Below are 67,024 nucleotides of genomic sequence, written 5' to 3'. Positions count from 1 at the left end.
ACGACTGCGGTAGGCTCACAGCTGAGAGCCGTAAAAGTAACTTATGGAGCAGCAGAGAGGGGAGGAAGGGAGAAGGCAAGCCCTAAATCTGCTTGTGATCCCACCAGCGCAGCCCTGTGCTCATTCCCAGGGCATTTCTCTGCCAAGAAGGGGCCGGTGCCTCTGCTTCCTATGATGACCTTACTTCTCAGAGTTCAGAAAGCTGCTTTTTTAAAAAAAACAGCATGCACAGAAACTGCCCAGCGCGAGCTGCTTCAGCACAAATCCCAGGCATTTTTTTTTCCTTTTAATTTTCTACTCTTTACTCAGCAGAAACACACATTTCCTTGCTCTTGTCTTGAAGAAATAAAAACCTCAAGAGCATAGAGGATGCAGAAATAAATAGCTAACCCTTCACTTATTCCTCGTGGCTCCCCTAACTCCTGCCAGCTCAACTTGTGGTTGAGATTACAGCGATAAATCACAAGCTGCTCTTTGAAATAACAGCTCTGATTTCACCCGGCGTGAGGAAGGAGAAGGAGCGGGGCTTGTGCAAGGCAAGGGGACAGCGCCGTGACGGGCTGCCCCCGGGCTTGGTGGAGGATGGAGGGGACCCATCCGTGACCACACACCTTCAGGCATGCCACCAGCTCGTGTTCACAGCTCGATACAGCAGAGAGATGTTCCACCGAATTGATAAAGGGCTGCCAGGCTGGAGCATCCTCTCCGGTAGGACGGGGCTCAGCTGTGTTGCAAGGATGCTCTTAAAACATGCATACAGTCATGGGGGGCTGCTATATAGTCACCAGCCTGCACCTGGTGCACGAGGCAAGGAGCTGGGAAATGCTGCAGGGCTGCAGCAAAGGGGCCAGACCTGAGGTTTTCATCCCCAGTGAGAGATTTGTGGGTACAGCACGGATTTAGCAACTCTGGTCCCCAATAAGGCAGCCCCTTGGCTTGGCTGTGAGCCCCAAACTGCAAACACTGGTGATGCAAGGAGGTAGCGGTGATGCCCTGATAAGTCCATGCACAAGAACCACCAGGCACCCCTATTTCTCCTGTTGAGCCTCCCTGAGCAGAAATCAGCCCTTCGACAGGCTGAGCCCTTCCGTTCGCCTGGACCGAGTTTCAGCTCACGGCGGGGCACCTGCCGAAACTCGCGCCGTGCCCTTATTTTTAGCCTGTCCTCTCGGTCCCAGCTGCAGGACCCTCGCTAGGCGAATGGAAACCCTGCGGCCGGGCGGTATTTTTAGCCATGTCCAGCTGCCGGGGCCGGGATGGGCGAAGGCGCACAGTGTGGTTTGAGCATCTGCAGCGAGGCCGGCCGGGCAGGAGCGGCAGAAACGGCTCCAGGGCTTTTCAGCCGTGCCTGGGGTGGGGGGAAATGTGGAAGTGGCTCCTCGATCCTGCACCCAGGGAGGGTTAAATAAAGAAAAGAGCCGCCACGGCCGGCAGGGGCCCTTTGGGCACAGCTGAGACCAAGCGGGGTGGCGGGACATGGCCGTGCCGTGATGGAGCTGCCCCGTGCTTGGATCCATCCATGCAAAACCCTACTGGGGCAAGGGAGGGGGCTAAGGGGACATTTCTCTTCCTCTCCATCACCAACGTCTCATTCTGCACCACCGGTGTGCTGGGGCTCACCCCCATTTTTAATTTCGGGGGGCAAGGACGTGGGGGATTGGGCCAGGGGACGCACAGCCCCGCAGAGCCAATGGCCCCGGCGCTTCCCCTTTCTCGGAATAAAGCATGGTGTTTCTCCAAAAACAACAACAACAAAAATAGTGATGCTGGAGCTTTTACTTTTTTTTTTCTTTTTTTGCTCCTTTTTAGGTGAGTTTTGCTCCTTTTCGGGTGGGATTTGGGAAGTTGCCGCAGGTTCGTTTGCTTTCAACTTCGCGTTTTCACTTTTTAAAGTCTGCTGTGGTGACTAATATCTGCCTGCCCGTGGCACACTACCTTGCTCTGGAAATACCCACCAGCACGTGGAAAACAAACAACAAAAATCATCTCCAAAGGAGCCCCCGATTTTCCTGCGTGTCTCAGAAGCCCCAGGGTCTTGGCACCAGGGGGGACCGGAGGGACTTTGCAGCCGAGGCCAGCGGTGATGTCCCCAGGGGTTGACCCTAGTGGTGGCCACCAGATCTCATCGCCACGGCACATGGGTGGCTGTGGGATGGAGGTGCCACATCCCCATCACACAATCCGCCAAGGGCACTCGGGGCTCGGGCAGGTGACGTGGGTCCATGCCCAGCATCACCTTTGCACCACCACCACCTTGGGGTTCCCGTGAGGTCTTTGGTGGAGTCTCCACTTCCAGAGTCTTCTCCCAGAGCCTGACCTGAGCCCTGGCGCAGTTTCAGTGCCACCTTTCTGGGTTGTCCTTGTGCTGCCTGATGACATCCCATGATGTCCCACGGGACATCCGAGCCTGGCGTGACCCCGTAGCAACACCAGAGCCCGGATTTCGTACGGCTACTCCACGGTGCTCTTCCCCTTGCCCTGTGCACTTCCTAGCAAAACAAGAGTGTGTGTCTGCCTTCAAAGCAAAAGGCTCCGGATTTATAAATAAAATAAATAAATGAGTTTTGTTTTTTTTTTTCTGTTCAAAATTAGCCCCTGGCAGACGATGTGTACACACAGCGAAAGACTTGGTTTCCTGTCTGTTTGTCAAGGCTCCTAACAAGCTTCCTCTGCATAAGAAACCCAGCCGGAGGGCGGAAAGGGTAAGGACCGAACTGAAATGTGTGCAGTGGGATTGCACAACCTCCCTGGCCGTCAGGGGCTCCTAATCTGGGGGCGATTGTGCAGGCTGGGAGTGCAATGTCCCTTCTGCAGCCACCCAGCCAGGGCTGCTCGAGGAGCCACTGCAGGCGACAGCATGGGACTGCGCCTCCTTCCCCTCCCAAAATAGTTCTTCGGATCCACAGACGAGTCATTTGATTTCTCGGCCAAAAATACTTTCCTGCTCGGCGCATGGGTCTTGAAGGAAGGGGCGGCGGGCAGCGCTGCAGCCCGGGGTGCTGTTGGCTGTGCCCAGAGCCAGCAGCGCGATGCCCAAGGGATGCTCCCAGGGATGATCCATGCCGGGAGTGTGGGAAGCGCAGCCAGCGCCGAGAGTGATGACGCAGCGTTGTTCTTGTGGTATTTCTGGCCCAGCCAGAAGTGGGAAGTGTCAGAAATCTCATGAGATGCAGCCCGGCCTTGTGAGATTTCCAGCGCTTTTGCAAACCCCTGAGGGCTGGATTCATCTCTGACCCAGTTCTCTCGTTCTTTATTGCTTATCCCTGGGGATGTGGCTTATCGCTGCCGCGGGGCTGGTGCAGACACATGGACGAGGCAGGAGCAGAAGCGAGAGCAGAAGGGTCAATGCCTCACCCTGTGCTATAGCCTCCTGTGCCAAAAATGGTGGAAAAAAAAGCCAACACAGCAATGAGCCCAATGGCATTAATAATGGCGGCAGAAACACATCTCTCATTCACTCATTCATACTCAGACGGCAGATAAAACACTCTCCCCATCCCTGCAGCTTGTCTGATGCAGTAAGATTTCCCCGAATCTACTGAATAAGGCTGTGAAATAAAAACTTGGAATGTGAAATGATCCTTCATTAACTGCTAACTCAATTAAACACATTCCCGTGCGCACGGTGGGGGTCCAGGCACCCAGCAAGAAGCACAGCGGCTGGAGCAACCACATCCCCTCCACCAGATCTGGGCTGAATGATCAAAGTAGGAGAGGTGAGCTGCCTCCTGGGGTTTGGTGGGGGACAGGAGTGGTTTGAACATCCTGCCTCTGCTCTGCCCTGCCAGCACTTTGGATGCCGAACCTGGTCAGCAGCCTCAGAAATGCCAAATTTCTCCAGGCTTCGTGGAAAGAGCAAAACGAGCGACCCCTCTGATGGAGAGGCTGAAGTGCGTGCCCAACCCCAGTAGCAGACACCTGAGAACCCACTCAGCGCTCTCTCAGCCTGATGTAAATGAGGATGGGGCCACCAGGATGGGACCAGCATCAGCCGCCGAGTTTCACCCCGTCACTGCTGCTGCGAGGCGCTTACAGTAATGCCAGCAGAGAAAGCATGGAAGGAAATTCTGATTTCAACCAGGGGCACCCCCGGCGCAGCTCGCAGCAGCCCCCCCCTTTATTCAGGAGGGATTTGAAGCGATGTCACGCACGGCATTACGGAGCCACCCAGCCGTGTCACGGTGTTTGCTTTTCCCCATCACCTCGCCGCGTCTCGCATAGTCAAACACAAAACCAGATAGCTGAGGTCTCGATAAGAGCGGTGCAATGCATGCTAATCAATTCCCGGCAGGGGCCAAAGTCCAAATTCAGCCCCGAGGCTCGGTTTGCTGTCAGGGCAGCGAGTCTCGATGGATGTGGCTCATCCCAGCTCTGCAAGGAGCAGGACGAGCTCAGCCGAGCAGAGAAAACATTTATTTGGTGAATTTTACTTTCCTGTGCACACAGGTTTTGTGTGCCAGAGCTATTTTTTTTTAACTTTTTCTCTATTTGCTCTTGAAAATCTGGTCTTGAACTGGAATTTGTTTTTAACTCCACTGCTGGCATGCAAAATTTCCAGTTGGAAGTGGATGTTTTCATCAGGCTCAGCTGAGCGAGGCAGTGAGACTTCCCAAACTGGCCAGCGCTCGGTGCTGATGGCCACCAAAACCAGTGGGAATTGGGTGGGAAAAGCCTTTTTCTCAAAGTCTTTGCAGAGCTATTGCCTGGTGCTGTGCAAGCAATGGCACGTGTGCTTATTTCACCAGCGTCCCTCTGCAGAAGGCCATTGCTCGGATTTGACTAAATATGGACAATTCGAGCCCAAAAGGCTGGGTCTGGTCCACGAGGAGGCTGTACCAAAGGAAACCATCAAGAGCTGCAGAAAGGAGAGCGGGCCCGGGCGGACGCCGAGGCATTTGGGCAGCTCGTTTCAGCGAAACCCCACTTTTGCCAGCGTACAAAACTGAGAGCAGCTCTGGGGGCCGGGGGGAAGGGGACGGGGATTTTTGTAGCTTTGTGGATTTTCAAAGCCTAAACACTCATCTTTCAGAGGGCTATTTCGGAGCAGGCTGAGATAGCCGCACCTGCAGCTTCAGATGATAAAACGAGAGCTGGAAAGGCACCGGTCCGGGGAAGAATCAGGTCTGTCCTCTGTACACCATGAAAAAAGACTGAAATATAGTGCAGAGTGGAGATCGAATTTGGTCTCGATGATCCTTGTAGGTCCCTTCCAAATCGGGATTTCTATGATTTTATGTGTGGGAAAAAAAAAAAAAAAAAAAGGGCGGGGGGGTAAAATTGCAGAAAAGAAAGGAACCTTGACTCAGAAATATTTCTAATCTCAAGGAAAAGCTAATAGAGGTGTGCTCGAGTCAGTGCGGCTGAGGGTCAAGGGCAGAGCAGCTCCCACAAGGTGGGTCCCGGAGCTGTCAGACGCAGCACGATGCCCAAAGAGCTGGAATCACTCCTCGGTGCCTCGCTGGTGGTCAGGCTGGAAGCGAGAATTTACAACACGCCTATAAAAGGGAAAAATCAATGTTATGACCCATTCCTGCCCTTGTAATTTACCATCGGGCACTGCCTTGAGCAGCACATCACCTCTGCCACCAGACCTCGCCCTCCCGAGCAGGAGGGAGGACAGGACCAGACGTGGCAGCCGGCGCAGTGCAGAGCGCAGCTTCCTCCTGCAGCTCGGGCTGCTGCCGCTGCCACTTTGCAGCAAATGTGAAATAACCTCTGAACGAAGCAAAAGCTGCTGCTCTCCTTCGGCCAGGGCCCTTCCTGGGGCCCCGCAGCGAAATTCAGAGAGATGCAGAGCAGGAAAAAGAAATGCTGCTGTTTTAGGGACGCAGAAGAAAGAGCTCCTGGGCAGGCTGGGCGCTAACGAAGCAGCCCGGCCAGGTGCCTGCCTGCTGCCCAAACCCTCCCGCAATGCCAGCTCCTGGCTTTGTTGGAGGAGAGCAAGCTTCACCCCGAAAGGCTGAATGGAGAAGACGGGCTCCTCCAGCCCCAGCAGCCCCAGAGCATGTCCCCCAGAGCTGGTCCTGATGCTCTGAGCCCTCCCTGTGCCACCTTGGGCCCCTCCACGCCACGGCTCCGCTGGGGCTCGACGCCTCTCCTGGGGAAGTTGCATACCGTGACTTTGACTGCCCGGCACGGCGACCTGTAAAGCCCCTTGGTTTCTCACAACCCACGGCGAGGTTATAATTACCCCAGAATTTCCAGTCCCTCATGAAGACCGAGAGTTTCCCACATCCACCCTGAGGGCAGAGCCGTAGCTGAGCGGACACAGCAGGTTCGCTTTTCCCCTGCTTGGCCTGCCGCTGGCCTCCTTCCCTGCCACGCACCCACCAGGGAGAAGGCAGCACCGCCACTTGTCGTGGCCAAGAAAGAGGAACCGAAGCAGCACCTTGCACTGGAGCCACTCTCAGGCACATCAGAAGAAACCCAGGAGATTCCCTCTTTTCCAGGAACACTGGTGCCATAGCCAGCCCCATGGGGACAATTCTCTGTCCCCTCTCTGCCCTCCCCTCTGCCCACAGTTCCCTCCTGGCCGTCACCCCAGGGAGCTCATGGGGGTGGCCACCAGAGCCATGAACCCATTGAGGACAGTGGCCAAGTCCCCGGAGGTCCTGGTGTCATGAGCCACCACCCTGCAGCTAAAAGCTGTGGTCCAGGCTGCCCCTCTGCCACCAGCTTTTGGGATTAACACAGTGAGATTCATCTGCAGGCTTGTTCCTTCATCCCGCAGACATCCAGCGTGGGCTGAGGTTGGGTGCAGGATGTTTGGCTGGCCTAGGTGTGGCAGACGTTCACCCCTGCCTGTTGATTTATTCCACCAGCTCCTCCTTGGCTGATTCAGGGATGAGCCTTTCCCTCCATCTGTCCTCATTGCCCCCTTTCCCCCACCTTCTTGATCCCCTGCTTGGTGGTGAACACCACAGCCACCTTCCCTGACCAACCTGACCATAAGACTCCTGCCTCCGGGATCTCCTCGCCCTTGCTTGGGACTTGGGGACACCACGAGGAAACATTTCACACTGGTTTTTCCCTCACTGCCTGAAGAGGAATCACGTTGTCCCTTCCCTTCTCCACCTGAGAGCCATCTGCCCCAGGAGGCAGAGCCTCAAGACTTTGCCCATCCCTTCAAACGCCAAATATTTGGGATCTTTGCAGAGGAGGTGCTGAGACCTTCCCCCAAAATAAAACCAGGCAGGGTGGTGACACCATTCCCTAGGCTGACCCTTTTTTCCATTTTTTAAGCCCGCTCTCTGGGAAGACCAACCTGCAGACACACCGCCTCCCGCACCCAGCAGACATGTCCGTGAGCCAGATTTATCTCGGGGAGAAGTGGTTACTGCTCGAGAGAAATACAGAACAGAAAGATCCAGGCGAGGGAATCACTTGTTTCGAACCCCTGCGCTGCTTCCACATACGTGCTGCTTCCCAGAGGGGGCTGCAGCGCCGTGCCGGAGGGGCTCCCCCCACCATCCAGCATCGCTCTGCAAAAATGGGGAAACGCTGATTTTGGTAGGAACCTCGCCGAGGACCTCCGGCGGTTTCAGGTCCTGGGGCGGATTTAGAATGAAGCTCATGGTTTTGTCCTAAGGTGCTCAGTTGGGCAGGGAATTGAGATGCTGGGGATGAGAGAGGTCCAGGAGAGAAAGGCATAGTGTGGATGGGGACCTGGCTCAAGTGCACTGAGGTATCTGATGTCCAGGAAATGCGCGTTTCCTTTATGGCTGCAGTGAGCAAATAGACCATTACTGAATTACAGCTCCAGTTTTGGAGCTGGAGACGGTATTAATATGCTAAGAGCTGGACGCAATCCCAGATTACAGCTGGAGGCTGCCAGGCGACTGCTGTTTGGAGCTGACCTCGCCCTCCAGCTGGGTTATAGGAATTGCCCCACACACCTCTCCCTGCCCAAATACAATAACCCTGCAGGCATCTGTACGGCACACCACAGCTCCCAGGAGCACAAGTTTGCCCTCCAGCACAAGGGAGATGACCACTGCCCTCTGCTCTCCCACAGCATCCAGGTACAGGACAGTTTTTCCCAAGACATTGGAGCTCATAATTCAGCTCAGCAATGCTCCATCTTGCAGCAGAGCCAGTGCAGGACTCCTCCAGCACCTTTTCTCTTGGCTTTTTGCAGTGGCAAAAAAAAAATAAAAAATTAAGGTCCGGCAGCTCTACAGGGGTAAGACTCCCTTTGAAGCTGATCATCATCAGAAGGAGGAACCACGACTTGCTGGCAATTGATACTATTGAAATCCACAACCTACTTGCTTCAGAATTGAAAATCACTTTGTAGTTTGGGATTCCTAGCCTTTTTCTGTAAACCATCAAGTGGAGAAGTTTACGTATGCCACGGCAGCGAGAATTGGGACAAACTCTTCTGAACATCCATCTGCTGTCACACATGGGGGGGAAAAAAAGAGAGAAAAATGAGTGTTTCTCCGTCTTTGAGTTTTTGTTTTTAAATTGCCACATTACCAAGATCTCTGTGCAACAGCCCGAAATGCCCTTTATCTTTCCATTTTCCTGAGCACCAAAGTGCAAGTTCTTCCGTGTTACTTCTCCACAAAATCTCCCCGGTATCTGAGAGGCGTGACGCAGGGAGCTGTCTGACTGCCTTTTGCGCTGTTGGTGTGGATGGCCATGGTGATGCATCAGGGTGTTGTTGCAAGCAAATTGCACGCACCAGAAATAGGCTCTGAGCAGGACACAACATCTAGGCACATGCAAACTCGGGGGGAAGGGAGGGGATTTCAGCCTGGACCTTGGTTTCACAGGGCTGGTCTCATAATAAACCTGATGGTCTGACAAAACAAAACATGCATCACTCTCTCTCTTTCTCTGTATTTTTGCAGCCGTGGCTTGGGTGGAGCCTGTTTTTATGACCTTGTGTCTGGCATTACGGCAAAGAGTCGCAGGAGGAAGAGGTCATCTCTCAGAAATGGAGTCAGAACGACAAGTGTCCGGAGTTTGGGATCTCCTTACCTCTAGGTGAGCCCCAGCTTTCTGCAAGCACATCTTGCTTGAGGAAACCAGCATCCTGCCTGCCTCTGGGGCTCAGCTCCCATGACTGCAGCCCTCACCCTCGGCTCTTCCCATTGCCTCCTCTCCCTTCTTCTCAGCCAGCCATGCCCAGGGCTGATGAGATGCCTTCAGACACCTCCCATTGCCTGCACGGGGCTGATTTTCTGACAACTGTGATTTGGCACATGAGCTGAGTCCCACCAGCAAGGTAGGGTTGGAAACCCAAATCTTTGGGCTTCACCAGTTATGCCTGTAGGGGAGTTGTCCCACCAGTAGGGGAGTTGTCCCACCAAGCTCCCTTCACAAGGCATCCCTGAGGTTTGCCAAGCCCCCTCGGGCAGGGAGGAGATGTCCTGCTGCCGGTGACCACAGGACGGAGGGTGCTTCCCATATTACAACACGCTCACAGGAAGAGCCCAGAGATGCTCTTCGTGGACACACTGCTGTGCTGAAATGGGGCATTGAGCAATCAAACCAGTTGGAAACCCTGGTGTCTAGAAATAAAAAATGACTGTTTTTCTAACGCCTAGAGGGGCCGGTGGGGGCCCACGCCAAGCAGCAGTGGGTTGGAGGAAGCAGCTGGGGCTGGGTTATATTATGTTCCTCAGCAGCTCAACCGTGAGTTTGGACCTGCCATTGGGCTGTGGCCGTGTCTCTGTGCAGAGCTCGGCCCACGGAGCTGAGTGGAGGTGGCTGAAGAGCTCGTCCCCTTCCTCCAGAATGAGGTGGATGAAATCTGAGGAGTTTAGCTGGATGGAGGCGCTGGGTCCAGACCTCACCTTCCTTCTCCCCAGTCTGCTTCTCACATTAGGAGACTTGTCACCACGTTATTTTACACGCGGAATCTCAAGCATGCAGTAGGGATGGACAGAAGCTGGTTCAACTCACAGAGACTGAATTCTGCTTCTGAAGACACGGGCAGTGGTCCTTTTGGTGTTTGTTGAAGGGCAAGTCATGGGAATCTGTGGACCCACCACACACAGCATTAAGGAATGAGACTGATAACACTGCAGGATATAGCCAGGCTCATTTTTCTTCCAAGGAAAATGATTCCTGGTGGCACAAAAGCCTTCCAGGCTGGCATAGCTCAACAGCACGGTTGGCTTTGAACCCATGTAACACTCCAACAGCAGGTGAGGGGTTGAAATATTTATCAGGTCTTTCCCAGGACCCAGAAATCAAAACAATATCCTATGGATACTTGTCATTATATTGGAAGACCTTAGAGAAGGGGTCAATAGACAATTCCCCTGAATTCTCTGCCTTACTCCAGCCTTCTCTGCTGGCCAACATGAGTAAGCTCACTGCTCCTTCCCAAACACACTTGAGGAGAGTCATGCATCTCCTGCCCAACCAGGGCAGCCTTCTTCCATGGACCTTCAGCTGGAGAAGACATGGGGACATGCTGTGGACGAGCCATTGATGAAGAAAAGCCAACCCAAGGCGCCGAGGTTTCACTTCAGTGAGGCCATGCATGGAGAAGAACCCAAGTGAACAGAAACCAATGAAAGTATTTGAGCCCCAAACCACTGAAATTCAGCGCAGCTGCATTGAGCAGCTCCTCGGCCTCAGCCGGGCTGGGATGCGCCTGTGGGTCAGTGCCACCACCAGCACCTGCTCCCCGCCAGGGTGTTGGGGACAGCAGTGCTCCCGGTGCTGGGCCAGCCTGGAAAAAGCCTTCGCCTTCCTATGGCTGAGGCACACTCTGCTAATAACAACCTGGTCTGGGATTGAAGCCCTGTTTTGGGGCAGAAATCACTCTGGGCTTGTACATAGGCCCCTGATAGTCTAGCATCCCTTTGTGCGATGTGGCACAGGTGTCTGGGAACCTGCTCCCACCTGCTAGAGCACCTGGTCCTCTGTCCGTGGGTGAGCACCGGCCTTGGGTGCTTCTCTTGGGATGGATTTTGGAGGTGGACAGAGCCAGGGATGTCCGCTTGGGGCAGGCATTAAGCATGAACCCACCACCACCACGAAGCCCTCAGCAACAAGGGGACCCTGCATGCAATCACGGAGCCCCCCACGTTATCCTTACAACCCTCCTCTGCCATCTGACCCCGTCCCATGGTGTCCTCCCCAGTCCTTCCACGTCCCCCACTTGTCTCCTCGTGGCCTGACAGCCGTTTGGGGTGGGAGCTGTGCTGCAGGTTTTACGGAGCGAGAGGCAGCAGCGGTCCCAAACCGCACCCTGGGCTCTGAGGCACTTTGGTAACACTAAAAATAAACTGCACAACCAGCTCCAGCAAAAGGTACTGCTGCTCCCCGCCGCTCCTCCGCGGTCTTGGGGTGGAAATTGAAAGAGCCCTGAATACATAGCAGGTGGCTCCAGGCGAGCACAATATGGTGGTTTCTGAGGAAGGACCTGCTCCAGGACAGCTGGGGAAACCGCAAGTGGTGTTTTGGTGTTCAAGCCTGCGGCCCATCATGTGTCTCACAAGTGGGCACGTGTTGTTCCATCGCAGCTGAGCAGGCACCTCGCTCCCACTGCCCCCGACCTGCCTCCTCCTCCAGCACCTCGCCCGTGGAGAGGAGGCTCCCTCATGCACCAGGGGGAAATTTTCCCTGGGGAAGGGATGAGCAATTTGGGGTGGACTGGTTGCTCCAAAGAGCTTGCCAGAAAAGGGGAAAGGCTGCCCCTTTTTCTCGTGTTTTTGCTAGCTTGATGTGGGTGGCAGCAAAACCATGTTATGTGCCAACATGCTGATCCCTGGGCTGGCGAGCTCTGAGGACTGAAATGGGATTAAACCTCGAGGGAGACACCACAATGGCCCCAAGGAGCAGAGAAAGACTTGGGGTGTGCATGCTGGTGGTGCTGCGCCCCACACACACAATGGTGCTGTCCCCCACCACCCACCTCCGTGACCAAGCATCCCATAAGCCAGAGCCGTACCAGTACTAGGAGCTGGAGACTTTCTTGCACTGGGGATACTGGTTCATCCTCAGAAATCTTGGTCTGCAGCCCTCTCCTCACACACACCAAAGCTACAGGCTGTAATGCCTGCAAGGGTTGTGCACAAGGGCACAGAGAGTACCGTGAGCATCCCACCAACACAGGGGCCCAATGCACAATTTAGCCAACGTGTAGTGTAAATACCCACCTCACATGGCCTGGCAGGACAGACTGCCAAAGGGGTCTCACACCCCAGGACACCATGCCCAGGACAGCTATCCCTTAACCCTAACTCATAACCACATTTCAGCTGGGTCTGTCATCTCAGAGCACTTTCGGGTGCTGCAAGGTAAGCTGCGTGTGAGATAAGCTGCTCTTTGGGACAGGGGAACTGAGACAGGCTGTAGGTGCTCAGTTGGGAAGGATGCAACAGGGTCAGCTTCAAGTCCCATGACAGCTGAACAATTAATTATTTCAAGGAAGGCCGAGCTATTTACCCCAAAAAAAGATAGAAACCCTGCAGCCAGAACAACCTGGCATAGAGGCGAGCCTTGGTCAACACACCCCATGCAGAACAGGGACCTCACCATACCTGTGCCATGACCACACATTTATGCTCGTGAATCTCTATCATGAATAAAAAAATAAAAAATAAAATAAAAATTCAAATCTGAATGAATAGGGGCTGATCTGCTTTAATACCCAAGCAGAGGGGACAGCTTTGCAAGTCTCCTCTGCCCTTTCCAAGGGGACTCGGTCTCCAGCTGCCTGGATCTGAGCATCCCCCTTCACAAGTGCCCATGAACCCCAGTATCCTGGGGTCAGACCTGAAGGCTGCTGCCCCCATGATCACCCCAAAAAGCCCTTGGCAGGGCTAACCCTGAGCACACGGCAGTGCGTTGATGTTTGTCCTTCCCTGGGGCATAGGATACAAACCAAATAAGGTCCAGGGCTTCTTGTGTTGTTGCCCAAAAAGCAGGCTTGTAAGAAAGGCAGGTGATGGTGCATACTCAGGCACCCTTCCTACAACATTGACTGACCCTTTCTGCCCTTGGCTCTCCCCAGACAGCCACAACCACCCTCAGATAGACCCGTCCCCATGAGAAAGGTGGATTGAGGTACACTGGGGAAGGGCCCCCACAGACAATGAGGAGCAGGACCACAACTGACCACCCCTTCCCATTGCCTCAGAGCATCAAGGGCCAGGTCTGAAAGCTGTGGGTACCCAGGTCAGTGCTGTGGAAGATGGGCAGGGACATATCTTCATGTTCCCTTAAACAATCAAGTGGTGCCCTTTCTTCCTTCCATTGCAATACCATGGTTTGGCTCATTCCTCTCCTGCCCCACAGCTGAAGCTTGGCAGTTACAGAGCAGGGAGGTGACAGAAGAACTTCACACCCCACACCACAAGGAAGATTTGTGCATGAACAAATAGGAGATATAAGGCTCTTCCCCTGCAAGATTTGCTTTTGCGATGAGTGGGGTGGCAAAAACATCACAAGAGAAATACAAAATATAGCACTTTAATCGCAGGCAGATAAAAAATTACAAAAACATTTAACAAAAAGTTTAGGCATAAAATAAATATGCAGCCTTATAGCACATGCATGGTCCTGGTTTGCAGCAGCTGCAAGGCACAAGCCCCACGCCCAAGCAGCTCCCCTGCGCTGGGCACACAAAGTGTGTTAATGAGGATTTACACATGGATGCTGCTGCCTGGTCACGCTTGGGAGAGACCAACACGTGCATTCAGGAGGGTGAAGCCAACCTATGAACACTATGCTGCAATCTTTAAAATAAAAGACATACTCCATGTTTGGTTATGAAAATTAAGGATTTCTACATTCTTATATTCAACATTTACATATATAATCTCTGCATTGCTTTCCAAATTTCAAAATACTTCAATATTACAGATAAAAATATAAACCATATGACAAAAATAAACAAGAATTTGAGGAGGTTCACCTCAGAAGGCATACCATATCCTTCAGCAGGACTGCAAACACTTTGGGAGGGGTGGGGGGGGGGTGGGGAGTTTATTTCTGGGAAGAACTTACTACATTTGAGAATTTTAAGGCTTTTCCAAGAGTTACCTCCTTCCAAAACACTATACTGAGCAAGGTCCAGGTGGCAGATGGCTGGGGCAGGTTGTTACAGCTGTGAGCTCCAGTTCTGCTGTACTGCTCACAGACAGGCAACACAAAGCATGGCGAGCTCTGACCTCCCCTGCTGTTAACTACAGTGACACAGGGATTGTCATGTTTGGTACAAGAGCCTTTGTGATCAGTGAAGAGTCCCCAGCACTGCTGCTGGGCATCCAGCTTACTTTCTCATGGCAATTTTTACTGCTGTGTTTATACAGACTCCGGACTGAGAACAGCAAAGAACAAGAACCAACTTGCCAAAAGGGGAATTGGGGCAGTAATGGGACCAAACCAGCCTGGAGTAACCTAGACCACTGACACCAGCACAGGAGGCAGCTCACACAGCAATCTGCTGGTTTTCTCTGAAGAGGGGCCGCTGGTGGGGGCCGCAGATGTCCTGGAAGATCCTGTACACCTGCTCGTGCTGCGTCTCGTCAGCCACAGGGACCAGGGGGCTGCTGCTGCTGTAGGCCTTCCCCGCCTCCTCCACCATCTGCCTGAGGCACAGCTGCTCCACCTAGGCCAAACAGAGCTGTGAGGACACTGAAGGAAGAGGAACATCCCCGGACATCTCCTGCTGCCTTCCCACCACAGGAACAGCACAGGGGGCAGAGCAGAGGAGCTGTGGCCACGTCCAGCCAGGCCAGTAGGCCCAAATTCCACAAGCCACCTTGTCCCAAGTGCCCCTAGCATGTGTCACAGGAGGTCCTCTATAATGGGGGAGGAGAAAATGGGCTGGGTGACATCCCCACACATGCAGATTGCCTCAGGTGTGTGCGCTAGACAAGAGGTGGCCCAGTCAGAAAGTTGGGCAGGGAAGAGCAGGACTGAGCTCTGAGCTTATAAATCCCCTCCAGGTCCTCACAGAGGCTCAGTGGGGTCTCTGCTTGCTCGGAGGGGCCTGCAGTGCCCACCCCACACCCTCCATGCCCTGGTCTCGTGTCCTTGCTATGAGCACCTTGAAGGCCCGAGGGGTGTGGATGCCAGAAATGCCCCAGGCATTGCCTCTGGGCTCCCACCCCTGCTTCAACTTCTCCAGGGAAAGGCCTGCAGCCAGGCCATCACTTAAATACAGCCATTCCAGGGATTTATTTCCTCACAGAAGAGGGCAGAGGTCCCAGCGCCACGAGGCAGGGGCAGGAGGAAGCAGCAGAGCAAAGCAGAGGCACAGAAAGGTGGCAGAAAACAGCTTTTCTAAGCCACTAGGAGATCTATGAGTTGCACGCTATGCGGAGGCTTCACTTGCAAATGGGATCTAACCAGATCAAGGGGTCTGACAAGCCCGTTGGATCAGCCAATGTTCAGGCCACCCAGGGAATGAAACTAGAGTCTTATAGGAGAAAGCAATGTGGTTCAGCAAGGAGGAGAAATTCAGTGCCAGGAGCTCTGAAGGGCAGCCACCGTACCTGGACAAGGATGAGCTTACACCTCAGCGTGGCGTCTGGGAACTCCTCTCCGAAGCACAGCATGACCTTGCTGTCCGGGAAGCGGCCCTGGTTGTTGTAGTACTGCTGCAGGTCTGCCAGGAGAGGAGCATGGTCAGACACTGCGAGCCTGGGGACCTAGCACCCTGCCCCTGCCCCAGCACAAAGCTGGGTGCTTGCTCAAGAGAATTTACTACACAACACCACACATTCCTTCCCAGATCCTCTATGATCAGTTATTAATTCAGACCACTCGGTGATGGCCAATCATAACCCCAAAGTGCTCCAAAGGTAAAGACTACCTGGGGCAGAACTGAAAAAAAACCCTAGAGAGGATGAAAAGGGAAGGGAATGCTCCTACAAACCTCTGAAGAACAAGCTGGTGTCAAATATCTTCACCACCTCGTCCCGGTCCAGTTTGTTGGGCCTGTCCTTGTACACCATGGTGTTCCCGCTCCAGAAGACCCTGCCCTGGCACAGCCTCTTGATGAAGATGCCCTGCTTGTTGCTGTGCAGCAGGACCCCCCGCTCCAGGTGCCCGAAGAGCTTCTTGGTGATCTGCTTCTGGCGGTCATTCTGGATGGCCTCGGCCGAGGGGAACCTCACGTGCTCCAGGGCATCGGGGGCGTAGAGCTTCTCGCTGGGGCCCGAGGGCTGGCTGAGCGAGATCCTGCAGCCCTCAGGGTACGAGGTGGTGATGTGGCCCACCAGCTTCCCTCCGTAGAAGAAGGTGATCACCATCTGGGAGTAGCCTGGAAGGGAAGGACAGGCACGCAGCCCGTCAGGAGGAGCAGCCAAACTCTCCCTGCTCCAGCACCCAAATCCCTGGGGAGCTGCAGAATTCCCTGGGAGAGTCTGGAGGAGACCTCTTACTTGCTGGAGGACACCTCCAGCACTCAGCCTGGAAGCACATGAAAGCTCCAGTTCCCAAACCCCTTTATCCCACTGCAGGGGAACCTCTCCACGCCAAAGGGCACCTGGTCCCAGCACCTTGGGACAGCCCCATGCTGTGGCTGCAGGCAGGATACAGTCACACTCAGCGTGCTGACCCTGCAGGACACCCCAGCAAAGCCTCCTGCAAGGCAGGGAATATCACCAGAACAGCTTTCTACCACGGCACATATGCACATGAGCAAGGCTGAGCTCCAGAGAGGACTGTGATGGCCAGAGCCCAGAAGCACGCAGGGGAATGGGAGCTGCCTCACCTGAATGATGCTGCTCATAGCCAGTGTACCCGTTCATCAGGGGCAGAGCTGTGGGCAGAGAGAGCAGAGATGTCAGAGATGCGCTCAGCTCCAGCCACGAGCACACCTCCCTTTCCCAAACCCCAGTCCCCAGCTGCCACCCCCAAGCTTTCCCCTCCCAACAAGCCAGAAAAGACTCTGAAAACACTGAACTTAAAATTGTGCAGGGAATGCTGCACTGTTGAGTGCCACGGCAGTGCTCCCAGTTAGCACTTCCAGCATTTTTAAGGAACAAATTTATGAAGTAAGTGCTGCCCAGAGGGAGCCTGCACCACCCCTTGCTGCAGTCACTGCCCTGGACAAAAAGCTGGCTCCCATTAAACACCCCCCGTGCCACCAGCTACTTACTGGGGTTGGGCTGCTGCACCCACCAGTCTGGGATCGGCGGGTTTCTGCAGGTCTCCTGGGGGGGCGAGGGGCTTCTCTTGATGATGCCCAGGTACTCGTCCACACAGTGGGGCTGCCAGAGGACAGGAAGCCCGGTCAGATCAGCCAGGGCAGGACCACAGCAGGTCTGCCCCCACACACCCAATGCGGCAAAGCAAGAAGGACTCAGAGACACTCGTGAATGCTTTTTGTTTAGGAATAGAGTGGGATTCCCCAGGCTGTACACCCAAATAACGCCCTGAGAGCCTCCGAGAAGGGGAACAGAGGCACGAGAAGCCTGCAGCCCCCAGCAAACGTCTGCACAACCCAAATGCAAGCAGAAAGCACGCGCCATTCACAAGCAACCGCAGCGAGACCTCGGACAGACGAGCACAGCCGCAAGAACACCCGCGAGGCCGGTTCCCAAGATCTTTGGATGTTTAACCTCAGACCAGTCCTTGTGCTCAGGGCTCACCTCCTTCATGAGGTCGTCGATGGCAGAGGGGCTGCAGTCCATGTCGGCGACATCGGTCAGACCGCTCCCGCTCCCGACGCCGCTTTTGCCTGCGGAGAAGGGCAGGGATGCAGGCAGGGCACCCACGGCTCGCCTCACCGCCAGCTTTTGGAAACCCTTCACCACGCGAAAGTTACCAAACCGAGAACCGCAGCAACCTGGCGCATCCCCAGCAGCTGCGTTTTGGGGCCAAAAACCAGCTCATGACGAATGGCACCAGCACACGGTGACTACAAACAAGGCTAACCAAATTCGGTTGGGAGCTCGAGCACAGGAGAGGGTTTTTTCAGAGCACCCCAGAGACCGGGGCTGCTGCTGCTTCTCCTTTTTCCCCCCCCAAGCCCTGCTGCCGGTGGGAACCTGCAGCGCCATTTGCATACGGGCCCCGTGTGAACACAAAGGAGAGGAGATGCTAAAGGCAGGCTTCCTGCAAGATTTTTTTGTTCTTAAGTCAAAACTTGCAAGAAAAAAGGAAAAGCACACACATGCCTGACCACAAGTAGAGATATACTTAGCGCGACCTGCGCCGCACCAGACATCACAGCAACAACTGCTCTGCTGAGCTGCTGTTAATCTCATCAGTGCCAAGAAAAGGGATTTATTGCAGCTCCCTGCCAGGGTGTGTGGCAGGAGGACAAAGGATTTGGGGGCTCAACCAGCCCCAAAAGCAGGAGGAGGATTCAGGTTTGTCCCTAGTGCGTCACAGCCTAGCAGCTCACGCGATGCTCCAGTTATTCCCCGTTTCCTAAGCAAGGGGAAAACCCACCCGTGCTCCTTGCCAGCCCAGCAGCTCCTTCCCCACCTCCCGGCCCCAAAAAGGGGCACAGGGCACGTCCCCGAGCTGTGGGGCCAGCCCCACGCCACCAACCCAGGAAGCACCGTTCAAATTTAGGTCAGCACCAGCCAGGGCTGCGCCTGGCCCTGTGCCCTCATCAGGGCACTCACATTTCTGCTCCTCCTCCGGGACGATCCTATAGACCTTGTAGGGCTCGGAGATGTCCAGCTGGGACCTGTCCGTCACCTCCTCGAAGTCGGGGCTCTTGTTCAAGGCGCAGCGCAGCCGCGTCTTCCAGGTGGCCGGCTCCGCTTTGTCGCCTTCTTTGAACTTTCCTTTGAAAACAGCCCAAGCCTAAAAAAACAGCAAAAATAGAAAATAATCCTCCGTGCAAGCTCTGCAAACCCCCTTGGTCCTAGAGATGAATGCGCTGGGACCGCAGAGAGCATTTTTGAGCTGCAGCCTGCTCAGGCACATCTGCTGGTGGGAAGTGGACCACCTCACACTCTGATGTAAAAAAATCCTAAAAACTTAAATATTATCACACACTCCCAGTCTGTGCCAGCCACCGACCAAGCTCCAGGACCCAGATTCGGCCCCCTGCCCTTTACAGCCCAGCTTCAGAGCCAAGACTGAAACATGCAACTTCACCTCTGTGCTGACCGACGTGAGGATTCGCATCCGAACCAGCGATATTCTTAATAATACCCAAACTCACAGCAAAATAACCCTTGTCTTCCAGCTTCTGGCTAATACCTGACAGCTGGTTTCTTTTTAAGATCAGAACACCAGTTGTGCTTTCATGAGAGGTGGGAGAGTACTTTTTACTACTGGAGATTATAAAATACTACATATAAAAACATACAAATATATACAAAGCTACCCATATTGATGTGTTCTCAGGTGGCTGAATTCAGCACAGCCCTGCCAGCCTCATATCCCACTGCTCCTGAGCTAGGCGCTGAGGGCGCTGCCCCGAAAGACCTCGTCAGGACGGATACAGCAACAGACGGAAATGGGGGCAGAAGGATGGGAATTCCCGGGGAAGACCCTGACCTTTTTGGTTCATTCTAGTTCAAGACTGAATTTTCCAGTTTTCTCAGAGAGGAGGGACTTCACATTTTGGGGAAAAAGCTGGGATTTCCTTCCTTCCCTCAGCATTTTTTTTTTTTTTTTAATTAATCCAGTCTTTTCAGAAGGAACCTGATGGGAAGCTTAGGGCAGGTCACAGAGCACTTTGGGCTCTCACATCGGATGGGAACATGCAGGAAACAAATCTAAACCCAGCGTTAACATTTGACAAAAAGCAATGACCTCCCTCAAACGATCCCTGTGGGGATCCTACACAGATCAAAGGTGCTGAGGCACCTCCTGCAAGGAGCAGAGCAGTGAAATACCCAGTCACCAAGGCCATTTCCCTCCTGCAGGTGGGTCAGCAACAAAAACCAGCAGCCCGGAGCCACGGAGAAGAGGGGGACCCGCCTGACCCTACCTTGAAGATGGAGGCATCCACCTCCTGGTTGTAGTCCTGCTTCCCGGCGTGCTTCCAGGGGATGCGGAACATGCTCTTCTCCTCGTTCTCCCAGATGAGCCCCGGGTAGAGCTCGCTGTCGATCTGCTCGATCAGCCACTGCCGCAGCCGCCGGCCACCGTTGCGGTCGCACATCCTGGGCAAGAGGGAGCCCCGTCAGAGGGGCGGGGGGGGGGGGGGTCTGTCCGTCCCACGGGGACATCTGTCTGTCCGCACCGCAAGCGCAGCCTCCCCGCACCCCCTGCCTGCTCTAACAGCAGCTGGGCTATCAGACAGGTCTTAATTGCTGCATCTAATTAGGACAAGCAGTCCCGCACCTGAGCGGTGATTACCCTGGAGAGCCAGGGGACTGCAATATTTCCAAGCAGGAAAATAAAAAGGAAGACAGCAATTTGGTAACAGCAGCCCCGCTGTGCTCCAGTGTATCACACACAGCTGGAACAGCACTGCCTGAGGGGGGACAGCTTCCAGCAGCTCCCCCGTGCCCGTCTGTACCTAAAATCTCTCTTTTCGTGATAGAAAAGAGGCGATTTTAGAGGAATTCTCCTTGATTTGCTACAAACCCTTCCTCCAGCTTCCAAGCAAAGCCCCGAGCACAGCAGCAGGCTGGCTTGGCACCATTACTCCTCTCTTTGGCTGCAGATGGGTCACATCCAAACCCCGCAGCTGGAAATTAAAGCCCTGGGCTGTGCCACCACCTAACCAAGGGACGCCGCATGTGCAGGCAGCCCCCTCCACTACAGCTAGGGACAAAAGAATTAAAATAAAAAAGGAGGATGAAGGCATCAGCCAGCGTGAGAACAGCGAGCCCAGAGCTCTGCTGGCTGGGGACCGGCCACGGGTGCAGGTAGCAGCCGGGGTCACCACAGGGAGCGGGGCCGCGCGACCACATCCTCTCGAAGCCAGGACCAGCGGCCGCGCTGACGGACCCGGGGGGGTGAAGTGGCCTCGCTTCAGGCCACCCTTGCTGCTCTCAGCTCGTTTTTAGCAGAAAAACCTGGCCGAGCACCCGTGAGAAAGCTCTGGCAGCCCAGCACCGGACCCATCCTGTCCGGGAGGGTTCGGGGGAGAAGACCTGGATGTTCCCAGCACAGGGACTTGGTCCCTGCTTCCCCAGGGGCTCGCACCAGCCAAATGCCACCACCTCCTGTCCCCTCTCCATGACAGCCACCCCACAAGGCACAGACATGCACCGCAGGCCCTGCTTTTAGGGGGGGCACAGCAGAGCCACACACCCCAAAGCACCCTCAGGAGCTCATCCCCGGGGACACGAGGGGCACACACAGCCCCCCCTCAGAGATGCTCGGTAACACAGGGCTCTAACTCAGCCCGTTTTCTAAAAACCCCGCTCCCAGCACCAGCAGAGGCCGGGCCCTGCCTCTCCTCCGCATGAGGCTGCCTCAGCCCCTCGCCCCAAGCCGCCACCACCACCTCGCTGCCCCCACCCGAACCCCACCTGCTCCAGCCAGCCCAGAGGGTTCTGCCATGGAGCAACAGGGGCAGCAGCACCCAGGAGCCCAGAACTGTTCAGCATCAGGCCTGGTGTCCAGCACCCCAAAACCTTCCATTGCAGCACCCCATAGCCCTATTTCCTGCACCCCCAGCACCCTAAAACCCCCACAACCCCATTTCCTGCACCCCTTGTAGCCCTAAAACTCCCATCCCCACGCAGCCCCGTGACCCTAAAGGTCTCTTCCCTGTGCACCCCCGTGGCACTGAAACTCCCACCCCCCTGCACTCCACAACTCTAAAAGCCCCATCCCCTGCACTCCCCACAACCCTAAAGCTCCCATCCCCGAACACCCCCTTGACCCTAAAACTCCCTTCCCCATGCACCTCCATGACCCTAAACCCTAAAACTTCCTTCCCCGTGCACCCCCACGATTCTAAAACTCCCATCCCCATGCAACCCTAAAACCCCCATCCCCGCGGACCCCCACAACCCTAAAACTCCAATCCCTTGCACCCCACGACCCTAAAACCCCCATCCCCGTACGACCCTAAAACCCCCACCCCCTTACATCCCCGTAACCCTAAAACCCCCACCCTTGTGCAACCCTAAGACCCCCGCCCTCCCCTCGCACCCCCACGCCCCTAAAGCCCCCCAACACGCCCGTTAAAGCCCCCATACGGTCCCATAAACGCCCCCACCCCGTACCTGCCGCCACCCTGCTCCGCGATACCCGCTCCGCGGCGCGCCGGCGCGCCCTTATAGCGCCCCGCACGGCGCGCCCGCCGCCCGCCCCGCCCCCGCGCCTCGCAGCCAATGGGCGGCCGCGTTGCCTCGCCTCTCGCCCAATGGGAAGCCGCCGTCCCCCCCCGCCGCCCAATGAGGGGCCGCCCAGTGGGGGCGCGCGCGGGGCTCGCGCCGCTTTCTCTGAAGCGCGCGCCTTTCCGGGAAATCAGGGCCGCGGAGCGGGGCGGCGCCGGGAGAGAGAGCGGGGCTGTCGCGATCAGTGTCGCGATAGCGGGCGAGGTCACGATATCGGTCAAGGTCGCGGTTGCGGTCACGATCCCGGTTACGATCGCGGCCGCGATCGCGGTCCCGGTCACGATCCCGCTCACTATCGCGATCCCGGTCGCTGTCACGATCGCCGTCGCGATCGCGATCCCGGTCCCGGCGGGCCTCGCACCCGGCCGCCAGGCCCCGGCGGCTCCCGCAGCCTGCCCGCGGAGGGTTCGGGGTTTTTTTGGGGGGGAGGGGAATTACCAGCTCCCGCTCGCATTTCTCAGAAAAAAAAACACCAAAATTGGCCCCGGGGGGACACAGAGGGATGGGGAACGTGGGCGGGGGGGGGGGGCGTGAAAATACGGGGCCAAGGCGCAGGTCCCCGGTGCCCACCCCCTCTGGCCTCAGGGGCAGCGTGGAAGCGATTGCAACGACACGCTGGGAGAATTACAGAAACGACCAACGTGGGCTGGCGAAACCGGCAGCGGGGCTGCAGCCACCGCTGGTGCTGCTGCCGTGGGCCAGAAGGGGAAAATGTGCCCGGGGTCACCTGGGTCCGGGATCACCTGGGCGTTCACGGTCCTGGCACGTCCCGGGCGCAGGAGATGCTCTGCGGGCAGCAGCCGCTGCTGCGAAGCCGCCGTGGGCAATACCCTGCCGTGACACCAGTGCTGCAGTTACTGGGGGCGTCCCCCGCGGTTCCCGAAGCTCGGGGCGATTTGGGGGAAACGCTGCGATCCCGGGACGTCCGTGGGACGGATGAGAAGCCACGGGATGGGTGCTGAAACGGCCGCACGCAGCGCCGGCTCGGAGGTTATCGCACCTACTGCACCTCTAATCTCTGCTTATCTCGTATCTCCGATGACTTCCTATTGACACCAGAAACCGACTTTCTTCTCGTTTTCCTGCGCCCCGGTTCCATTTTTCTGCTTCCTAAAATGCTATCTGAGGCGCTAAAGGCGATACCTGCAAGGTTTGCCCAGCTTCCCACCAGCCCCCCGTACAAACCGTGGCAGCTTCAGGATATCAGACAGCCAAATGAACCCTATCCTCTGTGTGAAAAAATGGGGGGGAATAAAAAAAAAAACACAGAATTCTTCTCCCAGGAGCCCGCATGCTACGGCTGAGCAGCAGGTCTTTAAAAGTTTTAATTTTTCCGGTGGTTTTCATGGAGAAAATGGGAATCAGGGCGCAGCAGCGCAGCGGTTGTGTCAGTCCATCCCTCTGTTCCCAGCAGTAACGCACGGAGGCAGGAGCAGCCGTTCCTATGGTTTTAAATCAGCCTCCCCTTTCGGACAAGCTTGGCATGTTGTCCCCGACTTTGTCATCCTTGGAGACTCCAGTGCCCAGAATTTGTCATTAAGGGAATTCCCAGAAATATTTTAAATGCATTTTCTTTTTTCTCAGGTCGCAGACCAGATACTTTTTAGAAGCTAAGCAAAGTAATTATAGAAAAAAAATACAAAGGATGGCGTGGAAGATTTCGATGTTTAGGGCTGCTGGGACAGAGAGCGTCTGTGTCGATGGACAGATGGGGGGTGGCTGGAAATCCACAGCAAATAAAGGACCGGGGCGAAAAGGACCCTGGAAAGGGTTTAATGCAGGGTGAGGCTCCCCCACATGGAAAACAGGAAAAATTTAGCTCAGGAACAATTTATTCCTCCCATGCGTTGGGACCGGTGGACAAGAGGCAGAGCGGAGCAGCTCCAGCCCTGCACGGCCCCCATGTGGGGCTGCTCCCCTGGCCAAAAGCAAGCAAGGAGCCTGCATTTTGGAAACGTGAATTAGGGGTTCGGCCCGAGGCAAGGAAGGCACTGCTAGCCTTCCGGAATTAAAAAGGCTGCTGGAGAGCACCAGCATCCAACGTGATAAGCAGTCGGCTTCTTTCGCAGCCAGGAACATCGGGGCCAGGCTGCAGGGGAAGGTGGGGCCAGGCAGGTCCAGCAGCCCCCGATTTCCCCCGGGGGGCTCGAGGAAATGCCGGACGGACCTCAGCCAACGGTGGGGCTGGAGCAGGAAAATCCAACCCAAGCAAAGGCAGCTCTCCTTTTCGGGCACGGAGCCCGATGCTGTTTTCTGTGGGAGTTTTCCCCGTCCCCGTGGGTTCAGCTCGGGGCAATGCCACCCATCCCTTAGGAGTGAGCCACGCGGAGCCAGCAGCCAAAGGGGGGGCTGCAAGTCCTGCTCCCCCCCAGCTCCAGCCCTTCAGCTGGGCTCACCGTGGTGCTGTGAACCCCCCCACACCCCACCCCGCAGGCATCTGGCAAAGTGGATACCGAATTTTGCCAGCCCCGGGGCCAACATTTGGCTGCTCATCTGCTCATCCGCCGGCTTCGGCTGGGGGGCAGCGGGGGGGTGGGAGCTGGGGGGGCGGCCCAGGAGCTCTCCCTGCGCCCCCCCTGCGGCTCCCCCTGCTCCTGCCGGGCCAGCAGGCGCTGCAGCTCCTCCTGGTCCTTGAAGGGGTTCCTGCCGTAGTCCCGGCGGATCCAGGCGCGGTACTGCTGGGACAGAGCCAGGCGGGGGTGCAGGGGTCACCGGGGGCTGTGCCGGCCCCACCCCCCCGGCATGGTGCAAAGCCCTAAATCAAGGCAGGGCATCCCAACCAGGACACGGTCACGGCACCGGTCCCTGCTCTGCAGGAGCTGCCACGCCATGCAGTGTGCACACATCGTACGAGACGTGCAACCCCTGCACCAAGCCCTACACAAACACCAGCCAGCCCCTCGGAGCACCCCAGACCCACAGAGCTGGCAGCAGCCCCGTTTTTTTCCCCCCCGTGCTGCAGCCTCCGGCAGCTTTATTCACTTTCCCTTGCCAGGAAGCTGCTCAGCTCCTCGTGGGGCTGAGTTACCAGAAAGAAAGCGTCCCCACGCTTTCTCCCCGCCGGGGCAGGCCGGTCTCGCGGCCCCAAACGCCGCGGGCAGGTCGGCTCTTGCAGGCTGAGCAGGGCTGTTTGCAGAGCGGTTTGCTCATCGCAGCCCTTCTCCCGTCCCCACAGAGGCTCCGCTCGCGTCCGGGTGGCCCGGGGCCAGCTGGCACCCGGCGGAGATCCGGAGGCGGCTTCGGAGCAGGAGATGGCCCCGTGGAAAGGCTTCCCGACACCGCCGCGGCACGGAGCTGCGGGATCTGTGCCCAAAAGCGTGGGCAGGGAAGGGCAGCTCGGCTGGAGCCGCTGTGCCTGCGGCCCCGGGCGTGAGAACAGCTTCGGAGCCTGACAAAAGGAGCGGGGACCCAGCGAGCAGGCACCCAGCGAGCAGGGCGCACGGGGAGGAGCGGCCAGAGAGGGCTGGCTTGTGCCCAGCGGTGCGAAACGCTCCGCAAAGCGCACGGAGCCTGCAGGCAGGGATGGGAAAGCTGCAGGGGGAAAAGGGTGGAGGGTCCGGCCCCCGGCAGCACCCATGGGTGCCACCAGCAGGGCCAGCACTCAATAGCTGGGAGCACTGGGACAGGCATCAGCTTCAGGGAGGCAGGGGGCTGTTAAAACACCCCCGGTTTTGGGGGCCAGCAGCTCCCACGTGCCCCGGCCTCGATGCCTCCAGACAAGGTGCCCCCAAACAGCAGTGGGGCTCCGGCCTCCCGGGACCGGGGGAAAGACAGGAGAAAGCCTGAGAGCAACTCCGGTGGCTTCGCCGCTCCTGCAGCTGGGGAAAGTCAGCTCGGGCAGGGGGGATTTCCAGTGGGAATGTCTGGATTTCCCAAATCCACTCACCCCGATGGCGGGACTCACCGGCAGCTGCGCGCCGGGGGCAGGAAGCCCCGCTGCTGCTCGGGGTGGGGGCCAGCGCTGACTTCCTCGCTAGAAACCAGTGGCTGGGAACCTCAGCGCTTCCCAGGGTGGATGTCCCAGAGGCCGGACTGGATTCCTCCTCCTGGCCAGCGCCTGGAGCCGCCTGCTTGCTCTGCAGCCAGCTGGGGGCCACCGGGGCTGAGGCACCACCGGGACAGCCACTGGGTGCCCACGGAGAGATCATTGCGCCTCGCAGCCTGGGCTGTGGTGCACTGGTGGGGGGCACGCATCCGTGCGTGGTGCTGGCGGTGACAAAGCACCCACAGGGGTGAAGGTCCCAGGGGGGAGCAGCCTGGCCACCGAGATTTGGCACCCAGCGGCCAGCTCGGAGGGACGGAGCCAGCAGGGCGCAGCGGGAAGCGCCCCGCTGTGCTGCCAGGTGCTGGCTTTCAGCACCCAGCCCCTCCAGCGCTGACCACAAACCCGAAACCCACCGTGCTCGGGGCCAGGAGCACCCGCCCCAGCCGGGAGGCAGCCCGGTGGTGGCACGCGAGCACCTGGGGACACCCCGGGGCAGGGGGACAGGTCCGTGCCCTCTCTCCCATCCATGCCGCTAAAATCCTGACGCTTCCCCTTGCTAAAGCCCAGCTGGGGCTGGACAATGAGAGAGTTCCCAGCCTTGGCCACCCCAGATGAAGCCATCACAGGGAACGCAGCATTTCTTTTTTTTTTTTAAAAAAAGGCAGCCCTTGCAAAGCAAATGCCGTTTTTTAAACCCCTCGGCTCACAAACGCGCAGCCTGGCGCAGCCGCTGGTACTTCCTGGGAAACGTTTGCAAAGCCCGCAGCAAAACTTCAAGAAGGCAAAAAAAAAAACAAAAAAACCACCAAACCCAAAGAAAACGTGACCTCTAAGGGGAGGGGAAGGGCAAGGGGTGTTTGCTGAGGCCACCCAAACGTTGGGGAGCAGGAGGAATAAGTGCCCAGGAGGAGCCCCCGGGGGCACGGCGAGCCCCGTGTCACAGCGGGCACTGGGACGTGGCCGGGGCAGGGTTGGGGAGCGCTGGCCCGGCCGGGGGAAGCCCTGCAGGGAATCTCCAGCACCGGGGGTTTTGCAATCCCCTGGACCACTCTCCCCCCCTCCGCGGGCGTTTTTGCAAGGCGGTGACAGCCCCGCAGGGCCACGGCCCTCATGTGACAGCGCTCGCCGCTCCCCGGCCAGGAAGGGGCCGACGCTTGGGCCACTGTCACATGCTGTCCGGCCTGGGAGGAAGGGAGAGAAATCCCCTCGAGACGCTCCTTGTCCTTGTGTGGTGGCCCTGGGCCACAGCAGACGGGGACATCGGGGTTTTGCCACCCTGTAGGGTGCTGCTCCGCTAAATCCCGATGCTGCGCCTCGTTTAGAAGAGGAGAAAGAATTATTTTAATCATCACTTTGATGTCTCCATCTCTCGGCTGCTTCTAAAAGCAGGGGGCACGCTGTCAGAGGATGCCCTGCCACATCCCAGGACGCCCAAGGCATCCCAAGGCTGCTTGCAGGAGCCTTCCCCGCTCTCCTGTCCCCTGCCCCGTGCTCTCCTGGTGCCAGCTCAGCACCACCTCTGCGCCCCCTTCCACCGTGCCCTAGCTGCACCCTGAGTAAAACAAGAGCACCGGGGCTTTAAGCAGCTTTTTCAAGCACATTCGCATAATGCCTAGGCACATTTTGGTTTTTTGCATGCATGCAAAAACAAACCCCCCCAGGTAATAAATGGCATGCGCAAAGGGCAAGCAGCTGGCTGGGGCTGCTTGCACAACTGCTGCAGGCAAAGCAGCCGTGGTTATTTGCAAACCCCGCAGACGCACACAAGGGGAGCCCCAGCTGCGGAGCCCACCCTTTGGCACGAGGTCCCCGCCGCCCCGTGCCTCCCAGCGAAGCGCGCACGCGCGCGTGGGTGCGCGGATCCCACCTCCTTCAGCAGGGTCCTCTCGTAGTCCTGCAGCTGCTGCTGGAAGCCGGGGTTGGGGCTGGCGTAGGAGCGCGCAGCCCTGGTGGCGGCCAGGCAGCGCTCCCAGCCCAGGTCGGTCACCGTCATCAGGTAAGCCACCAGCACCGTGGTGCTGCGCGAGACCCCGGCCAGGCTGGCACGGGCGAGGGAGAGGTGTCAGGGAGGAGGTGTCACCACCGCGGGAGCCCCACGACGAGGGGCGCCCATGGGGCGCGTCCTGCCAGGGCCGGGGATGCTTGCCCGGCCGTGGGTAGGGGATGGAGCCTCATGGGCACGGTGGCACTGGATGTGCCCATGGCATCTGGTGGCACTGGATGTGCCCGTCCCATCTGGCGGCCCCAGGCAGGCCACTTCCCCGTGTCCCCTGCCCTGTCCATCTCTGGATGCTCAGGTTTCGGGGCATGGGCCATCCCCTTGCCCTGACGCCGTTCCTCATCTCCTTTCCCTCCCCACCACGACTGATGCTCAATACCCAGGATGCTTTTTGGGATCCCACCCCCACCTCCCAGACCCGCAACCCTTGCACAGCCCCGGCGAGCACCGGGGACCCTCCCTCCCTCCTGCACCTCCCCCGGCAGCCACCCTTTTCCCCCCAAAACCGGGGCATCGAGGCCATTTGGAGGCTCTCACCAGTGAACGAGGCAGCCTCCCCCGTGGAGCCGGCACTCGTGGATGAACTTGATGCACTCCTTGAAATGCTGCATCCTGCAGGGGGAGAGGCAGCGAGGTGAGGCCCGGAGCAGCCGCAGTCCTCCCCAGGATTTCCCTGGGGCCGCCGCAGGGTGGGAGCCACAGCGGGTTTCCCTGCCAGAGGAAGGGACCGGTCTTCATCAGCCAGGAAGGAAAAGGCCTGAGAGGCTTTCTGGGGGACTTCCTGCTTCCCAAGGCGCTGGGATGGAGCAGGGTGATGCCACCAACTCACCCAGCCCCGGGGAGGACCTGGTGGCTCTGCCTGCAGGGCGAAGTCCCCCCCGGCACCCATGGGACACACACCCCAGCAGTAAAACAACCCTGCAGGGGAGAGGTGCCCGTGCCAGGGCTCGCCCTGGGCGGCTGCTTGCATTCCTGAAACCTGCCAGGAACCAGAAACTGCCAGGGCAGAGGGAGCACGTTAACCCTAACCAGCGGGTTTTCTGCACAAAGCAGGGGCAGGGACCTGGGAGTTGGGCTGCTGAGCTGCAGCCCTTACTTGGGTGCTCGCCAGCACGGGCGGCACTCATTTTGCTGAGAGCATAAAGACCCAGAGATGGAAAACAGGTTAAAATCGCTCTTTATACATGGATGAATTGGAGGCGGGTGTGCACAGGAGGGTTACGAGGCTCTGGCGATATTCATCCCTCCTGCGTGGCATGCTGCAAGCTGCTCTGAGGACAGAGAGCACCTCGGAGAGAGCCCACGCAGAGCTGCTCATTTGGCTCCTGACACACGTCTGCGACAAATCCTGCCCGCCCCTGCTCGCACCGAGCCCCGGGGTCCTGGTCAGCCCCGTCGCGGGTGCTGGGTCCTGGACTTCCTCTGCTGCCTCCGCGTGACGGGGTCGGGGCAGCGCCCACGCAGCCTTCCTGCTTTCTCAGAAGCTCAGGCACAAGCCAGCCCCCGCGGCTCGCCTCTCGCCCCTGCGGCATCCTCCTGAGACCCCCTCCGGGGCCGGGAGCCGCTTCCCCGGTGCGAGCGAGGCAGAACCCTCCAAAACTCCCCCCTGCCTTTTGCCTGCCCGCCGGGGATGCTCGTGGCCCTTCTCTGGAAGCGCAGGGCTCGGGTGCCTTCTAAGAAACCAACCCAAGGCATATTCAAAAATAGCAGGGGTTTCTGCCGCCCGAGACCCAACAGGAGGAGACAGAGGGGATTCTCTGAAGCTGTGGTTGTAATAAAAATATTTAGTTTCTTGGCCCTGGAAGGAGACGTCAACTCCACCGCTCCCTGTGGGCTACAGACGCGCCTCCTCCTCCACAACCGCAGGCAGTGAAGCAGCTCCTGTTGGGCAGCAGGGGCTTTTCTTGGCCCAAAGCGTGTCCCGGGGGTGTTCTCCTCGTCCTGTTCATCCTCACAGAGCAGCCAGCAGCCCCCAGGGCGTGCCAGCACTGCCTACTCAACCCGCACGGCTCCAAATCCCAGTCCTCTTCTTCATCCCTTTACTGGGACCAGCAGGGCCGCACCTGGCTGTAGGGACGTGCTGGTGGTGGGCACATCCTCACGTCCTCACCACATTCAGCCACCCCCTTCCGTCCTCACCCCTCCAGGGGGCTCTTCCCAAGGCGTTCACCCAGTTGAGAGCTCAACTGGTCCCAGCCCACGGGACTGGTAACGCCGAGAGCCGCCGAGCCCCGAGTCACGAGCAGCTGCACCGCGGGACGCCAGGCTCCCCGGGGTTGTGAAACCCCAGGCGCAAACCGACAAGCAGAAAATAGTTCCCTGAATAAGTCTTCCTTCCGGCAGCCAGCTTTGTCCCCTTTTGGGAGACATGCCACAAATGCAAAGCAAGGAAAGGAGAGGGAAAAAAAAATAACCCCAACCCCCTGTTCTTGCTGAGGCAGGGCTTTCTTGTAAAGCTTCTCTTTCTGCTCAGCGGGAGCGTGAGCAAGCAGAATCCCGCACGCGGCGCAGAGCTGCTGCCCAGGGCGCTGGGAAAGCAGCGCCTCCACAAACGGGGCTTCAGCCAGCCACGGCTCGGGCACCTTTTGCCCTTTTAGGGTTGGATCGGCGAGATAAATTCCCCAAAGTCACCCGTTTTCTGGTTACAGCGGGGTGGCTCTCGGGTGCCCGTTGCCCAAAGCGGGCGGCAAGCAGTGCCTGCAGCCAGCACGGCCCCAGCACCGCCTCGTCTCGAGAGCATCCTTAAAGGAGTTATGGGCATCTACCTTTTGCATGGGGGAAGTTACTCATTTTAATAAAAATGTCATTTATCTCTCAAGGAAAATACCTGGGAGAGCGATACAAATCATTGTATAATTGATACAAATCATTGCCTTTCCACACCAACGAAGCATGCTCCAATTTCAAGCCCCGCCTGCTAGAATAGTTCTGATTTTTGATGGAAAATTAAATCCACTGACTGCAAACACACTGAAAATCAGATTTAGGCCCTACACACACCGTTAAGTGCCTGAGAACGAGCCGTGGCTTTCACCAAGCTCAGCACCAAGGAAGTTTTTGCAGCGTGAATGATCCGAGCGTACACTGTGCAGAATTTGGACTTTTATTGACCGACAACTACCAAAACGCCACCCTGGGAGGCAAAGGGGATGCCGGGGACTTACAGGTTCTGGCTGGATGAATCCGAGGCCGAGATGCAGAGGTAGGTCATGTCCTGCAATAAAAAGGCAGTTACGGCAATAAAACACCTTGGAGAACCACAACATCGTCCATTTTCTCTCTTTTTTTTTTTTTTTTCTATGTGAGCCTTGGAGTAGGTGACTCTAGGGGTAAAACCGCCTAAAATGGGATTTTCAAGAGGCAGGATTTTTCAGAGGCAGGATTTCCCCAGCTCTTCCCTGTAATTTCAGGTAGGAACCAGGCCGGCCCCAGCCGCATTTCAGAGGCACCCGAAGGCACCGAGCGATGCCCGGGAGCCTCCCCAAGCCCCAGCCCTGTCCCCGTTCCCCCTCCAGCGACGGCCAAGCCCCGGCAGGACAACGTGTGCGAGCATGCACTCATGAGGTCACCCTCATCAGTGAGTTATTTCCTCCTGGTCTGATTTAATACACAATAAATCACCCCGCCGCACGTCAGTGTAGGTCAGCTAAACATCGCTTCCTCGATCCTCCCTGTTATGAGCTAAAATTAGCCCCTTTTAATCTGAGTTTTGCTTTTTTCTTTTTTTTTTTTTTTTTTTTTGGTAGCAAAACAGGTGGGAATCCTGCCAGACGGGGCTGACACGGCTGAGCACCAGCATGCCAGGGGTTGCCCCATCCCCATCCTCATCTCACTGCGACCCGAAGCCGCCCTCCCTTCCCTCCAGCCCAGGCCAAAGGAGAAGGCTGGAAAAAGCTGATTATCTAAGGTAATTAGCAAAGGGAAGGAGTGAAGGGTAGAGCTGGACAGGCACAGCCATCGCGGGGACATTCCCAGGCTGGAAAGACCCACGTCGCGAGGAGAAGGGCGCGGGGGCTTTTCCGAGCATCCCCCCTCCACCCCAACACCCTTCCTGCGTTCTCCCCCGCAGGATGAAGCCGAGGTGCCACCCGCATGCCCGGCCCTTCCCCATGGCATGCCAGCTGGGTTCCTCATCCCCTGATAAACCACGGCTCTCCGGCACGCAGGGGAAGGCGACCGTGGTGGGGAGCAGCTGGGACGCGGGCGCGAGCAAGCGAACAGCAGCAGATTTCATGGGATGAGCCACCATGGGCTGCGGCTTCCCGGCACCTGGGGAGGTGAAGAAAGCCACTGCGCCAGGAAAGCCACCGTGCTGGGGAAAGCCACCGTGCCAGGAAAGCCACCGCGCCAAGCCACGCACGCAGAGCCCACCTGGGCTCCCAGCAGCTTTCCCCACGGGCCCCCGGGTGCCCCCATCCCGCCCCGGGGAGGGAAGCTGGGCTGCACGCATGGGAACAGCGCTGGGGTTTGCGGTCCCCGGCCGGGGGCCGTGATTGACACATTGCTCAACCCACCATGCTTTTCCTGTTCCCCTTTCCTCCAGCCCCGCTGCGCGCTGCCCGTGCGGTTTTGCTGCCCGCCTGGCCGTGCCCTGCGCCCCAGCAGCTCCAGCTGCACCACCCGGCCCCGGGCGAGCCGTTCCTCTGCCCCCGTTTCATGCGTCTTCCTTCTCCTCTCCCCATTACCCAACGCCTTCACCGGGAAGAGGCTCGAGGTGTTGTTTTGAGCTGGGGCTGCCTAGCAGAGAGGGGTGGCACTCGCCCTCGGCGGTCCCAGGAGAGTGGGGTCCCAGCCGTCCCCGTTGCCTGCTGTAGGATTTTGGAGCCGGGACGAAGGCCAGCTCCAGCTGCACACCGCACAGATCCGCACCAAGAAGAGCAACGTAGCCCCCAGGGTCGCTCATCCTCATGTGTTCACCAGCTCACCCACACGCACAGACCTGGCCGAGCACCCTGCACCCGCCCCACAGCCCCCCCCCCCGCCTCAGTTTCCCCTCTCAGACCCTTTCACCTGCCCTGCCTGCAGGACCACAGCCACCCCACACGGGGTGGGGGCACCCAGGGGTGCCACCTGCCTGCTGCGACGCTGCCTGTGCCACCAGGACCTTGGGGACAGGGAGCGGGACAGGACTGCCTCCCGCCTCCCACCGCTACGTTTTTAGGGATCCTCATTTCTCAGCCCCAAACCCAACGGCAGAACCACAGCAGCACCGAAGGAGGGCGAGTGGGGTGGGAGTCCCGGATCGAGGGGGGTCCCCGTGCTCTGCACAGGCTTGCCCCGGGGCAGGGGGAGCACAGCAAGCCCGGGGGCTCCCCAAAACCCCCCTCCTGCCTCCGGCTGCGCTGCCGGGGCTGGATGCGGCCTCGGCGCTGCCGTGCGCGGGGCACCGCTGCCCTCTCGTGGCCCCTGCCCACGGCAGCACCGCGGGGCCGGGCACCCCCCGGCCTCCACCTGCCCAGCTCCCCAAAATCCTGCCGGGAGGCAGCCGTGGTCCGCCGCCACCCGGTTGCCAGCGCTGGGCGCAATTCGGCACCGCTCGGTGCCAAGGCAGCGCCGCCATCCCACCGCCACGCAGCGGGAGGTGGGCGCCCGTCCCCTGGGCACCGGCTGCCACCTCCCAGCCTCGCCCTGCAGGCCCCCCCCCGAGCCCCCAGGCTCACCTCCAGCACCGGCTTGGCACCGGTGTGCACGGAGAGGACGTGTGTCACGCCGTGCCTCCGCAGCCTGGCCCCGTCCTCCGAGTCTGGAAGCAGGAGCAGGGCGTGAGAGCTCGTCCTCCCGCCCGAGCTGCTCCGCCGAGCCCTCGCCGCAGCCCACGGCCATCGCCCCCGGCCCCGTGTGATGCGGGGAGGCCAGCCTTGGGTGAAAAATACCCAAACCGGGTGGCGCGATGCTCCCAGGACGGCCCTAATTCCTCCGCTGGAGCAGGATGGAACCCAAGCCAGGCGCTGGCCCCGCTGTAAATATTGTCTCGGCAAAACCCCTCTCAGGGGGCTGGAACTAAACGATCTTTAAGGTCCCTTCCAACCCAAGCCAAGCCATTTGAAACACAGGGGAGGTTTCCAGCCAGCGGGGTCCTCATCACTCGGCTGTGGGGACCCCACAGACGTCCCTTTCCCGTGCCCCGGGGGCAGCTGGCGCTCGCAGGGCTGTGAACTCACCGCGGATGTTCCCCAGGTAGAGACCCGTGACCACCTGCGAGGAGACAAGGAGCAGAGCTGTCCCTCCACGTGCCACACCATATTTCTTTATTCCCAAGGCCCTAAACCCCAGCTGCTGCCGTGCACCCGCTGCGCATCGCCCAGGAGCGTGCACGTCGCCAGTGTCTGCAGGACTGGGGCTTCTGGCAGCAAACACACCCAAATAATGTTAAACCAGAAACTTAATCAACGTGTCACCTTCATTAGCAGGAAGGCAACAGAGGCTGAGCCCCTCCAAAACCCCTCCAGGAGCACAGAGCTGGGGAAAACTCAGCAGAGAGACGGACGGGGGGGTGCCTCTGGCTTGTTGTATTTGGCCCTGTGGATGCACTGCAGGCAGAAAGGCACCGCTGGGGGCTGGAGCCCCCAAAATGCTCGTCCCAAACCAGCTCCAGCGGGGACCCCATTACCCCGGGAGCGGGTTGTGTTCCGCTTTTCTACGGCAACCTCCTCCTGCAAATGGTTTCAAAGGTTGCCTCCGCCAGCTGGGGACAGATGGGCAAAAGCACGGCATATTTACGATTATTTTCTGGCCGAGATGTTGCAGTAAGTGCCTTCGAGTACGCGGATTTCATCTCCAGCTCTCTGCCGTGGTTTACAAAGGAGAAAAAGGGGCAGCTCGGAGTGTTTACAGAGTGCGACAACCCACGGAAAGGAAGGGTTGGCTCCCAGCTGGGCTCCTTTGCCCCCTTCTGGCAGGAGAAACCTGCTTGGAGAGGCCGTAGGAAGGTTCCCCGACAGCTCCGGGTGACAGCCAGAGCATCTCTGCTCCTCGTCCTGCCCTGGTCCCCTCCCCGTGCTCCCCAGGGGTGCCCACTGTGCGTAGCGAACCCGATGAGCCACGCACGGGGTCATTTCATACCCTGGGAGGGAAAACATGAAGTGAGGACAGTGCTGGAGGACACGGCAGCTCCACGCGCCGAGAGCTGTGCTGAGATGGATGGAGAGAAATTATCATCCTCATTACCCAGGAGGGATAAAAAGGGCTCAAGGGTGGCTTTAATTTATCCCGAGCGCTGCAGCGTTGCTGTCCCAGAGTTTAATTTTAAACTGGACGAGGCACGTAGCGAGCAGTTATTTAAGGGTACAAACAGAAATCGATCCCCTCCACCGGCCCTGAGCACCAAGCACCAGCAAAACCCCCCTTCCTTGCCCATCCACAGCACCTTGCAGCCGGGCACGGATACGTCCCGGTGGTGACAAGGGGGGGAAAAATTCCCTGCACCCCCCCTGGGACCCCCAGCAGCCCCGAGGATGTTGGTGCCGGGGCATTACCACCCAGAGGACGAGCATCAAAAGCCGGCTGCTGCTTTTTAGACACCCTGAGGCACTGAGCTCTTCGCCTGGGTATAAAACAGGGACCAGTGCCTTAAAATGGATGGGGAAAATTCCCTTTCTTAAGTGCTTGAAGTTTTAAGGGGGGATGAGAAAGGGAAGGTACAGACGGACGTGTTTAGGGCACCATTGTGGCATCCCCCGATAACACAAAAGGGCCCTGCCCAGTACCTCCCAGTACCCCCAGTCCTCCCAGTACCTTGCTCATTCCGCTCCCCATGGTTTTTCTCCCCCCAGCTTCAGGACTCCGGCGGCCTCTCGGTATCCGGGGCTATCTGCAAATAAACACCCCCCAAAATCCCAGATGGGGGGAGCCTGCCCCACTGCAGGAGGGGGGGCGCACGGAGCCCCACCAAACTCAGCCCACTCACCCGCTGCGAGCTGCTCCAGCTCCTCGCCAGCACGCTTCTGGGCGAAGGGATCCGGGGCCAGTGGCTGCTGCAGGGCAGGGGAGGATGAAATAAGGACCTGGGGCTGTGGCGAGGCTCAGGTTTCTCTTCCGGACTCCCTGGCTTGCCAGGGCTTTTGCAGAGGCTCGGTGTTTTGGGGAGAGGGAAGAAGAGGGCGCCTGGGGTTCCCCGTGCAGCCCCCACGTCCCGCAAAGCCACGGGACGGAGCACCCCTCTTGGCAGGGCACCCCGCGGTATCCCCCATGGGCTACATCCAGCTCGGGGCCGGGTTTCATTCCGGGATGCTGCGGGCTGGTGCGGGCGGTGAGCTCGGCAGGATTTCTCTCCCAGTCGGGCTAATTCCTCCCAGTCGCAGGAATGGGACGAGAATGCAGAACGAGGCACTCACCTCAAAAAAAACAGAGCGTGGCACGCCGCTGGAACAGCAGCGGGGATGAGTCCATCTCCCCCTCCTTGCAGCAAGGGAGGTAGGACGAGCTGTAGGGCTCATAATCCCAGCACACGCTTCCAAACATCGCTTCTCAAAGGAGATTTATCTGGCAGCTCAGCACCCACCCCCAGATCAATGCTGTTAGCCTGTCAGAGGCTATATAAAGAATGAAAAAAATTAAATAAATAAAGGAAAAAAGCAAGCTGCTCATATAGAGAAACCCCTGCAGTCATCATGAGTCCGCAATCCACGGCGAGGTGAAGCCGAGGTGGCCCCGGGTGGCCGGGAGCCCGGCTGGGGCGGCAGGGCGAACCGGGGGACATCTCCCGGCCGCCGCCCCCCTCCCCGAGCCCAGCAGCTAAAATCATTTCCCACTGCTGCAGGCACCCTCCCGACGTCCCTCTTTGCGGCGTCCTTCTCTGCGCTCTGACACAAACATTTCACAGAAGCGATCTTTCAGAATGCCGAAGGGGAGCTCAGCTCCTCACGTAGCCCCCGCTGAACCCCCGCTCCTCCAAACCCAGCCCCCCGGGGCCATCAGGAGCCGTGCAGGTCCTCAGGCTCCCCCCCGCAGCAGCTAAACGGCTCGAAAACCACGAGAGCCCTGTGGCCAGGAAACGAGGAGACCGAAGCCAAAGCTCGGTTTTAATGGGTTTGATCTTTGGAGGCGGCTTTAAAGCCAAAGGCAGGAGGAGCGTGCCTGCAGGAAGCCAGGACACGCGTTGGTGGGTAGCCCAAGGGAGGGGGAAATTTGGCAGCCACAGGCAGAGCAGAGCAAGCAGAGGCGCCAGCCTTCGCGGCTCAGGCCCTGAAAACATCGAGCCGCGTCTGAGCTCCAAAGCGGGCCTTGTTCAGACCGCTGCGCTCAGTAAAAGACCCGGGACGCTCCCACAAAGGGCGGCGGTCGCTTCCCTGCCCCTCAGCCGCAGCTGGCCCCTCTGAGCACCACCTCCGCAGCGCCTAAACCCGCGCTTGGCTGACCCGCAGCGGGTTCTTCTCTCCCCCCCTGGAGCCTGCGCAGGGCAAGGGTGAGGTCTGCAGCCCGCCCATGCTGTTGGGGGAGGAAAAGTGGCGGAGGGAAACCGAAATATAGAGCCAGGTTCCCTTCACAGGGAGGAGAAGCGGAGTATCGCCACCACACGCCCTCCTGATCCACACCGCTGCCTCGTGGAGCTCTGACGAGCTATTTTTGGAGCTGTTATGGGACTCTGAGCTGGGATCTGCTTGCCTTACACGTAGCTCAGGCCCCTGCAGCGTGACCCCTGGCTGTGTCCCAGAAACATGGCCTTAAAGAGGTGGGGAGAAAGGCAGCGCTCCTCCCAGGAACCTATTCCTGCCCCAGAAAAGCAGTGTCTGGGCCGAACGCTCAACAACATCCCCCTGCGGAGCTGGGTGAGATTTTGCTGCTTGAATTCTGACAATTTGAAGCGTTTTCAGTGCTTCAAATACAACAAACTAGTCAAACTAACTTTCACCTTATTCATCACCCCCACGAAACACGAGTGTTTCATTCCCTTTAACCCATCAACGCTGTCTACACATCAGCCATGCCAAGACTGCCTGGAGAAACCCTTCCCCCTCACGCTGCACTACAAATTCCCGTCTGCAGACCAATAAAAGGAAACCTTCAAGTTAACCAGAAGTTTATTATCATCTATTTAGGTGGAGAGGTTGTTCCAGTACATGAGCAACGAGGTCACACGCAGGTGATGGAATCATTTCATATTCAAGCAGGGCAGGTTCCACTGAGCTGCCTCACTTCTTCCACTCGTTCTTCTCAAAATCCCACTGGGAAGAAATGCCCTCCACGGGGTTAATTCGCATGTCCAACATTCTCTTCGTCTGCATCGACACCCACTCGTCGGAGAAGGTGTGCGGAATAGGGCCATACACTGCGATTCAAGAGGAACAAAGACAGGATGAGCGAGTCGGCGACGGCGGTACAAGTTTTGCTAACGAGACGCTTTTTCCCCCCCCCAAAAAAAAACAAACAAATCAACGCTGACCACGCGTACGCCATCACCCGCTCAAACCTAAGCTCCCCCAGTCCAATTTTTGAAGCGGGTTCCCGTCTCGGTTCTCGAGCTTGTACCGAGACAAGAGCCTCCTCCTAAGTTTGACTGTGCACAGATAAAGCCCCATCCGACCGCGTGCGCCGCCCCACGGCTGCTGGAGGGCTCCCTCGCGGCAGGCTCTTCGGCTGGGGGGGAAGCCGAACGTGGCAGAAACCCAAACGTTTATTACCAGAGAGGCAATAAGCTCTTGCAACAGCGGGTTTCACAGAGAGGGAAGGTCTGGGATTGTTAATGTGTTGCTACTCTTTCCCTTCCCTTTCCTCCAAAGCTCCCTCTGCTAGCTTTACCTCTCTGCGAGCCAACTTGCTGAATATTTTCGCTCCGTACCCACCTGTATCCGTTCAGTCACAACCCCAGAGCTGAGTTTTCAGAGGCTAACAAGCAGCAGTTGCCACGCGCACCCCAGAACGGCCGTTCCACACGGCATCTTGAAACTCTGAGCAATTTATGGCAAGTTTTCTACATCAGACGCCACCGGAGCTCGCGAGCCAGGACAGAACACGGCTCAGCCTTCACTTACTGTAAATTTTCTGCCAAATGAGGATGACCCCAGTCAAGCCAAGAAAGAAGAGCACTCCACCGAGGACGGTCTTCCATTCGTTTGATCCTTTGTTCATTTCTGCATAGCTCTCGTTGAATTTGATGCGGTACACTGAGGGAAAACAAAAATAATCGAATCATTCATTTTTACTCTTCCTGCAACTTGCAGGCAACACAACGCCTGCTGGAGGGAGGTGACCAAGGCCTAAAGAGGTCTGAAACGGAAGGGATGTTAAAATAGCGTCGGAATTAGCTGGCCTCTTCCTGCAAAGATCAAGTGCCAAAGTCAATGAGCTGTGTTTCACGTTATTTCCGTATTTCTCGTGAGCAAAGGCAGCGTTGGCCTCTTTATATACGATTACGCGGCTGTGCAAAGGTTGCATGACAGGCCAAGGGGAAGAAGAAACAGATTTCCTTCCCTGCCTCCAATTCCCAGTACGACCATTCACCACACAGCTCCCTGCCTCCAACAATTTGAGCAGGAATGCTTGCGTTTAAAAGGCTGCGAGACTCCGGAGTTCAGAGCAGCATTAGATTTAGGAAGCGTTTATGAACATTTGAGGGATTTACACCTCCTGTCTTTGACGCAGGCGGGCGCCGCGCCGCTCCCGGGTCCTCCATTAAAACACCCGGGGTTCATTTTATGCAGTTTGACTAATGGGATTACACCCCGTTATCAACACGGGTTGGGGTTTTTCTTTGCCCTGTCGGTAACAAGATGGCAACAAAGGAACAACTGGGATTTTGTGGAGGAAAAGGAAGATGTGGCTGAGCTTGACATACCACTAAGCTCCTTATGTGGGTCACGCTACGTGCCCTGAGGCACCTAACAGACACCAACAGGTGTGAGAACACCAGCTACACGCACCACGCACCTCCACCCGAGGTTAATTAGCACAAAATTAACACAGCTCTTTCGAAGGCGCCGAGCGGAGCAGCCTCGAGCCACGCCGGGGCTGCGTGTGCAGGAAGCCACCGGCCAGGACCGTGCAGCAGGCTGGGTCAGAGCGCTGCTGGCTGCGAGGTTGTTTCAGGACTTACGTTCGATTTTCTCATCGACGGACAGAGCGGTCCAGGAGGCCTTCTCCTTCTCCTTCAGGGCCTTCTGCTGAGCAGAGAGCTGCTTTACGAAGGCCGCTTCGGGCAGGGGAACATCACGACGGTCAACGTATGCTGGAAGGCTGAAGTCCTCTGCTTTGACAACACCAGCTGCGTTCGGGAACAGAAGAGACACAGAATCAAGCTTTTAATTCCTACATTAACACCTCTTACTAGTTACAATAAATAAAAAAAAAAAAAGCCAACAAAGATGATGCCGGTTAAGCAACCCAGGAGGGAAGAGACAAAGCTCCCCCACCGGCACCTCTGCGATGCCACCTGCTGGCACGGGCGCTGCTCCAGCAGCTCTCTTCCACCAGGGCAAGGGAGCAGCCCTGCCAGCCCCGTCCATCCTGCATCCTTCCCCACCCACCCCCCAGCTGCGGGTGCCACGCCGCGTCAGGAACCGCCACAGAGAGAGCACTCCAAAAAACATCACAGCACCCTGTACGCCTTCGCTTGCTGCCGGGAGCCAGCCTGTAGCTGGCACGAAGCTCCCCTCAGCTTTACAATTTCTAACGGCCGCGTTTTACGTTCTTCCGGTTGTTGTCCGTACTGAAAACGGGGCAGTGCCACCACCTACCGTGCCCGTGGGCCCTCAGACAGATGGAGGTGGAAAGGGCCCTTCTCCCGATGAGGCTGAACGCCCTTGAAGCCAACATCCTGCCTGGACAAAACAACAGCGGGCAAATCACTGACAGCTGAGGCCACCAAGCGCACGAATTAGAAAGAAAACCCACTCGCATGTGCCTATGGAGGAGTCAGTTCAGGGGTAGCCCGTTGTTACGCTGCAGAGCAGTGCAGATGCTCCTGGTTATCGAGGAGATGCTTGGATGAGCCCCTTCCCACCCTGTTTCTCATCGATGGCCTGTAGTTAAGCTCTGACCCCTTCCACATCCAGCCCAGGACCCCTTACTTGAGCTCTGGCCCCTTCCAAGCCTACCCCAGGACCCCGTATTTGAGCTCTGGCCCCCTCCTCGCCCAGCCCAGGGCCCCGTGTTTAGGCTCTGACCCCTCCCCCCCTACCCCAGGGCCCCGTATTTCAGCCCCGACCCCCCCCCGGGCCCGGCCCCCGCCGGGGGTCCCGGTACTCCCCGTGCCCTTCGAGCCAGCCCGGAGCCCCTCAGCACCCACCTTCGCCCTTGCCGCAACCGCGGGGCGTGACGTCACACCCCCCGGCGTGACGTCACAGCCCCGGCGCTCCCTCAGCCGCAGGCCCAGGCCTACTCCAACCCCCCCCCCCCCCCCCCGCCCGGCCGGCCACGAGCGGTCACCGGGGCGGACCCACCCGGGGCGGTGCCGAACGGCCCCCCAAGGCCCCCCCGCGTCCCCCCGGTCCTCCCCCGCGTCCCCCCGGTCCCCTCCCGGCCCCCCCGGTCCCCTCGCGGTGCCGCCGCCCCTCCGACCTGCCGACCGTCCTCTACGCCGGGCCGCCACCGGAAGGAGCCGCCGGGCCGGAAGCGCGGTGCACGGCGGGACGGCCGCGGGACCAACGAGACGGCGCTATCCAAACCGTCCCCCCTCCCCCCCCTCCCCTTCGCGGTGGTGGTGGGGGGGGGGGGTTTACGTCCATTTTACGACACCTCGGCGGACCGGGCGGCGGGGCGCGCTTGGCGGCTGGGGGGGGGGGGCGCCGTCAGGATGAGGCTGAGCACGCAGGCCTACTGCAAGATGGTGCTGCACGGCGCCAAGTACCCGCACTGCGCCGTCAACGGGCTCCTCGTGGCCGAGAGGCCTCCCCCCGCCGCCTCCCGGCCCGGCAGGGAGCAGGCCGCCGCCCCGGCGCTCTTCGTCGACTGCGTGCCCCTCTTCCACGGCACCCTGGCGCTGGCGCCCATGCTGGAGGTGGCCCTCAGCCTGGTACGGGGGGGGGGGGGTAGAGGGGGGGGTCGGGGGGGGTTGAGGGGGGGTTAAAGGGGGGTTTCAGGCCCGGGTTGGGCTGCTGGGGGGGGTAGGGGGGTTGCTGAGGGGGTAGGGGGGGGTGTAGGAGGGGGGCCTCAGCCTGGTACGGGGGGGGGGGGTAGGGGTAAAGGGGGGGGTCGGGGGGGGGGTTGAGGGGGGGTTAAAGGGGGGTTTCAGGCCCTGGTTGGGCTGCTGGGGGGGGTAGGGGGGCTGCTGAGGGGGTAGGGGGGGTGTAGGAGGGGGGCCTCAGCCTGGTGCGGGGGGGGGGGGGTAGGGGTAAAGGGGGGGGTCGGGGGGGGTTGAGGGGGGGTTAAAGGGGGGTTTCAGGCCCGGGTTGGCTGCTGGGGGGGGTAGGGGGGGTTGCTGAGGGGGTAGGGGGGGTGTAGGAGGGGGGCCTCAGCCTGGTACGGGGGGGTTGGGGAGTTAGGGGAGGGTTAAACGGGGGTTAAAGGGGGGTTTCAGGCCCTGGTTGGGCTGCTGAGGGGGTGGGGGGGTGCAGGAGGGGGGCCCCAGCCCCTGGTTTGGCTGCTGGGGGGGATAAGGGGGTTGTTGGGGGGGGGTAGGGGGGTGTAGGAGGGGGTCATCAGCCTGGTACGGGGGGGGTGGGGGGGGTTAAAGGGGGGTTTCAGGCCCTGGTTGGGCTGCTGAGGGGGTGGGGGGTGTGCAGGAGGGGGGCCACAGCCCCTGGTTTGGCTGCTGGGGGGGATAAGGGGGTTGTTGGGGGGGTAGGGGGGGGTAGGAGGGGGGCCTCAGCCCATGGTTTGGCTGCTGAGGAGGATGGGGGGCTGTTGGGGGGGTAGGGGGGGGTGCAGGAGGGGCTTCCTTAGCTCCTGGCTGGGGGTGTTGGGGGGGGACTAAGCCCTTAATTGGAGTGCTGAGGGGGAAAGGGGGGCTGTTGGGGGGGGGGGGTCCTCAGGCGCTGGTTGGGCTGTTGGCGAGGGTAGGGGGGCTGCTGTTGGGGGGTAGGAGGGTGTAAGGGGGGGGGGGTTCTCAGCCCCTGGATGGGTCGCTGGGGGGGTAAGGGGGCTGCCGGGGGGGGTAGGGGAGCGCAGGAGGGGGGGCTCAGCCCCTGGTTTTGGCTGCTGGGCGGGGGGGGGGTAAGGGGGTCGCGGGGGGGCGTAGTGGGGCGCCCCGGCTCGCGCTGCGGCTCCTCCCCGCGTGGCGCTTGGGGAGCGTCCCAGCCTCAAACCAGGGGCCGGGGGGGGGACCGAGAGGCCCCGGGGCTCCGCGCTGTGCTGAGGCCGTGGGGCGAAGTCCGGCCGCGGGGAAGTGGCCCCGTCGCCTTCGCTGGGGGCGTCGTCACACCGCCGCAGGGAGATCCGTGCGTGGTTGGAGCCGGGAGGTTTCCCGGCAGGAAAATCCCACGTGCGTTTAAAGTCCCTGAAGGGTTCCCCGTTAAACAGGGGCAGGTCCGTTCCCGCGGGCCCCGTGGCAGCCAGGTTCGGTCGACCTGGGCTTCTCCGGGGTGGCTCTCGGCGCGCGGTCGCGTTGTTGGGAAATAAATCCTGCTTCTCGCAACGGCTGAGGCGTTACCGCGTCTGCAGTCGCGGTGGGACCGGCGAAACGGCACTGCCACGTACGTGCCCGTTGTTTTGGGTGTAAAAACTTAAAGACGGGGAGCCCCGCGATGTTTCCCGCGTCAGTTAGGACCCGCTGAAGCGTCTTGGCGTTTGCAGGCGCGTTTGATGACCCTTCGGACGCTCGGAAGCGTTCGAGAAGAGCCCGAGGCCTTTTTGCCTCTCCTCATCTCTGACCCGAATCGTTCCAGAGCGCCAAACGGGACCACGAGCGTCTGCGTTTCATCAGAAAATGAGGCGGTGGAGCGCAGCGTTTGCTTCCAGCCTGACCCGCGGCGCCTCCTGAAAGCCGTCAGCAGCTCTTCGGCAGCGAGGGATCTGTAAAAACCAGCTTCACGCGCAGCCGTTCCCGGAGCTTCGGGGCTCTGGAGGCGAGCAAGTCGCGTGGGTTTTATTTACTTATCTATTTATTTTCGGTTTTTTATCCTCCCCGAAGCGCTTTGATTTCTTCCGGGGAGGCAAAGCGCCGCGTGGAGGCGAGGCACGACCCGTCTCCCATCCGTTCGCCCTCGGCGGGGCTCGACGCGACCCAAAGCACCGGAGGCTGAGCGGTGCCGGGGCCGCCCGCGGTGCCGGAGCTGCTCCCGGAGGTGGTTCGGCAGCTGCAGGGGGAGGCGGAGCTGTAAAACCCCGGCGGGCTGCTCTTTTTCAGGAGCCGTTTTCAAGCCCCGCTTGGGGAGCTGGGAACTCCAGCGTGGTTTTTTAGGACCGTTTTCGGGAGGCAGCAAAAACTAATTGAAGACTAATTTTTTTTTTATTATTATTATATTATTATTTTTAAAACGATCGTTTCTTTATTACTGGCGTTATTTCGTCGTTGTTATTGTTGCTGTCTCCTGGTGGCTGGGCTTTCGGCTTTAATGCCAAGCTTTCCACCCGCTGCCAATTAAAACCGTGGTCCGAAAGCCTCCAAATGGCTTTGTAGCTGGAACAGCAGCTGGCCCGCAGCCTTAGCAGGGCTACGTAGCCTTTTTTTTTTTTTTCTTTTGCCACGTAAATCCGTGTCGTCCCTCGTAGAAGGGGGGTTATTTACGTGGCTTGTGTGTTTCTGCAGCCTGATGCTGTAATTATTCCTCAGACCGAGACTGATTTCACTTACGGGACGCCGCAGATGCGTTTTTGGATCCATTTTCATGCAGCCGTTGAGGTTTTTCTGATGCCTGCTCTCTAGGGACGGCCCGGGAAAGTTCCAGCTGCTTCCCCCCTTTTTTTTTTGGGGGGGGGGGGCTCTGGCTTGGGGTCGCGGGTTATAAGGACTCCCCTCGTGTGCGTCCCCGCTCCCAAAGCACGGCCGCGTCCGTGACAGGGCGGAGAAGCGCACCAGCAGCTCCTTCGTCAAGCCCTGATCTCGTGGCCGAGCTGGGGAGCGTTTTTGGCGGGGCGCCGGGTTTGGGCTGAAAGGTTTTAAAGTGTGGAAAATTCTCTTCCGCCCCCGCGTGTTTAACCTTTCGCTTGGAGCTTGGTTTGCTCGTTAGGTAAATAACGCTCACGCTTTAACCCCGAAGTGCGGCCTTAGGAAGCAAGTCGGCAGGCCGCCCTCGAAGCAGCGCGGGTCTGCGTGCCGGACACCTTCAGCTTCCCCTCTGCCCCGTGAACGCTACCGAAACATATCCGCAAACAGGGGGGAGCTGGGCTCCTCTCCTGGGCAGTGCCTTTGTCGGTCCTGTCGCTTGAATTTAACCCGGGATAAATGGAGCAAAAGAGCAAGAAATTGGTTATTTATTTATTTATTTATTTTATGTCACTCCCCGAAGGTCCAGCTTGGTTTCTCTGCGCGGATTAAGCGGGCTGTCTGTGTGCACACGGAGACGTCTTTGCCGGTTGCTTCTTTGAATAAATAATTATTGTCGTGCATAATGGCCATTTCACTTGCAGGACCCATAGGGGATTTCCTTATTTCTGTGGGTTTTTTTCTTCTTTTTTTTCCCTCCTCAGGCTTAACTGTTGCCATTCCCTTTCCAGATTGACTCGTGGTGCAAAGAGAACAGCTACGTGATAGCTGGGTATTACCAGGCCAACGAACGCGTGAAAGACGCCAGGTGTGTTGGTGCAATATTTCCTTCTGTTTGCTCTTCTGCGCTCTGCTTTGTGCTCTGCCAGCAGCAATCGCGGGCAGAAATGGGGGCTGCCGATTCGCTCGGACACCCGTCAGCCGCTTGCGCCTCGCCCTCGTGGTGCCGGTGGCTGTGGCCTTTGCTCGGGTGCGGGAGCCCCCCGGTCTTTGCGGGATCCCTCTGCTTCAGCGGGGACTACAAAAGGCCGCTGCTTGAACGGCTGCCAGCCGCTTTAACTGCAGTTGTCAGGGAAATAGCCGACGTCTGCAGGCGCCTTCGCTTGCGCTGTAAATGTCTCGCAAGCTCAAACGACTCCCGGTATCTTTTTGGAAAGTCTTTTCGAAGTGACCTAATTCTTACTAAACTACTGAACTGTCTCGGGTTTTGTTGTGGTTGTTGCTTTGAATCGTTTTCTGACACGGTAAAGGGGCAGTCTTGAAATGGAAGAGGATTATCGGTCAAGCAGAGATCCTCTTCACTTACTGTTCTCCCTGGGAATGGTCTCTTTTTTTTTTCTTTTATTTTTTTTCTTCCTTCTTTTCTTCCTCCTCCCTGCTAGCTAACTCAAATCACCAAATAAACAGCAAGGGACCTCGTGTGGAGCTACAACCTAGTGCTAGATGTGTGTGTCAAATGTTTCCCCCTCTATTAGACAAGTCCAGTATCAAGACTCATGAGAGTGCATCGTATAGTATTTAAGATCAGTACGAACAACTTGTTTAAAGCATTCTGCTCCGTTCCAGTTACTTTGCTGATGCCTATCTTGGAGTCTCAAGTATATTTTTTAAATAGCACTTGGGATTGCTTGGGTGTCTGACGGGGATGCGGACGTTGCCCTTTCCTTACAAGGGAAATACAGAGCTGCTGGAGCCGTTTTTTGAAGGAGAGGAGGCAGTTTGTTCCCGTTGCGGTTTGAAAGACTGTTGTGGGCTTGTTTCTTTTAAAGCCAGACTTCATTTTTTGAAGATAGCTCTGGCACCACGTAGCGATTGCCATCTTTGAAACAGCAAGGGCTTTTCTTTAGAAGATTATCCAGTTCCGTAGAGAAGCTGGCCAGTGAGTGAATTCAAACGCAGACTGGGAAGGCAGCTCAGATGAAGTTTCTTTTTTAAATGCCCGTCGGGGCGCAGGAGGCTGCGGTTCTTGGTTTGGTGGAAGGAGGTGGGAGGTCACAAAATCTGCGTGCAGTCTGCAGCGAGCACTTTGCTGCTCGAAAATACGTTGCCTAAGCACGGGTGAGCTTCGGATCATGCGCTGAAGAGAGGAGCTGGGGTTTTCTTGGCCATCTGACTTCAATCGAGTGGAGCATCAGCTCGATATCTTGTTCCTGTTTATAAGCGTACCGCGTAATTTTCACATCTCCTTAAGCGTGTTTCCTGCTGCTGTGAGTGTCACGGTTCAAATAACACAATTACCTTTACCTTCCGCTGCAGTCCAAACCAGGTTGCTGAAAAGGTGGCCTCCAGAATTGCAGAGGGCTTTAACGACACGGCGCTCATAATGGTAAACTGCTTCCTTTTTCTCTCTGTATTGTTAATATTGGGTCTGTGGTGCTGGACTAACCACTTACGTGCAGCTCTGTGTGTCCTGTAGTAGTGAAGTAACCACTTTGCTCTTTCCCCGCAAGTGCTTTGGGGAAGAGATACAATGACTTGTAGCCCGTGTAGTTCTTAGTAAGTGGCTGTGGCTAGCTCTCTGTTATCTCAAAGGAAGTGGAGACCTTCTCTGTTCGTGAGGTTTGAGCAAAGTTAGTGTATTCCCTATTTAGGACCCCTTTCAGGGACTTAAATTCTTGTCTTGCATGAAACAGATTGGGTTTCGTATCCTTGCCACAGTGGCAAAGAGGGTTGGTGGCTTAAACCTGGAGAATTCGGCTCACGTGAAGGCAGACCAGCGCATGAATTAGAATAAGGCGTCCTGTTTGTGAAAACTTGCTTTCAATTTCACCTCTTTACTCGGGAAGACTTAAAACAGTGTTTTCCTGCTGCACGCCAGGTTGATAACACCAAGTTCACGATGGAGTGCGTAGAACCTGCCATTCATGTGTACGAGCTCCATGAGAACAAGTGGAGGTGCAAGGACCCACACGTGTGAGTAAACTGCAGAGTTTGTTTGTGTTTAGGTGGTGAGAAGTGGTTTGTGCTTTGAGGGCTGCGTTGTAGGGAGAGGGAGGGAGAAGGAAGAGGGAGGGGGAGAGCAGCCAGCTGCTGAAGCCAGGCAGCCGTGTGCCTCTTAGCCACGACTGTGTTGCAGAGAGTGTGCTTTATCTTCCTGAATGGAGGAGATGGTGGGGGTTTTCTTTGTGATTATTATTAATTCCCGGTTCTTTTGCCATCCTAGTGATTTCTGTGAAGATTGGAACGAAGCCCAGAGAATCGCTGCGTCTCTCTTGGACAGCAAGTCCTACGAAACACTTGTAGATTTTGATAATCACCTGGATGACATCCGGAATGACTGGACAAATCCAGAGATCAACAAAGCTGTCCTCCACCTGTGTTAGAGGGATTCCTACTGACTAACTTACGGGCATTCCCACTATGTACTGAAGACGTAAAAATGATATTTTTGAATGTAAATAGAGTAATATTCAGTACCTTGTGTGGAAAGCTGGCTGATTAAAAGAGTGGCGCGTCACGTTGCCAAGGGTGACGTGTCCGTAAGCTGTTGAATCCTTTTCATGGGATTCATTAGAAGAGCTGCACGCCGTCAGTTACAGCTGTCCCTGTGGGTGCCTTCCCCGTTGTAGTGAATGTTGCTGTTCCTTCAAAACCAGAACTACTTCTGCTTATCTCCCTGGTTCATATTAAAAGTTTTGACTAAGCTTTTGTACTCCTTAGAGAGAATGATTTTTAAAGATTTCTGAAAATAACTTTCAAAAGATCGGTTTTGTCCTCAGATGAGGTATTTTGAGGTCAAATACATCAACAAAATCTGAGGTCAACTGTTTTTTGTTTTGTTTTTCGTGGCTTGGAAATGGCATTCTATCAGTACAGCAAATGCAAACTGCTGAAGATGATTTTCCATGCACCTGTCACCTGGTTTGCAGTGGTTTTGTATGACACAGCCACAGAAAATGTGTTAAAGCTGCATTCCCAAATGCTACAATGATTTTCCTGCTGTCTCAGGGCATGCAACCATAGTTACTGACTGAGAAAATTAAACGCAAAGTAAAATCAGATGTTCACATAATGCTTAAAAAAAAAAAAAAAAGACTGGAATAATGATTTTGAATGGAAGCTCCAAAACAGTTTGAAACTACAAAGGAAGAGCACGAAATACCATGATCATTCTATGGATTTTTTTCTGTTTTTAAACAGATGTAATTTTTATCTGGTTCATGTGGTATTCATTCCAGTAAGCCTGAAGTTGAAGGCGTATGTCAGAGTGCGCTGTGTCAAGGAGTCTCGATTACACTTAGCTCAGCTTTTGCCTTTCTAATTTTCATTTGTTTCTAAGAATAAGCGTAGTTGTCAATGAGGAAGCTTCACAGCACTGTTTCCTCTTACGTTATTTTTATTATATGTACTATTTTTTATCAGGTACGCCACAGGCAATGTACCTTACCCGTGCTTGCTTTTCACTGCATTTCTGTAACGACGTAATGAATTTAATATTTATCCTCCAAATTCATTAAGACATTTATCGCTTCTTACCGCTAGCTGCTTCCAGTGGAAGGAAACAGTGTTAGTCACCAGCTGGTGGTGGAGTATTTCCCTCACCACCTGAAAATACACTTGGTGTGGGGATGGGCGGTCGGGTCCTTTGGGAGGAGAGGTGACGTGCATGGACAGTGCTCGCTCTGGTTGCCCCAGGCTGGTGCATGTCTGGTGTCACGCTAGGAGCTTGTCCTGCCCCTCCGGGATGGTTAACGAGTTAAGTGTAGCCTCAACCTGCAACGCTTTCTCTAGATTTTTCTCTTTCTTCCTAAAAATGTTTTTGCAATGAAGATCCCAACGTCCAAGTCCTTTTTCAAAAGCAGTGAGGGAGAGAGAAATGGCCGAGGGGGAGATGAAGGGTTGACCCGAGTGGTTTTGTTTGTCTTCCTACTATGCTAAGGTGTGCTGGGCGTTACCAGAGGCACTGGCACGCAGTCAGCAGTCTCTCCGAAGCGTGAGTCAGATACGCTTGCGGGAATGGAAATTTCACTTGCTGAATGAAAACACACATCTAGCTCACAAGCGGTGAGATGGACGCGTTTCGGTGTGTTACACAACGCGTCCAAGGCTGTATTTAAAATATTAACATATTTATATCCTGGAAACAGCGGTTCGGCAGCGTAGTGTTTGGAGCAAACCGCGTTGCGGGAAGAGGGCTTGTCGTACTTTGTGCAAACACCTCGTGAGGCCTCGGGAATTGTCGCAGGGACAGGTGCTAGCCGAGCTCTGGGAGGTGGGTAACCCAGGCTGGTGAGACTCCTGAGCCACGGAAACGTCTTCCTCGGTCTCTGTAACCAGAAGTCATAATCAAGCCTTGATTGTATAGGTGCTGCTACAGGCTGATCTCCTTGCAGTACTGCCCCCTCGCCCTCTTAAGGCAAAGCACAATGGGTATCAGGCTGCAACCTGATGGAAACTGCCTGTGAGTAACACTTGGGGCACCTTGCTGGAAGGGCGGCAGCTTTAAGGCTTTGTCTTCATCTTCTGCTTGGGATGCCGTGAGCCTTTTGCCACCAGTAAAGGCCCAGGCGAGCTCTAAGCAAAAAGGACAAGCGCTGCCGCGCTCGGATCTTATCTCACCTGTCCTGTTTGCGTCGAAGGCTGGACAAAAAGCAGCGATTTCGTAAAGGCAAGGCACCTGGAGTCCCGGCGGCTCCTGTGAAAGAATGAGGAAGCCGCCGGGCTCGGTGGAGGCTGTGTTCTCCCTTCCTGCTGCTGTACCGACCCTGCCCGCAGGGACAAACGCTGCCTGCCTGGCTGGCAGATCAGCTGCCTCTTCAGAGCAATTCAAGGTAACTCCTTTCAAAACCTGTGGGGGAAGAAAGCTTGGGGAAGGGATCTGCATCTCCCGTTCCTAAAATCACCTTTTCGTTTTGTTAGCAGCTAACGACATGCAGAGGTAAACTTTTATTTTTTTCCTTCCCTGATTAACTCAGATTTGGAGATTTAAAGTTTACCCGCCCAGACAGTTGACCCCCAGCTCTTTACCACATCCATGGGACCTAAAGCAAGAGAAAATATGTAACCTCCAGTGTGTTTTTTTCCACTCTCAACCCTAATATACCAGCACAAAGTACTTGGGATTCTGCGTGGGGGATGTAGGTTATTCTTTGCTGGACCCACATCAGGACTAACCTTGAATCTTTCAGTCGCAAGGGGGAGAAGGAAGAGGCCTGAGCGTGCGTTGCTGTAAGTGCCAGTTCGGCTTGAAATCGGGGATCAGATTGAAATGGGGCCCGCGGCACAAGGCATGCCCCGAGGCAGGACGTGAGCCCGGGGCACTTCCAGCATTTGGATGCTGGGTCAAAAACCACGCGCGGCCCGGCTCCAGACACCCAGAAGGGAACAGGCAGAGAGCCTGGGGGGCCTGGCGGTGTTATTTTCACCCAGAAATGAGAGCATTTTAGAGCTGCTAGGAAAAGCAGTGGGTGTCTGGGGGTAAATCTGCGGCGGGAGCGCGTTCTGCTCCCCTGGCTTGTGCGGAGAAGAGATGGGGACAGGGGGCGTCTGTCTCGTCAGCAGGTTTGGGGATGCTCAGAAGCGAAACATCCGCTACCGGTGAAGTATCCACATCCTTATTCCTTGAGCTCGTTGTTGTGTTTGTATATGAGGATTTTTTTTCCTAATTCAGCGAGTGAAACAATCCTGCGGGAGTTTGCTCCCCTGCCAGCGGAGGTGCCCACGGGACGCCTCCCAGCCCACACCAGCGTGAAAACCAGCAGAGCCCGGCCACGCGCAGCCTGTCCCAGCTCTTTGGGGCTGGCAAGGGCTGGAGCAGGCGAGCAGCTCAGCTGGCGGGACGGGGGAACCGCAACCTCCTCGCCTGGTGCAGGTGTCCGCGGCCACGGCAGCTCCGCGTGGTGCTGCGGGGTCGCGCGCCCCGCGACTTTCTTCGGAGAGGTGCCCCCCGAATTTCTTCTCCAAGTGGCAGGGATGCGAAGCGGCACCTCCGCGGGGCGCTGACAGCTGCAGGAAGCAGCCCCGGGTCTCTCTGCTCGCTGGCCGCAGGCCTAATCGCTGCACTCTGCCGCTGCTGCTCCTCGTAAAAACGCCCGGAGATGGTGGGATGGAGGAGGCATTACCCAGGCGGAAGGAGCACGCGGGTGCTAATGGAGGAGGCTGTTAGCGGCCCGGCCTCGCGGCTGGCTGCAGCTCGGGAGATGTCCTCGGGGGGAAAGGCGCTTAGCCCGCTGCTGCTGAGCTGCACTTTGAGATTCTGCTTTAATTCAGCCCCCGGAGCGGAGCTGAGCGTGCTGCTGTGCTGAAAAACCTCCTCGTGTGCTCCGCCAGGAGCCCTGCAGTCGGCCTTCCTGGAGCCGGCAGCGATTCCGCTGTGCCAAACCACCCACCGAGGGCTTCATCGATTTTTTTTCTTTCTTTTTTTACTCCCGGTTTTAGACCACGTTTTCACCCAGCCTTATCCGAGAGCGCGCCCTGCCCGCGTATCTGCTTTGATTTTGGCTCGGGCTGCGTCCTTAGAGAGGATGGGGGCAGGCTGCCGGCCGCGGGCTGGGGTTTTCCATAGCAGCACCGTGCAGGAGGCGAAATTCCTCCTCGTGTGGCTGGGCAGCCAGCGCCCAAAATCCGCCCTCACCTCCAGCGTTTCTTGGCAGTGGGCTTGGCCGTAGCTGCGGGGAGAGGGGCAGGGCACGCTGCCCCTAAAACCCTAAAGCCGGGGGAGGTGGGGAGCTCCCCGAACGCCCCCGAGCTGCATCACGGCAGCACTTTAGCCGGAGGGAGCGGTGCCAGGGCTGCCCCGGTCTGCGCAGCGGCAGCGGCAGCTGGGGAAGGCTGGAGAAAGAACGCAGCCCTTCCTAGAAATGCACTCCGGAGCTTAAGAGAGAGAGGGACCTAATTGAAAAAAAAAAAAAAAAAAAAAAAAAAACGTATAGAGGTTGTACGAGGGGATAAAAGGGAAAGCTGGGCTGAGATTAACCTGGAGCTCGGCGAGCCGGGAAGCAGCAGGCCGGTCTCCGAGGCGGTTCCCAGCCCAGGCCTCCGAGCTGCCCGCTGGGTCCCTGCTCGCCCTGGATGTGCTCCTGGCGGGGGAGCCCAGCACCCCCTGGCTTTGTGCTCAAGGTACGTGCTCGCTTCCCACCTCGCCTCCCGCTCGCTCCTGGGGGCTGCTGCCGTGCCCCCGGGGGGTTCCTTTGGGGCCGTTTTCTGTTCAGTCTGCTGGGGGATGCTGGGGCTGCTCCCCTTTCCCCAAGCCTTCATCTTCAGCTGCTTCTTGTCTCCTCCTCCTCCCTTCCCACAGCCGGCGTCCCCCAGTACCACTTGCCCACCCTGGGTGGCCACGAGCCTCCCCAGCGAGGGGCTCCCGACCCTTTTCTTTCCCCACGAAGCACCAGAGGGCAGCCAGCTCCTCGCTGACCCCATCCTCTTCCTCCCGCTGCCGATTTCCCTGCCCCCTGGCACCACCAAGGAGCTCCCGGGAGGGACGTGGGGCTGGCGGAGGCTCCCCGGGTGCCCATACGAAGGAGGTGGCTGGTCCACGAGCCCGCCCCGGTGCTCTCCACGTTCAGGCTCTCCCCTTTCTCCAGGTGCTTTCTCCTTCATGCTTGGGGCTCCGTGCCGGAGGGTCCCTGCTCCGGGCCCAGCCCTGGGCGCTCTCCCACGGGTGCCGTCGCCTTCCAGCCCCGTGGGGAGGAGGGGAAGGGACGCAGGATGCCGGGCTCGGTGTCGGGTATCGCCACGCCAGCTGGAGACGTGCAGCAGCCCGCAGAGCTAACCACAGTTAGTTCAGCGCGCCGTTATTTCTGCGTACCTCCCGGCCCTCGCTTTCGGTCGCCCGCTTGGTGCAGTTTCAGCACCAAACCCGGCCGCTGCTCCGGGCTGGGCTCGCTCCAGGGCTCCTGGGTTTGGGGCCTTTTGTTCTCGCCCAGCAGCAGCGAGCGGGTGGTTGCAGAGGGGCAGCGAGGTAGAGACGGGGGGTGGGGGGGTTCTGCTGCACCAGCTCCGTTTGCGTGCTGAAACCGGAGCTGGTGAGGAGGGGGTTCCCATGGGATGCTGCGTGCACCGAGCTTGGGGAAGGAGGTGGAAAGCTGGAGCCTGCTGGGCCCTGCCCTCTGGATCTTCGTCCCTGCAGCTGAAGAGGCAGGAAAATGCATAAACCAGTTCGTCTGGCTGCTTTTCTGGGGCAAAACCGAGCCACGGACTGCAAAGGTCTCAGCCTCCGCGTCCAGAAGTGCAGGTCCTGCCTGAGCTCTTCAGCTGGGAGCCCTGCACCGGCTGTTGGAGGAAATCGGCCCTTTCTCTTTCTGTGTTTGTTGTCAAATGCAGCAGGAGCAGAGCAGCAGAAACTGGAGCAAACCCACTCACTTCCCCTCTCTGCTCTCCTTTGCACCGATTGCCTCCGGTGAGAGTGAAAGCCCACGAGAGCTCTGCATCGAGAGCTGGGCTCTGCCCTCAGCCAGGACCCCGCAGCTCCTGGGTCCAGCCTGGCCTCACCCTCGGCACGGCTCGAGGATCTCCCTTGGCTCCTGCCTCCAGCCACGGAGGCCGCGAGGAGGCTGCGATGGGCGGAGGGGATTCCCCGCGTGCTGGCGCCCTGGAGGTGAACTGCTCGTTTCTCTGCAAAGGAGCCGTCTGGGGCTTTGCAGTCGCAGAGGAGGCGGATATGCAAAAGCCTCGGGCTGCTTTTAACGCAGGCAAAAGCAGCCGTGCTGGAGGCTGAGCGTTCACCCTCGCATCCTCGCAGCAGGGTGGGACCTGGAGCTGTCACCGTGGGGGCAGCGAGACGCCCTCTGCCCGCCCCCCCCACTGCCAGGCTGGGTTTTGGGGTGGGCAGGTGAAACCCCACGAGGGTCAGGAGACCCTTGCCGGCCCCCAAAACTGGAGCAGGAGCAGCGGCGTGGGTGGTGCCGCAGCTGGGAGCATCGCTGGGAGCTGGGACGCGGGGATGCTGGGCTCCACCCTTGGCACCCCCGCACCACACCTGAGTTTTCTGGCCCTTCAGGAGCCCAACCACCTGCTCGTAGGGATCCTCGGTGGTCTGGGGGCTATGGCCACAGGGGAGGAGCGCTCTCGTGCCTCTCTCCTGAAGCTCCAGGCCGGGCAGTGCAGCAGGGTGAGGGAAAAGCAGCTTTCCCCCATCGCCCCTTCCCTCCTCACCCACAGGCTCGGATGGGGCTGGAGGGGGAGAGCGGCGAGGGGGGGCTGGATGCGAGGAGCTGGTCTCCACTAACCCCATTAACCAGGTTAGGGACCGACCTTGTAAAACCCACAGCCGTCCCCAACAGCCGGTCCCGGGTGGGCATGGGAGCGGGGCTGGGACCCCCCCAGTCCCGCGGGGCAGGAGCTGGGATGCGACGTGCCCGCGGTGGGTAAGTGTCACCCCCTCGCCAGCACCCCGGGGAGCTCCGGGGCTGGGTTTGGCTCCGTTCCCCATCCCAACCCGCCTGCTGGAGCAGCCCCGTGCCGCCGGGACCCCTCTCTGTGCCTCCCCCCGGGGTGTAGCCGCTGGAGTTTTCCCCGACGCCGCTCCGGTGACCCCTGCGAAGGGCGGCTGCGGGTTTCTGGAGCGTGAACTCATCGGGAATGCAAGCACGGCGCTGGCACAGATGTGAAGTCGAAGCCCCAGCACCAGCCCAGGAATTTCTCTGCCTCAGCATCCCCCGGCGCCGCGGGGAAGGCAGGGCTGGGAGCCAGCAGCGACGGGGAGAGGGGCTGCTTTGTGGCCCGGGGTTGGGATATTTCCCCCTGCAGTCCTTCATCTGCGAGCTGGGCAGCAGCGGTTCGCAGAGGAGGGCGCGTAAATCAAGAAATCGGGTTTATACATCAAGAAACCGGGTTTATATATCAAGAAACCGGGTTTATATATGCTCAAAGCTTGGGGTCCCCGGCGGGCTCCGCTCGCAGCCCCAGCGCACATCCCGATGGTCCCCGCTCAGGCTGCCCACGGGGACCTGATCCAAGAGGCAGAGCCACGACCAGCCTGGAGGTGATGGAAAGCTCCTGCTTCTCCTGGCCCGGCCCTGCCGTCCTGCCCAGCCCACGCCAGGGCTGCTCGGGGAGGCACGAAAAGACCGTGGTGGACAAAGCAGGCGGGGAGAGGAGGGTTTGCCGGGCTCCCTGCGGGGTGAGAGCAGCAGGGCCGAGTCGCTGACCCCCTTCCCAAGAAGCTTTCCCCAGCAGCTGCGGGCAGGAGGGATGCGAATTTCCCAGTGAAGGGATTTTGCCGAGGATAATTTTAAGCGGTGACCGGCAGCTCAGAAATGTCAGCCTCTGTCCTGTTTTTTTTTTTCGCACCCTGCCTCTACGTCCCATTCGGGGGCTGCCCCCGTTCCCTCCGGCTGCAGGATTTTCCCACCTGGATTTTCCCCAGAGCTCTCGGGGCGCTGCAGGGACCCGAGGGGGTGCTCTGCTGCCCCGTCCCATGGCACGGAGGCGTTTGGTGGGGGTCGGGATCCCGCGCTCCCTCGCCCCGCGGTGCTCAGCGCCACGCAGCATCCCGACCTCCAGCGGGGCGCAGGCAGGCGCCCGGCCCTCGGTGTGAATTTTGCAGCTGGGAACCCCTCTATTTCCTTCGCGTGGGCTCAGGCTTCTTCTGAAAACACACAGATCCCCATCCCGCTCCTCCTGCTCGCAGCCAAACCCTCCCGGCGTGTGGGAACGGGGGGCGCCCACGGCGGGGCGGGCAGGGCGCTGCGGCGGGGCGCCGGGCTCCTTCTCCTCCCTCCCCAAAAAGTTCCTCCCGAAACTCAGCGGCCGAGATTGAGTCAGCGACAGGCCGTGACATCAGCTCGTGGTTTCTCCGCCGAGCGGCGGGGCTTCCTGTTGTGCCCCAGCAGCTCGCCGCGCTCGGGCGCCTAAATATTTATATTTATTTATATACGCGCACGTAGGCGCGGAGGTGCGCGCTCCTAGCCAGCGAGCTCCGGTTCCTCCTGCTCGAGGCATCACCGGCCCCGTTCCCCATCGTTTCCCGCAGCCCTCGCCTCTCTCTTTTCGCAGCCAGGGCCGGCAGCGGGGCCGGAGAGCCGTGCGCCGCGGCGAGGCCCCGCCAAGAGGATGAAAACATGGGGCTCAAGTTATCCTGCCTCAAAGGTGGGTCCGGGAGGGTCCCGTGCGCGCCGGGAGGGCCGGGAGGGAGGTTGTGCTCGGAGGAGCTTTTGCTGACTCCTAAAGGCATCGCTGCTGCCAGCGCGGGGCTCGGCCTCTGAAGTGATGATGCCGCAGCTTGAGCAAGGGGACGCCGGGGGTTTTTCCAGCCTTGGAAAATTCGGGGCACGGTCCTGAGCTCGCTCCCGCTGCCCTGGGCTTGGGGTCTGCTCAGAGGTAGGGCCGTGGGAAGGATGCTCGGGGTCGGGGTGCTCGGGGCCAGGCTGGGAGCCGGGCTGACCCCCCCAGCATCCTTGGGTAGCAGTGCCCGGCACGGGCCAGCTCGCTGCTGCTTTTCGTGGAAAAGCGCTCTTCGTGCTTTTCGCCAAACGTCGCTTTTCCTGACGGGGCCGAGCCACCACGGCGCCTGCAGGCGCTCTGGCTCGGCGAGAGGGGCGTGGGAGCTGTTGGCGTGCCGAGGCCACTTGTTAGCTCCGAGTGCCGCTCGGCAGGGGCTGGGACATGGGGTTGGGGACGTTGGGGACTTGTGGCACGGCCCGGGTGGGCTGCAGGGACGGGCGGGGGGCGGTGGCCGCCTCGTGTCCCCACGGCACCGGCACCCGTGGGGGGCGCATCCCCTGCTTGGTCCGGGGATGGCACCAAGGGCGATTTGGGAAGCGGTGCGAACCCGGTTCCGTTGTCACAGCGAGGGTGTCCCCGGCGATGCTTCACCCCGAAATGAGCCCTCAGAGCCCTGGAGGAGAGGGGACACATCACCCATGGGGTCCCTGTCCATGGGGTCCCCGTCCATGGTGGATAAAGTTTTCCCCCCAAAAAACCTCCAATATCGATGAAGTTTAAGGAGCTGCCTCCCCCCTCTGTTTTCTGGTCCATTTAAACCCCCCCCCCCCCCAAAAGCAGGACGAAGCCTCGGCACCCGTGTGCCCCCTCCCCATTTTTGGGGTGCCCGGCCAGGCAGCCTGGTGCAGGGGGCTTGGGGGCCCCAGAGACCCCCCCCCCCTCCCCCCCAAACCCTGGGGCTGGGGGACACCAAAGCACCCTGATTTCCCTCCGTCCACCCCAAAACTGGGTCAAAACCAAATTCGTTTGGGGGAACCAAACCAAATTTGGGTCCCCAAACCAGCCTCGGCTCCGGCAGGCAGGCTCGGAGCCCGCAATAAAATAACCCCCCCACCCCCCCCACCCCGCCCCCGGCTCCCTTACATAAGGCAGGGCTTTATCCTTAATTAAAAAGAGATTAAAAATATCAGTGGCCGTCCCCGCCGGGCGTTTTCCTGCTTCAGAGGAGTTAAAACCTCGCTGCCGGGCGCGGAGCTGGGGCTTTTCTCTTGATTAAAAAAAAAAAAAAAAGGCAGATTAAAGCTATCCGCACCTGGCGGGGCGGGTGGGCAGCCGGGGGAACAGCGGGGGGTGGGGATTCTCCAGTGGCTCGTATAGGGTTGAGCCAACGGTGCTGTTCCCCCCCCACCCCCCTTCGTTCTGCAGGCTTGAAGACGTGCGTGAGCAGCGGGAACGGCAGCGGGGGGGTCCCGGCACCGGGCGAAAAACACCTGCACGTGCCCTCCATCATCGTCACGCCGCCCACGCCCACGGGCGCCACGTTGTCCCGGGACGCCCGGCGGGCAACGGGGGGGACGTCGTCGCCCTGCAGCCAGTGCTGAGCACCAGGAGGGGGGCACCGGAGCCCCCGGCATCGCCCCGGGGCCGCATCCTGCCCCGCCGGGGGCGACGCTTCCCGGAGAGCAGCTTCGCCAAGAAGCCCCCCGGAGAGGCCGGCGCGCGAAAGCAGATGGAAATTTAATTTTTTAATGACAGCAGCAGATGGCAAAAGACACCAAAGCGTGTTCGCAGCACGGCGGAGCCGTTTATAGGGCGCCCGGAGGGGCCGCAGCGCGTGCCCCAGGTGGCACTGCGTGCCGCCAGGGTGGGGGGCACCTCCGTCCTGCGGCACCCGGACCGGCCTGCGGTGGTCGGGGGTGGGGGGGACGGGGCTCAGCACCCCGGGGGCTGAAAGGGAGAGGAGGGGGTGTGGGGGGGTGGGCGATCGGATGGGTGGGGGGGTGGACGGACGGACGGACAGGAGGATGAATGGACGGATGGGTGGGTGGAGGGAGGGATGGGTGGAGGGACGGATGGATGGATAGGAGGATGGAGGGAGGGAGGGAGAGAGGGATGGATGGGTGGCTGGCTGGCTGGCTGGACGGACGGACGGATGGACGGACAGGAGGATGAATGGATGGATGGGTGGGTGGTTAGATGGGTGGGTGGGTGGACAGATGGGTGGGTGGGTGGGTGGGTGGATAGGAGGATGGATGGGTGGATGGATGGGTGGGTGGGTGGGTGGGTGAGTGGGTGGTTGGGTGGTTCGAGGGATGGATGGATGGAGGGATAGGAGGATGGATAGGAGGACGGATGGAGGGAGGGATGGATGGATGGGTGGGTGGGTGGTTGGATGGATGGATGGATGGATGGACGGACGGACGGATGGACGGACAGGAGGATGAATGGATGGATGGGTGGGTGGTTAGATGGGTGGGTGGGTGGATAGATGGGTGGGTGGGTGGGTGGGTGGATAGGAGGATGGATGGGTGGATGGGTGGGTGGGTGGGTGGGTGAGTGGGTGAGTGGGTGGTTGGGTGGTTCGAGGGATGGATGGATGGAGGGATAGCAGGATGGATAGGAGGATGGATGGAGGGATGGATGGATGGGTGGGTGGGTGGTTGGATGGATGGATGGATGGATGGACGGACGGATGGACGGACAGGAGGATGAATGGATGGATGGGTGGGTGGTTAGATGGGTGGGTGGGTGGATAGATGGGTGGATGGGTGGGTGGATGGGTGGGTGGATAGGAGGATGGATGGGTGGATGGATGGATGGGTGGGTGGGTGAGTGGGTGAGTGGGTGGTTGGGTGGTTCGAGGGATGGATGGATGGAGGGATAGCAGGATGGATAGGAGGATGGATGGAGGGAGGGATGGATGGATGGGTGGGTGGGTGGTTGGATGGATGGATGGATGGATGGACGGACGGACGGATGGACGGACAGGAGGATGAATGGATGGATGGGTGGGTGGTTAGATGGGTGGGTGGGTGGATAGATGGATGGGTGGGTGGATGGATGGGTGGATGGGTGGGTGGGTGGGTGGATAGGAGGATGGGTGAGTGGTTGGATGGGTGGGTGGTTGGGTGGGTGGGTGGATGGGTGGGTAGATGGATGGGTGGGAGGATGGATGGATGGATGGGTGCTTGTGTGGGTGGGTGGGTGGGTGGGTGTGTGGCTGGATGGGTGGATGGTGGGGTGGGTGGGTGGGTGGATGGACGGAGAAGTTGGCGGATGGATGTGTGGATAGATGGATGTGCAGGTGGGTGGGTGGGTGGAGGGATTCATGGGTAGATGGATGGAGGGGTGGACGGATAGATGGACGGAGGGACGGGTGGCTGGATGGATAGGAGGACGGGTGGGCGGGAGGACATCCCTTGGGTGGACAGGCAGCAGAGGACAGGCCACCACAGATGACTGGGTTGACAGAGGGAGCAGTGCGAGTGGTACAGGCGGCGCAGGTGCGTGGGGAGTGACCGGAGGGGTGGGTGAATGGACGGACAGAGGGTCGGACGGACGGACAGAGGGACGGACGGAGACCTGGGCGGGCAACAAGGAAGCAGGCATCTGTGCGGCAGCCAGCGCCTGAACGTGTGCGGCTGCCCGGGGACACACGGTCAGGGCAGGGCTGGGGGAGGCCGGAGGACCCCACACGGGGTACGGGGGTACCGGGGGGTACCGGGGGTACCGGGGTACGGGGGTACAAGGGGGGTGGGGGGGGGGGGGGGCACGGCCGCCATGCCCCGCGGGGCGCTGCCCGCCCCGGCCGCCAGGGGGCAGCAGGGAGCAGCAGGGAGCGGGGCGCACTGCGCATGCGCGGCACCGAGGAGTCTCTCTCTTCCCCCACGGCGCCCCGGCAACAAGTGCTGAGCGCTGATTGGCCGAAGCACCCGGAGGCGCTCGGATTGGTCCCGCGGCCAGCCGCGCACAACCTTCCCCCCGCGGCAACCAATGGGAAGCCAGCGGCGAGCCGGGCAACCAATCAGAGAGCTCTGAGTTACGCCGGGTCCCGCCCTCAAGCGGAGACCGCGAAAAAGCGCCCGGCGGCGGGAAGCGGGCGCGGTGGGCGGGGCTTGGCGGCCGCGCAGCCAATGGGGAAGCCGGGCGCGTGGCGGGCCGAGAGCCGGTTCCGGTTCCGGTCCCGGTGCCGGTGCCGTCGCCATGGAGCCGGCCGAGGCGGAGTTCCTGGCCGAGAAGGAGCTGGTGACGATCGTGCCCAGCTTCAGCATGGACCGCGTGCACCTCATCGGGGTGGGCGGCGGGAGGGGGGGGGCGGGGGTACTGGGGTCAGAAATGGGGGGTTGGGGGTCAGGGGTGGGGATTTGGGGTCGGAAATGGGGATTTGGGGGTCAGAAGTTGGGGCTTGGGGGTCAGGGCTGAGGGATTTAGGGCCAGGGGAAAGGGGTTTGGGGGGACAGGGGTTGGGGGATCTGGGGGATGAAGCTGAGGGGATTTGGGGTCAGGCATTGGGGGTTCGGGGTCAGGGATGGGGATTTTGGGGTCAAAAATGTGGGATTTGGGGCCAGAAATGGGGGTTTTGGGGCCAGGATCGGGGGATTTAGGACCAGGGAAGGGTGTTTTGGGGGAACAGGGGTTGGGGGAATCTGGGAGACGGAGCTGAGGGGATTTGGGGTCAGGGATGGGGGGTTTGGGGTCAGGAAATGGGGATTTTGGGGTCAAAGGTGGGGATTTTTGGATCAGGGGTTGGGGTTTGGGGTCAGGGGTTGGGCGTCAGGGGCCGAGGAGCTTTGGGGGATGGGGTCTGGGGGATTTTGGAGACAGGGCTGGGGGTTTGGGGTCAGGGTTGGGGAATTTGGGGTCAGGATCGGGGAGTTTGGGGACAGGATCAGGGGGATTTGGGGGTCGAGGATCAGGGATTTGAGTCTGGGGCTGAGGGCATTTGGGGTCAGGGGTTGAGGAGCTTTTGGGGCAGGGCTGGGGGTTTGGGGTCAGGGATAGAGGATTTGGGTCAGGATCAGGGCATTTGAGATCAGGATTTGGAGTGAGGATTGGGGGAGGTTGGGGTCAGGAGCTGAGGGATTTGGGGTCAGGGCCTGGGGGATTTGGGGACTGGGGCTCAGGAGCTGTGGGGCAGAGCCTGGGGGGATCAGGGGCAGGGAGCGGGGCTGGGGCAGGCATTGGGGCAGAGGGGAGAGGAGCCAGAGGGCGGCGGGGTTGGGGGATCGAAGGGTCGGGGGGCAGGGGCTGGGCTGGGGGGAGCGGGAGGCGGAAGTTCAGGCGCTCCCCGACTCAGGCTTTTCAAAACCGACCCCCCTGAAAACGCTCCAGAAGCGGCCGGGGCGCGGTGAGACGAGCGCTGCGGTGGCCGAGCCCTTTCCAGCTGCCGTGTCTTCGTCTCCGATCCCTCTTCCAGGGGGACCTGGGCCCCTTCAATCCCGGGCTGCCGGTGGAGGTGCCCGTCTGGCTGGCCGTAAACCTGAAGCAGAGGCAGAAGTGCCGCCTGGTTCCCCCGGAGTGGATGGATGTGGGTGAGCTCCAGCGGGAGCAAGGGAAACACAGAAAGCCTCTGCCCTCCGCCGTTAACGTGGCGCTTAATTCACCAAATACGAATTCATTCGGAGAGAAGGGCCTAATTTCCCCCCCCCACCTTCTTTATATCCGCAAGGAACGAAATCTTCCTGGTCAGATCGGGGCCGTGCCCCCTGTTCCTCCGGGCAGCACGAGGGGCAGGGGGTGAATTTCCATTTTAATCCCCGGCCCTTCGCTCACCTGCAGCAGGCGGCTGCCTCGCTCCGTGCCCATCCCGAGCGGCGCCACGGCGAGCAGCGCTCGCGTCCCCAGCGGGGCTTGCTCATGGGGCCCTCGGGCTGTGACTAGCCTGCCTTTTTTCCCCCGGGGGGAGAGGGGTGGGTCTGGAGCAGGGGGGGTCTGCCGGCGCCCGACCGCTCCCGGCTGCGTTGCAGAAAAACTGGAGGGGATTCGGGACCAGGAACGCAAAGAGGACACCTTCACCCCGATGCCCAGCCCCTACTACATGGAGCTCACGAAGCTGCTGTTAAACTAGTGAGTAGGAAACGTTTCGTGGCGGTTTTCCGCCTCGCTGCGTGCTTGCCCAGACGGTTTCTCGGCCTTTCGTCGGCAGCGGCCCCGGAGGGCTGGGGGAAAAGCGAGGGGTAACGGGGGGCCGTTTACCGGGGGGGGCACGCCCGGATCTCGCTGCAGCAGTTCCCTCGTGGTGACTTTGCCTCTCAGTAGCTGGCGGTGGCTTGTTCCGCGGCCCGGTGACCGGGGCTGTGCCGCTTTATCGGGCGGCAGCTGAGCGTGGAGGCCTCGGGAGCCGGCACCGCGTTCCTCGGCAGCGACCCGTTCGGCAGCCTCAGCCCGCCAGGCTTCTGCCTTGGCCCTCCTTCAGGAGGGAAGCTCCCCTTGCCTCAGCCTGAGGGGCGGGAGACCGGCGAGATCCGGAGTCTAAACTCGTGCCCGCTGAGGCGTTTCGCTCGTGAAAGTGGGCTGGCTGGGAGTTTTCGGGGCGCTCTGAGCCCTCGGTGGCAGCGGGGCGGTCGTTGAAGCGCTGCCTCCTCCCCTGGAGACGAAGCTCTCGGCGTGCGGCTCCTTCCCTCGCGCCAGAATAACCCCGTGGATGGGTCTGATCTCCTGAGGTCCTCGTGGCGGGGCTGAAGTGCCCTAATGGGAGGGTGCGGCACGGCTCGTGCAGTCCTTTCGGCTTAATGCTCCCTGACGGAGCTCCCTGGTGGGAGCGCGGCGCCGGGGCTCTGATCGCAGCCGAGCCCTCGCGGTTTCCTGCTGCGTGTGGCTCCGGCCAGGTTGTTGGCCTCGCTTGCACCTCGCACCAGCTGGGCGACTCAAGAGCGGGAGGATTGCAGGGGGAACCAGCCGCTGTGTCAGGGCTGAGGGTTCCCGGGGAAATAAACTAAACCATCCCCCCAAAAAATCCCGGCAGCGGGAGCACCAGGCTGGATTTCACCGTGGAGCTGCGGGTTGGGTTTTGATTCTTTCCTATCACAAGCTGCCCTGCTCATGCCTTCGGGGGCTGAGGAGCTGCCAGCGTTGCTTACACAAGTCCCTTGCAGCCCGCTCTGCTCCTCTGTTGTTTTTTTTTTTTTTTTTTTTTTCCCCCCCAGCGCCTCCGACAACATCCCCAAAGCCGACGAGATTCGCACGCTGGTGAAGGACACGTGGGACACGCGCATGGCCAAGCTGCGGCTGTCCGCGGACAGCTTCGTCAGGCAGCAGGAGGCTCACGCCAAGGTGCGGCGGGGGCGGGGGTTCGCCGGCCCCGCCGGGAGCTCTCCGGGTGCCGTGCGGCCGCGGGGCCCTGCTGAGGGCCGCGTGGTTGGGGCGCGTTTTCCCTGGGCCGCAGCCGGGAGCTGGAGCCGCGTGCCGAAACCTCTCGCTGTGGTCCGGTTGCGGCTCCCCGAGCGGTGCGAAGGGAGAACTCCTGTTTGAAAGGAGAACTCCTGGTGGCTCTGCGCTTCTCCCGGCCGGGGGTGGCGGCTGGGCTGGTCCCTCGGGGCGTCACCGAAGGCAAACGCGTGCTGCAGAGCTGCCTCGCGGGTGCCTCGTCCCACGTCAGCGGGCTGTTTTCCCCCCAAACTCTGCCGCTCGCTCTCTTTTCCAGCTGGATAACCTAACCCTGATGGAGATCAACACCATCGGGACTTTCCTCACCCAAGCCTTGGACCACATGTACAAGCTGCGGACCAACCTCCAGCCCGCCGAGAGCTCCCAGTCCCAGGACTTCTGAGGTACCCGCACCCGCCCTCAAACCTCCCGGGAGAGTCCGGAGCCTGCCGGGGAGCTGCTCGGGTGCAGGCGGTGGCTTGCCGGCGCTCGGCTGCTCTCCGACGGTGTCGGGCAGAGCTCTCTGCCCTGCAGGGCGTGGGTGTGCTTCACAGAGGGAACTTCTGAGGGCAGCACAGGCCGCACGCCGGCTTGGAAGCGATGAATTTCGAGGCGGCGCTTGGCCGGGAATTCGCTCAGAGCCTTGAAACGGCGGGGGGAAGATGTGCGGGGGTAGCGAGAGGTGCGTGCCGGGGAGATCAGCTGGGAGGCACCTCCAGCTGCTCCGGGGAGGAGGACAAAAGGAAACGGCTTTCCCCCTCCCGCCCGGGCTGTTTTGGACTACGTCTCCCTTTTATTTGTATCTGAAACCGTGCGGAAATAAATAAAACGACCGGCAGCTGACCGAACTGCGCCGAATTTTCTCCCGGTGTTTGTTTTGTTCCAGCACCCGGCACGGGGTGGGGGGGGTGGGGGGTCAAACAATGCTCGGGGGGGGGGGTCAAACACTGCCTGGGGAAACCCGCAGCTCCCCTGGGGCGGCCGCACGGGGGGAGGGCACGATCCTGGCTGCCACCAGGCTGGGCTGATCGCAGGTGAAAATCCTCCTGGGGACGGGAAAAGGCCAGCTCCAGCTCGCCCCGGGCTGTGCTAGGGCACGGACCCCCCCCCCTTAAATCCCCCCCAGCGAGGCCGTGGGCTGCTGGCACGGCGCGGGCTGAGCTTGGCTCGGAGCGGGGCTGCTTCCCCGTGGCTGCTGGGGCAGAAAGAATCCTTCGCCATCGTTGAGGAAGATTTTATTTCCGTGGATGCTTCCAGAAATTACAGCCAGATGTTCATAAATACCCAATTGCTACATTCGACAGATAATATATTACATTGCAACGAATCCGAACGAGCACAGATAGAACAGGTTTAGGGCTTTTTTTTTTTTTTTTTTTTTTACCCCCCAGTTGTGTTGTTGGTTTCTGTCACAGCACCTCACCTGCCCTGCCTTTCCTGCCCTCTCCTGGCTCCGCCGGTGCCGCTCCGGCGCTTTCCGCGCCGGGGTAGGGCCAAAGAGACACGACCCGGGTGGGATCCTCCCGAGAAGCTGCAAGCACCGGGTCAAAAACTTGATTATGGGCGGCCGAGGGGGGGGAAATCTCAGCGTGGGAGCCGCTGCCAGCCCAGCCGGGCTCCTGCCCGTGGCCGTGGAGCTGCAGCAGCTGCCCCGCCGCGGCACGGCGGCGCTGGGGGGGAAATTTTGCCGACGGTTTTTCCACCCCCCGGCCTCTTTTCCCAGCCCAGCGCGCGGGGAAGGGGAAGGCGAGCCCAGCAGCCAGCGCGTTCCGCTGCGTCGCAATTCATCGCGGAGCCCGGAGTTGGCAGGGGGCTAGGCCGGAGGCTGGCGATGCAACTGGGATTTAAAGAAGATGAAACTGATTTCTGTCACAAGGGCGTTTTGCTCTTTAATCTCGCGCAGCTTCTTCGGCGAAGCCAACGGGAGGGAGGGAGGGAGGGTTAACGCTTCCTTTGCGAGCGCAACAAGGGAATTGAAAGCAGGAAGCAGAGGTCACCTTTCCCCGCAGATGCGAGCCTGCCTCGTGGCAAAATGAAAAACAAAAAATACATAAATTATTTTTCTTTTTTCTTTTTTCTTTTCTTTTTTTTAAAAAAAAACAAGCTTCCCAAGGCGGGCGCTGATCAGCAGAAGCGGCCGCGGCCGGCACCGAGTGGCTCGGCCGCCCCGCGGCGACGCCGAAGCGGTTTCAGGAGCCCAGCGCCGATGTTGTGACCCCAGCACCACGGCGCTGCCACCGCTCCGGGGGGGGGGGGCGAGGAAGGGTTCGAGCTGGGGTGTCCCGAGCTTGGCGAGCACCCCAGGGAGCCAGGCGCGCGCCGAGCCTCGGGGTGCACCCCCCCCGACTCCCCCTGCCCAAACGCCTTCGCTCCCCTCTCTCTGATCGTCTCGGGATTTCGGGGGGGGGTTTGGGGCTGCGACCGCCGCGGCTGGGGCTTGGTGGGGTTGGGCCCCCCCACTCCCTGTGCTGCCCATTTCCAGCCCCCCCCCCCTCCCGCAGGCAGCCCCGCTGGCTTTCGGGTTTGGGGCCGGCACGACTCGCCCCCCCCGCCCCCCCCCCACGGCACCGCAGCTGCCCCCGAGCGCT

The 67,024-nt window shown here is 59.0% G+C and overlaps 4 protein-coding genes and 1 long non-coding RNA gene across 8 annotated transcripts; 3 read left to right on the top strand and 2 right to left on the bottom strand.

Annotated features, from left to right (window-relative positions):
• Nucleotides 1–13,421: 13,421 nt before the first annotated feature.
• IRF8 (interferon regulatory factor 8) lies at nt 13,422–22,152 on the bottom strand. The gene is made up of 9 exons (XM_035543399.2): nt 22,074–22,152; nt 19,877–20,051; nt 18,555–18,738; nt 17,571–17,659; nt 17,078–17,189; nt 16,691–16,738; nt 15,851–16,237; nt 15,468–15,580; nt 13,422–14,578 (listed from the first exon to the last, which is right to left on the bottom strand). Exons 2-9 carry the CDS (start codon nt 20,048–20,050, stop codon nt 14,399–14,401), a joined length of 1,287 nt encoding a protein of 428 aa, XP_035399292.1. The 5' UTR covers nt 20,051; nt 22,074–22,152; the 3' UTR covers nt 13,422–14,398.
• A 16,020-nt stretch (nt 22,153–38,172) lies between these two features.
• Nucleotides 38,173–41,808, bottom strand: LOC118246532 (cytochrome c oxidase subunit 4 isoform 1, mitochondrial). 2 transcript variants are annotated; one of them, XM_035543683.2, is made up of 5 exons: nt 41,666–41,808; nt 40,843–40,926; nt 40,203–40,370; nt 39,142–39,273; nt 38,173–38,438 (listed from the first exon to the last, which is right to left on the bottom strand). In XM_035543683.2, exons 2-5 carry the CDS (start codon nt 40,919–40,921, stop codon nt 38,302–38,304), a joined length of 516 nt encoding a protein of 171 aa, XP_035399576.1. In that variant the 5' UTR covers nt 40,922–40,926; nt 41,666–41,808; the 3' UTR covers nt 38,173–38,301. The 2 variants fall into 2 exon arrangements, with proteins under 2 accessions (XP_035399576.1, XP_050569205.1); XM_050713248.1 differs by having other exon boundaries at nt 40,843–40,922; nt 41,666–41,766.
• EMC8 (ER membrane protein complex subunit 8) lies at nt 41,727–48,613 on the top strand. The gene is made up of 5 exons (XM_035543681.2): nt 41,727–42,119; nt 45,701–45,777; nt 47,226–47,295; nt 47,788–47,882; nt 48,133–48,613. Exons 1-5 carry the CDS (start codon nt 41,901–41,903, stop codon nt 48,290–48,292), a joined length of 621 nt encoding a protein of 206 aa, XP_035399574.1. The 5' UTR covers nt 41,727–41,900; the 3' UTR covers nt 48,293–48,613.
• An 8,047-nt stretch (nt 48,614–56,660) lies between these two features.
• Nucleotides 56,661–58,850, top strand: LOC118246547 (uncharacterized). Its single transcript, XR_004778169.2, has 2 exons — nt 56,661–56,996; nt 58,497–58,850. It is a non-coding gene; the product is annotated as an uncharacterized LOC118246547 (long non-coding RNA).
• Nucleotides 58,851–61,175: 2,325 nt separating this feature from the next.
• Nucleotides 61,176–65,294, top strand: GINS2 (GINS complex subunit 2). 3 transcript variants are annotated; one of them, XM_035543706.1, is made up of 6 exons: nt 61,176–61,364; nt 62,488–62,602; nt 63,038–63,137; nt 64,217–64,343; nt 64,714–64,840; nt 64,971–65,294. In XM_035543706.1, the coding sequence occupies exons 1-5, from the start codon at nt 61,275–61,277 to the stop codon at nt 64,837–64,839; spliced, it is 558 nt and encodes a 185-aa protein (XP_035399599.1). In that variant the 5' UTR covers nt 61,176–61,274; the 3' UTR covers nt 64,840; nt 64,971–65,294. The 3 variants fall into 3 exon arrangements, with proteins under 3 accessions (XP_035399599.1, XP_035399600.1, XP_035399603.1); XM_035543707.2 differs by having other exon boundaries at nt 61,210–61,364; nt 64,991–65,294; XM_035543710.1 differs by having other exon boundaries at nt 61,260–61,316.
• The last annotated feature ends 1,730 nt before the right edge of the window (nt 65,295–67,024 follow it).

This window comes from Cygnus atratus, chromosome 12, assembly GCF_013377495.2.
Source record: "Cygnus atratus isolate AKBS03 ecotype Queensland, Australia chromosome 12, CAtr_DNAZoo_HiC_assembly, whole genome shotgun sequence".
In the NCBI taxonomy this organism is placed as follows: Eukaryota; Metazoa; Chordata; class Aves; order Anseriformes; family Anatidae; genus Cygnus; species Cygnus atratus.
The sequence above is the reverse complement of the archived record's forward strand: the minus strand, read 5'-3'. Positions and strand labels throughout refer to the sequence as shown.

Bases quoted from the DNA above. Each gene is read 5' to 3' on its own strand.
- GINS2 (XM_035543706.1), top strand. From the start codon at position 61,275: ATGGAGCCGGCCGAGGCGGAGTTCCTGGCCGAGAAGGAGCTGGTGACG. The intron at 62,603-63,037 runs GTGAGCTCCAGC...GCTGCGTTGCAG, and splicing joins CCCGGAGTGGATGGATGTGG to AAAAACTGGAGGGGATTCGG. The intron at 64,344-64,713 runs GTGCGGCGGGGG...TCTCTTTTCCAG, and splicing joins AGCAGGAGGCTCACGCCAAG to CTGGATAACCTAACCCTGAT.
- EMC8 (XM_035543681.2), top strand. From the start codon at position 41,901: ATGAGGCTGAGCACGCAGGCCTACTGCAAGATGGTGCTGCACGGCGCC. The intron at 42,120-45,700 runs GTACGGGGGGGG...TTCCCTTTCCAG, and splicing joins TGGAGGTGGCCCTCAGCCTG to ATTGACTCGTGGTGCAAAGA. The intron at 47,296-47,787 runs GTAAACTGCTTC...GCTGCACGCCAG, and splicing joins ACGACACGGCGCTCATAATG to GTTGATAACACCAAGTTCAC.
- IRF8 (XM_035543399.2), bottom strand. From the start codon at position 20,050: ATGTGCGACCGCAACGGTGGCCGGCGGCTGCGGCAGTGGCTGATCGAG. The intron at 17,190-17,570 runs GTGAGCCCTGAG...GTCCTCTGGCAG, and splicing joins TCGACGACCTCATGAAGGAG to CCCCACTGTGTGGACGAGTA. The intron at 16,739-17,077 runs GTAAGTAGCTGG...CTCTGCCCACAG, and splicing joins GGTGCAGCAGCCCAACCCCA to CTCTGCCCCTGATGAACGGG.
- LOC118246532 (XM_035543683.2), bottom strand. From the start codon at position 40,921: ATGTTGGCTTCAAGGGCGTTCAGCCTCATCGGGAGAAGGGCCCTTTCC. The intron at 39,274-40,202 runs GTAAGTCCTGAA...GTTTTCCCTCAG, and splicing joins CGTCGATGAGAAAATCGAAC to TGTACCGCATCAAATTCAAC. The intron at 38,439-39,141 runs GTAAGTGAAGGC...CTTGAATCGCAG, and splicing joins CATTTGGCAGAAAATTTACA to TGTATGGCCCTATTCCGCAC.